Source organism: Coptis chinensis, chromosome 9 (assembly GCF_015680905.1).
Source record: "Coptis chinensis isolate HL-2020 chromosome 9, ASM1568090v1, whole genome shotgun sequence".
NCBI lineage: Eukaryota > Viridiplantae > Streptophyta > Magnoliopsida > Ranunculales > Ranunculaceae > Coptis > Coptis chinensis.
The window spans coordinates 13,840,927-13,901,874 of NC_141464.1; the positions used below are offsets into that span (position 1 = coordinate 13,840,927).

At 37.2% G+C, this 60,948-nt stretch overlaps 4 protein-coding genes and 1 long non-coding RNA gene across 5 annotated transcripts; 4 read left to right on the top strand and 1 right to left on the bottom strand.

Annotated features, from left to right (window-relative positions):
- Positions 1-6,416: 6,416 nt before the first annotated feature.
- LOC147474854 (uncharacterized) lies at positions 6,417-7,090 on the top strand. The gene is made up of 2 exons (XR_015209435.1): positions 6,417-6,760; positions 6,853-7,090. It is a non-coding gene; the product is annotated as an uncharacterized LOC147474854 (long non-coding RNA).
- Positions 7,091-29,503: 22,413 nt separating this feature from the next.
- On the bottom strand, positions 29,504-31,637 carry NAC058 (NAC domain containing protein 58). The gene is made up of 3 exons (XM_086582499.1): positions 31,301-31,637; positions 30,470-30,735; positions 29,504-30,369 (listed from the first exon to the last, which is right to left on the bottom strand). Exons 1-3 carry the CDS (start codon positions 31,449-31,451, stop codon positions 29,872-29,874), a joined length of 915 nt encoding a protein of 304 aa, XP_086438625.1. The 5' UTR covers positions 31,452-31,637; the 3' UTR covers positions 29,504-29,871.
- A 1,784-nt stretch (positions 31,638-33,421) lies between these two features.
- On the top strand, positions 33,422-46,221 carry LOC147474856 (Zinc finger (CCCH-type/C3HC4-type RING finger) family protein). Its single transcript, XM_086584365.1, has 3 exons — positions 33,422-33,610; positions 33,773-34,668; positions 45,956-46,221. Exons 2-3 carry the CDS (start codon positions 33,796-33,798, stop codon positions 46,058-46,060), a joined length of 978 nt encoding a protein of 325 aa, XP_086440491.1. The 5' UTR covers positions 33,422-33,610; positions 33,773-33,795; the 3' UTR covers positions 46,061-46,221.
- On the top strand, positions 46,010-49,902 carry LOC147474857 (uncharacterized). The gene is made up of 8 exons (XM_086584364.1): positions 46,010-46,083; positions 46,162-46,200; positions 47,358-47,375; positions 47,453-47,919; positions 48,003-48,347; positions 48,436-48,822; positions 49,111-49,322; positions 49,430-49,902. The coding sequence occupies exons 4-8, from the start codon at positions 47,829-47,831 to the stop codon at positions 49,679-49,681; spliced, it is 1,287 nt and encodes a 428-aa protein (XP_086440490.1). The 5' UTR covers positions 46,010-46,083; positions 46,162-46,200; positions 47,358-47,375; positions 47,453-47,828; the 3' UTR covers positions 49,682-49,902.
- A 261-nt stretch (positions 49,903-50,163) lies between these two features.
- Positions 50,164-59,905, top strand: RPL15 (ribosomal protein L15). Its single transcript, XM_086584366.1, has 3 exons — positions 50,164-50,758; positions 51,563-51,714; positions 59,479-59,905. Exons 1-3 carry the CDS (start codon positions 50,350-50,352, stop codon positions 59,755-59,757), a joined length of 840 nt encoding a protein of 279 aa, XP_086440492.1. The 5' UTR covers positions 50,164-50,349; the 3' UTR covers positions 59,758-59,905.
- The last annotated feature ends 1,043 nt before the right edge of the window (positions 59,906-60,948 follow it).

Sequence of the window (60,948 nt, forward strand, 5' to 3'; positions counted from 1 at the left end):
AAGCTTCTTTGACTTTGACCTAGACTTCTCATTGCTTGTAGAAGCTTTTTCATGCGACCTTCCTCTTTCCACTAGCCCCTGTCATGCATTATTGATATTTTCTATACGTGTCTTATTCATCAACTCATAAGAAAAAAGTGCACTCTGAACTTCATCAAGATCAACATCTTCTATGTTCATAAATATAGTCATTAGATGCTCATAGCTTTCTGGCAAAGAGAATGTTAAACATGCCGCTTGATCCTCATCATCCATCTTCACGCTAACATTCAAATAATCCGCTAGGCATCGACGGAACTCACTAACGTGCTCTTGCATCATTAAACTATCCACCATCATGTACCGATAAAAACGCTTCTTAAGGTACATATTGTTCGTCATGCTCTTGGTTATATACATAGATTCTAGCTTGAGCCAATTACCAACAGCGTATTTTCTCATATCACACTATACATGACCTCATTAGCAAGGCACAACCGAATTGATGAACAAGCTTGTAGATCGAACTCTTCCCAATCATCATTACTCATAGTCGCAGCCTTTGAGTTAATCCCCTTTAAAGCCTTGTGCAAACCTTGTTGGATGAGGATGTCCCTTACTTGAACTCTCCAAATCCCAAAGTTATTCTTCCCATTAAACTTCTCTACTTCAAACTTAGCATTTGATATCTTGGGTGCTATTTTTCAAGTCACACACAATAACCCAAAAAACAATTTCATTTCAGAATTTTATCGAACACCTTGTCTACACAAATTTCGATCACTATGGTTCTTTACCAAAACTCAAAATCCTAGGTCGTATACCTCGCTCTGATACCAATTGTTGTGAATAGGATAATGCAGAAACAACGTTATCCACAACAAATAGATCAACCCTACATAAGGATTGATCTTTCTTACTAGACAAGACTTCAACACCCTCCAACACTACACCAGAACAGTCATTTTCTAACAGACCAAAATTTCAGTTAGTAACGAATATATCCGTTATATAGTGTGTCACGGTTATATTTGTTACTTATGGAAGAAATCGTTAGGAAATATCGAGAATTAAAATTAAATAATCTGGTCACGGTTAGTTTGGCATTGTCTAACGTTTATAACCGTGAGTAATATTTCAAAACAATAGAAATATATCCAAAAACCAAAAAATGAAAAAAGAAAAATTGAAGCGGCGCTTTTGGTCACGACGATCTCTACGTTCTTCTCTCCGCCTCTTTTTCTGCTCCACCATTTTTATTCTTTTCGCCCCCCGCACAAAGGTAAACAATGGTTTCTCATTCTCTCTTTCCCACTAACCTCATTTCATTCTCTCTGCCTCTCCCCCAATTAACCGAGATTTTCGATTATATTAGTTTAAATCTCAGAAATCCACCACCTTAGTTGAGAGGAAAAGAGAAAATTTAGGAAGATCTGAGAAAAAGAACGATCTTTAAAGGAATTATACGTAATCTAACGATCTCTCGCTCAGAATCGTTACTCTCTATTTCATTCAAATTATTTCCCTCAAATTCTCTGTTAGCAGTTCTAGGGTTTCGACGTTGTAATTCTCTCTCTCTAAAAACAATTAACTAAGCATTCTGTTGTTTCTATTATTCTTTAATGTTTTATACTTCGTTGAGTTAAGGTTATCATTGGCCAGAACTAGCTTCAATTTAATGTTTTTGTTTCTTCATTATTATTTTTATTTATTTAATTAGTATATTGGGTGATGCATCTTTCTTATGAAATCTATTTGTTTTGCTAAGGGTTTGTTTCTGTTGGGGGTGAATTATTAAGTGAGGAGTTGTAGCTGGTTTAGTTGATTGGATTTATAAGAGATGAAAGATTGAAAAATGTTTTATTCTTGTTTTTGTGACTTTGATGTTGTTAACATCTATTGTCTTTATGTATGTTCATCGATCTTATTTTTATCATCTGTCCAACTCTGAGCTTAGAATGAAATATCGGTTTCATAGTATTTCAGCTTAATTAGTGCTCGTTTGATCTTGTAGCGTCGCGGTTTGTACTTGTTTGTTTTTGTTTAAGTTTGTACTTGTCTTTTGTAGATTTTTTTTTTTTTTTTTTTCATTAGGAGAAATTTTTTAATAGGACTAGTTTTTTTATGTGTTGAAATGCAACTGTGATGATCAGTTGATCAAGAGTTTGCTTGAGAACTCAAACTCACTATGATACAAAAATGAAAAAGAGCAAAAAAGTACATGAAAGTTTAATGGTTCATACTAGATTTTTGCCAAAGTTATGGCTCACACTTTTTAGGTACATCACCTTTGAATGGGCCATTTTTCCTTATGGAACAATAGATCTTTTATGGAAGGATATCCCTGGTTAGTATGTTTTTCATTGGAAATATAAATATTTACAATTTACAATATCATTACGCCTTTTAACTAGAAGTGTATATAGTAGCTGAGGCCGAAAATAGTCTTTAAAATTAGAAGTGTAAATTTATAATATTAGATCTGCTTTTTACTCGTGTATCCATTTCAACTATTGTTGTGTTATCCGTGGCGGTTGTACAATTTCTAGCCTTGAGATTAGCAAAAGATATTTACTAGCTAGAGTTGGATCTTGTTCTTCATCCGAGTACTTCAATCCTTACATTTGATCACAGTTCATAGTTGGCACGTAATCACATACAATGAATTGTACCATAGGTTCATATGTTTTTTCCCCCCAATTGGCAACTTGTACAATTGGTCTAAAAGGATCCCTTTGTACAGGTGCTTCTTAGACAAATCAATTGACTTTCCCATGATCTTAGATCTTTGCAATTTCATTGCCATTTTCTTTCTTTCTTTCTTTCTTTTTAGTTTTAAAGGTTGTTGATCATAGACAACCGTGCTTGCAGAGTGAAATGGGTGCCAAGATATTAGAAAATCCAAATTGAAACAACTAGATCTGGAATAAGCTCATCAACCCAGAGAGATTGATTCTTTTGACAAGGTAGGTATAATCTTTGTTATCAAATTACTTAAAAAGCTTTTGGTATTCCTTACCGCTAGAAATTCCTTTCTATTATTTTGATTTTGCCGAGCCAACGACTAATATATTGGATGTATTTATGCACTTAAGTGCATCTAGAATTGCATGTGGAGTCTTAGCATGCATTTTCCCTCTTGTCTATTTTATCATGGAGTTTTTCTTTTCATTTTTTGAGGTGGATATGTTCACCCTTTTAACTTTAAGATCAGATTAAGGATTATGAAATCTTGGAAATGAAAAAGTAACTATATGGAAGGTGTAACTTGATGTCATGTGAAATTCTACCGAAAGGCCTCAATCTTAGTAAAATAGATCGTTTTTACATTACTTAACGGCACATGTGAATAATAACGCACATGACATCTGTGGGACTAAACTCCCCGGTCACGTAGTTGCATCTTTAAGAATAATCTCCTTTGTGATTTCAAGTGGTTACCTAATGGGCATCCCGACCGGGACCTCGGTTATTCGTATTGTCACGACAGATGTCACAGATGGGTATACCTTTGTAATTAGATGGTTGGCTTGGGGCTTTATACTCTGAATGCTTGTTATGTGGTTTGAGCATATAAGTCACTCAATATCCGGTGCCGGGCATTGGAGAGCGTTGAAGCTTTAAAAAGATTGGAAGAATTGCTTCAAGAGGTGCATGTGTCCAGCTCAACTCACGGGAAGGAGCATCTAAAAGCTGCTTGTTCGGACCTTGAGAGGATAAGAAAACTTAAGAAAGAAGCGAGTTTCTTGAGGCCTCTTTCGAGCAAAGGTCTGCGTCTTTTCAGCGGTATTTTTTGTTTGTTGTCTCTCTAGTTATAAACCAATGGATTCATGGATTGCATTGGACTTGAGCAATTTTGGCTTCACGGCCTAATTAAATACTCGAGTATTTGAAGATGTGCACTGCACATCCGTACAAATATATGTATATATACTATAGGCTAACCCATCAAGTATAGCATATCATTTACTTATACTTTAGTAGCCAGGCTGATAATAGTAGGTAGTAGTTGTCACCAAAACAACACCACCACCTCCCAAAAAGAACAATAGTAATATTGTAGGAGTGACATTGATATAATGGATTGTATAGATACCGAGATGTAAGGCATGATATTAACAAAGTGGATATAATGAGATGTTCGTGATCTCCTCCAACAAAGTAACACGGAAGGTCTCAAAGTCGATCTTCCTATACGCATGACTACCTTTGGAAATGATATGTGGGATATTGCAAGATGATCCTTGTTTATGGTTCCTAAATTCTGTTAGAAAATCACATTTTTGGTGTAAAATGCATTCATTCCCTCAAGGGAGATGTATGTAGTCGTCTAAGTAATCTAAGTTTTTCTTGTTGAGTACTCATTGTGGTGATATGTGCAGCTGTATTTGATTTTATTTCTAATATATAATGCTTGATGCATTTCTATGTATTGATCATATAATTCTTTGCAATTTTCCTTTGGTTCAATCAATTAGGGAGATGATCAAGGTTACCTGTATTTCTTTTAGCAAGCAAATACAGCGATTCTGAGAGAAGTGGAAGGAGTGCAAATATGATGAAGGATAGTAAGACCACAACCCGATGGAATCCTACAGATAGGTTTGATCCGGCCTCCATATGCCTGTATACTTTTCTTTCATTTATTTGTCATGTTCTCTTTGACACACGTATGTGTATTTAATCTTGTTCGGGGCATTATCATACTATTTGTTGCCTCTATTGGTATGCTTTGATTTACTTAAGTTTTTTCAGGAAGCCTAGTGGTTTGTGGAGCATCTTGGTACACCGTAACACTGGCAAAATAAAGCTCAGATCACCAAGATCGGATCAAAATGTATGATGTATCTGTCGTATCCCTCACTTTGTCACTTATCATTTCCGAAACTATGAAAGTAAAAGTAAATTTCTTAATGACTAGGGATTTGATGTTTGCTTTTCAACGAGTGAAAAAAGAAAAGAAATATCTGAGTGTTTTGTTTCATTGGAGAAGACAATCCATTTTATCTTGGAGATCTTTGTGTCTTCCACCTCAAAACTCATAAAAGTTCACTTAGATCTAATGGATTCAATGGACATTTGATCTATTAATTTATTCTCATATCTTTGTAGGAACTTTTCATGACTTGTCAAATGTAAATATTCAGAAACCGTGTTTGCTTTGGACAGAAGATGATTGTTTAGAACCGGCTATTATGAAATGTGTCTCGATTCGAATCGAAATCAAACAATATCCACCGCTTTGAAATGTTGAGGAATGAGCTGATTGAACTTGAAAAACGAGTTCAGAAAAGTACTAGTCAATCGATAATGAGGAGGTATCCTTTGGGCATCTTTTGTTTTACCATCTCATTGTGTGCAAATTTTAACGTGTTTTGGTGTGTGTTTCTTCCCTTTTGTTTCAATTTTTTTGCTTCTCTCTGTAAGCTTGAGCTTGTTTCTCTTATTTCTTCAACACCGAGCTTTGTTTTTTGATAAGTAGGACCCCCGACCACAAAAGAAAAAAGCATAAAAATTTGTCTTGTGGTTATTTCCCTTTTTTCTTTTACATATATCCTTTTCTTTCATATATGAATTTTAGAATTTTATCTATTCTAAAGTGAATGCATGCTCATGCCAGTATACATTGAGGGGCTTTGACTAGGTAAATGCTTTGACTCACGCCTTAGCATTTAAGAATATATTCTCCACTTAGTGTGATTTCTGCCGTCAGTGAAATTGTAGAGTGGCTTGGTAAATGAGTTGCAAAGAGCAATTCTAATAGCGTGTGTGACTGCGCGCCTACAAATACCATTTGGAATGTTACTCCAAAAAAAAAAATTGTTCAAAACAATGGACACAGTAAACTAGTTAAGTGTCAAATACCTGATAATAGTATGAGATCTCTTATGTTCAGTCCTTTTCTCCCAAATAGTATTTTGAGATTGGTGAAGTTGCTTGTTGGTTAGGAGATTGTTTAAGGCCCCAGAGGCTCTTGAAACAATCCCATCCTTACATCCTATTGGGACTTTCTAGAATCCTCCCCCCATAGATATGGCTTGAGATTTATTTTATGTTACTTCGTTGTCATGACATGGAATTATTTTGGGGTTGGGTTTATATCCTGACTTTGAATTTTTATGTCATGGCTGGGAATCTTTAGAGTACATGACTTGTGTAGTAATTATAAAATAGCTCTTTAGTTTCCAACTATTTTTGTTCGTTATATATATCCTGATTTACCTTGTAATTAATAAAGGCCTTTTTTGTATTTGTGATTAGGTTGCATATGACAACTAAAGTGGAGATGAAGAGATATTTGGAGCAATTAGTGGTCAGTCGAGGGATATGTATACCCTTTATGTTACTAAGAATGTCGTAGGTTCATAAAATGGGATTTGGATTGCTCCCTGTTATCTTCCCCGGTATGTTGGGTAAGCTTCTTTATTAGGTGGCTTACGATTATACTTGCATTGAATTACATGTGTCATATGGATCTAAATGTTTTACTTCATTCCTAAGTATGTGTGAGCCAACTAAAGGGTGAAGCTTTATTGCATTTCCAAATGCTTACAAGTATTTGTTGCACTTTTACTTATGTCTTGGCATTCTAGTATATTTGTTACTTTCGTTCTAGGAGACAATGTTATTATCATTGGTTGATCTTCTTCCCTCCATTTGTGTCCATGTTCTTGTCTCCTCTTTGTGCTAGATATTTGGTTCTTGCAAACATTATAGCGGTATAACAAGAAATCCATTTGACGGGTAGGAGGCAAAGCCGTAAGTTCTTACTAATTATCACGTAAGTTCTTAATTTGCATGTCATATTTTTTTCTTCTTGTTTATATACATTCTATTTTCGTTTTCTTCTAAACTTTAGATAATGTGTAGCAGGTTAATGTGCCCAAGAGAGAATGAATGATGTGCCACAACTACTTGTCTCCTTAATTTTGGATATGACTGTATTTGTGTCTCACTCTATAGCTGGACGAGGAAGCTTTTTAGTGGATTTGCTCCTACTAATTTCTCCATTGTTGTGTATGAACATCTATATGTATGTTTGATTTGTAAATTGGGATTTGGATTGTTGGCTTTATTTTATTAATGTTTAATCGGTTGGTGTTTCTTGTTATTCATTTTTTTTTCTTCGATAAGTGTTTCGAGTTATTCATTTGTCACTTGACTCGTGGAATGTGATATCTTTGTATGTACAGGGTGAAAACTGTGCCCGGGAACATTTTGGCCCAATTTTTTTTTTTATCATTGGACTGTGGTTTAGTAACGGATATAACCGTTACTAAAATTGTTACTAATAAGTGCGCCAAATTTTACTAACGCTAATATTCGTTACAAATGAACTATTCCAAGAGGCAATCACCCGTTGACTATTTGTTACAATATATATATACTAACGGATATAACCGTTACTAAAATTAATTTAAGTAACGGATATATCTGTTACTAAAATTTGCGTAAGTGACTGTAACACCCCAGAGCTAACGGATATAACCGTTAGTAAAAATATAAGTAACGGTTATGGCCGTTACTAAACACCTTTTATGGTGTAGTGCAAGTAATATCCCAACACTTCTCAATGTCAAATAAACAAGCATATAAAGTAAACAATTAATGTAAAAGAAGAACAAACCACAAGACGAGATATATCATGGTTCAGCAATTTGCCTACGTCCACACTGCGAGTTCCAAGTTTTACTAGATGTCCAGAGTAACAGATTACAAGATCTCTCAATTCACTCACAAAGAATGAATACTCAACTCACTAAGAATTGCTCTCTTACAATCTCTCTCTTTCTTGGTTTTGGTTAGGTTAAGTTTTTACAGAAAAAACTTATATTTATACTGTTTCTGAAAACTTCCGAAACAGTCAAATTCATGCTGAAAACGGTGGAGCGCAGGCGCGCCCTTGGGGGGCGCCTAAAGTACTAGAAGTCGCTAAAGAGAGGAGTGCGTGCGCGCCTTTGTCCTGGCCTACATAGGGCGCGGGCGGCATAACGACAAAAAGAGAAAAAAACGTCTTTTTTCTCTACATTCTCCACCTCGGTGAGGTTTTAATACATAAAATTGAGCCGAACACATCCAACAAGAACACATCCATTCGGAACTCGCACTCAACCGCCCCGAAGGGCCATGCTCACAAAGGGCTCTTTCAAGCATGTAGGATTTGAAGCAAGTCCAAACAATGTTGGAACTTAACTTCGGTGACAACCTTTGTCAGCATATCAGCCAGGATTGTCATGGGTGTCCACTTTCTCAAGTGTTACATCACCATCCTCAATGACATCCCGTATAAAGTGATAACGGACATCAATATGCTTGGTCCGAGCATGATGAACCTGGTTCTTCACCAAATGAATAACACTCTGACTATCACAATACAAAGCAACACTGTTTTGCTCAATACCCATATCATCCAAAAGACCTCGAAGCCATAGTGCCTCTTTTACTGCCTCTGCCACTGCCATACACTCTGCGTCAGTAGTAGATAGAGCAACTGTAGCCTATAGCATAGACCGCCAACTAACCGGTGCACCATGCATCATAAACACATAACCAGTAGTCGATCGTCGTCTATCTAGATCACCTGCATAATCTGAATCTACATACCCACTAACATAACAAGTGCCTCCACCATAAACTAATCCCACATCCAAGGTACCTTGCAAGTATCTCAATACCCATTTCACTGCTTCCCAATGTTGTTTTCCAAGATTTGTCATATACCTACTTACAACACTAACTGTCTGTGAAATGTCTAGGCGTGTGCACACCATAACATACATTAAACTGCTCACTACACTTGCATAGGGAACATGAGCCATATGATTTTGTTCCTCCACCGAACTAGGAGAGAACTTAGCTGAAAGCCTAAAATGCTCAGCTAAAGGTGTAGAAACCGACTTTTCATTTTCCATACCAAAACGAGAAATTACTTTATGAAGGTATTTATTCTGAGATACAACTATCTGTCGCTTCTTCCTATCTCTGTCAATCTCCATGCCCAATATCTTTTTAGCTCCACCTAAGTCTTTCATCTCAAACTCAGAGCTAAATTGAGATTTCAACTTGTCTATCTCCACCATGCTTTTGGAGGCAATAAGCATGTCATCCACATAAAGTAGGAGATAGATGAAGTTATTACCACGAAGCTTACAAAAGTAAACACAACAGTCATACTTACTTCGGGTGTACTCACGTTGCATCATGAATGTATCAAAGCACTTGTACCAATGCCTTGGCGATTGCTTTAAACCATACAATGTCCGATTTAACTTGCATGCATGATCTTCTTTCTTAACAACAACAAAACCCTCAGGTTATCTCATATAGATCTTTTCCTCCAAGTCCCCATGCAAGAAAGCAGTTTTTACATCAAGTTGCTCTAACTCCAAGTCGAAGTGAGCAACTAAACTCAATAACACACGAATGTAAATATGTTTGACCACTAGGGAAAATACCTTATTGTAGTCGACTCCTTCTTTTTGTGAGAAACCCTTTGCTACCACTCTTGCCTTGTACCCAGTATTGTCAGACTCAGGAAGGACCTCTTTCTTTATGAACACCCATTTACTGTCGATAGTCCTTTTGCCCTTTGGCAATAAAACTAGGTCCCATGTGTGATTTTTATCAATAGATTCCATCTTTTCTTGCATAACAACCAACCAATCTCTATAATGAACATCTCTAACAGCTTCCTTGAAGCTATTTGGCTCATCATCTTTGATATTCATTGCATATGCTACTAAATCCACCTGACCATAGTGTTTCACCGACTTCTCGTGCCCATACTTGTGCACTTCTTTAACTTGTCTCTTTAGCCTAGGGTCAGCCACTACAAGTTGCGGATGCTCATGCTCTTCTTCCTATTGTTGCATGGTTCCATGATCTAGTACCACATCATGAATCAACCAGTCATCTGCTGCATCAGACAACTCAAGCTCAGTAACTTGAATTTCTATAGACTCACCATTCTGCCCAGCTCTTTTCGGCTTACTGAAAGATAACATGGAAGTCTCATCAAAGGTAACATCTCTGTTGACCAGGAACTTATGGTTTTCTAGACACCACAATCTGTATCCCTTTATCTCATTTGCGAAGCCTAAGAATATGGCTTTCTTAGCTCTAGGATCTAACTTGCTCTCCCTCACATGGTAATAAGCAGTTGATCCAAACACTCGCAAAATACTATAATCATCTGGGTTACTTCACCACACCTCATAAGGTGTCTTGCAATCTATAAGCTGGGCGGTAACCTATTATCACGGGTAACATGCCATGGACCTTTGCATCGCCCAAATACTCTTTGCCTAGACTGCATTAGATAACAAACATCTAGCGGTTTCAAGCAAGGTTCTATTCATCCTCTCCCATTCCATTCTGGCGTGCCCCCTAACTATCCGATTAATGCGGCAATTTCCTATTACAACAAAAACTCTTGAAAAGGCCCATAGGTATACTCTGTACCATTGTCAGACCTTAGTGTCTTGACCTTCTTATCTGTGTGATTCTCAACCCTTGCCTTCCACTTCTTAAATGCCTCAAACACTTCATCTTTCATTTTCATCATATACACCCACACATAGCGAGTATGATTATCAATGATTGAGACATAATAACGATTACCTCCTTTTGAAGCCACTCTAGAGGGTCCCCAAACATCCGTATACACATAATCAAGGATGCCTGTTTTCATCATCTTTCGTGTACTTGCTTGAACTGAACTTGACTCTGCACTGCTTTCCATAGACGTAATGCTCACAGAACTTCACACTTGGCTTCTTCAAGTCCTTCAAGAACCCTCGCTTGCACAACTCAGACAAACCTTTTGCATTCATTTGCCCTAGTCGCATATGCCACATCATAGTGCACTCAAAATCATCACTACATGCAACCACTGCTACATCGCCTATCACCGTACTACCCATCAAAGTATACAAGGTTCCATGTCTTTGACCCTTCATAACAACTAAAGAGCCTTTGACAATCTTTAGGACTCCACCTTCCCCCACAAACTTGTGGCCTTTGGAATCCAATGTACCAAGAGAAATAAGGTTTTTCTTTAGCTCAGGAACATGTCTCACATCGGTTAAAGTTCTCACTACACCATCATGCATCTTGACCCGTATAGTTCCAATTCCTACCATCCTACAAGCAACGTCATTACCCATCAAAATGGAACCACCATCAATGCTCTCATAAAAAGTAAACTACTTTCTATTCGGGCACATATGGTAAGAACATCCGGAATTAAGAATCCACTTTTCGGCCATATAGTCTTGTGTGGACACACAAAGACTCACATCGTCCCCTTCAGAGCCTGAAGCAAAACTTGCCTCAACTTTAGCCTTACCTTTCTTCTTAGCATTATAATTGTTATCTTTCTTCGGGTGAGAACAATTACTTTCGTAATGTCCATTTTCATTGCAATTGTAGCACTTCACATGTGTCAAAGGCTTCTTTGACTTTGACCTAGACTTCTCATTGCTTGTAGAAGCTTTTTCATGCGACCTTCCTCTTGCCACTAGCCCCTGTCCTGCATCATTGATATTCTCTACATGTGTCTTCTTCATCAACTCATAAGAAAGAAGTGCACTCTGAACTTCATCAAGATCAACATCTTCTCTGTTCATAAATATAGTCATTAGATGCTCATAGCTTTCTGGCAAAGAAAACATTAAATATGTCACTTGATCCTCATCATCCATCTTCATGCCAACATTCAAATAATCCGCTAGGCGTCGACGGAACTCACTAATGTGCTCTTACATCGTTGAACCATCCACCATCATGTATCGATAAAAATGTTTCTTAAGGTACATATTGTTCGTCATGTTCTTGGTTATATACATAGATTCTAGCTTGAGCCAAATATTGGCAAAGGTATTTTCTCCCATCATACTATACATGACCTCATTAGCAAGACACAATTGGATTGATGAACAAGATTGTAGATCGAACTCTTCCCAATCATCATTACTCATAGTCGCAACCTTTGAGTTAATCTCCTTTAAAGTCTTGTGCAAACTTGTTGGATAAGGATGTCCCTTACTTGAACTCTCCAAATCCCAAAGTTATTCTTCTCATTAAACTTCTCTACTTCAAACTTAGCATTTGACATCTTGGGAGCCATTTTTCAAGTCACACACAATAACCCAAAAAACAATTTCATTTCAGAATTTTATCGAACACCTTGTCTACACAAATTTCGAGTACTATGGTTCTTTACCAAAACTCAAAATCCTAGGTCGTATATCTTGCTCTCGATACCAATTGTTGTGAATAGGACAATGCATAAACAATGTTATCCAGAACAAATAGATCAACCCTACACAATGATTGATCTTTCTCACTAGACAAGACTTCAACACCCTCCAAGTAATATCCCAACACTTCTCAATGTCAAATAAACAAGCATATAAAGTAAAACAATTAATGTAAAAAAGAACAAACCACAAGACGAGATATATCATGGTTCAGCAATTTGCCTACGTCCACACTGCGAGTTCCAAGTTTTACTAGATGTCCAGAGTAACAGATTACAAGATCTCTCAATTCACTCACAAAGAATGAATACTCAACTCACTAAGAATTGCTCTCTTACAATCTCTCTCTTTCTTGGTTTTGGTTAGGTTAAGTTTTTACAGAAAAAACTTATATTTATATTGTTTTTGAAAACTTCCGAAACAAATCAAATTTGTCTTTGCGATTGGGCCCTTGGTAGCCAGCAAAAGTCGGCCGAGCAAAAGTACTAGAAGTAAGCCAAAAAGTACTAGAAGTCGCCAAAGAGAGGAATAAGCGAATCGATTGATACGATTGAGCTCAGTCTTTTTTCTCTACAAATAGGGCACGGGCGCGCCCTATCTAGTCTAACACCATGGGCACGGGCGCACCAGGGCACGGGCGCGCCATAGAGCTCTGTCTTTTTTCTCTACAAATAGCGAAGATACGATTGATACGCTATCTAGTCGGGACAATATCATGAATGCTTTTCCATGCGAAAAGCTCAGTCCGTAGCATTTCCATTTTATTTCCATATTTGGAGAAAAAAACTTGGAATATCCACAATGGGTTTGCTAAGCTTGGCATGACTGAGGTACTCATAGAAGGATTTAATACTGAAAGACCCATTTTTCGTACCTCCCCCCCCCCAAACAAAGATTCGTCAGTAGCATCGTCTTTGACATAAACGTTCATGATATATTGGACGATAAAGGCAGGGAAAAGAGCTTCTAGTAGGTGGATGTTCCAGGATTTTGTGTTTGGCAGAAAGAGTTTCGAGACTCTCTCAAGCGCCATTCTAGGCCTGGGGCCATAAATGCGCACCACACCTCCATCTTTAGGAACCCAAGGTTCCGTCCAGATGTTGATGTTCAAACCATCTCCGATATCCCAAATGGCATTATTCATGATAAAAGAGATACTAGCATGGCAACTTTTCCAAAGCCAGGACGAGTCATTTTTTAAGAGCGGTCGTTGTGAGCCCTTAGAGTGAGGGAAATACTTGTTTTTAAGAACTTGTCCCCAGAGCTCTGGGGGTTACTCGACAGTCTCCAAGCTAGTTTACCAGAGTAGGCCTCATTTGCAGTACTAAAATCTCTTATGCCTAGCCCTCCCATCCTTTTAGGCAAACAGATAGATTCCCAAGATTTGAGATAAAGGATCTTCTTTCCATTATATTTTTCCCCCACTAGAAATCGCGTTGGATCGCATTCATCTTGTTGGTTATTTTTTTAGGAAGTTTGAAACAAGACATCTGGTATATAGGGATCGCCGAGGTGACATATTTAATGAGGACAGTGCGCCCTGCTTGGCTTAGGAGTTTATTCTTCCATTCGTTAACCCAAGAGGTTAAATGGTTAATGAGATGATCGAACAGCTGAGTTTTAGATTGGCCAAGAATAAGGGGTGCTCCTAGGTACGAGTCTTTAATCCCAATGCCCTTAATCTTGAACATGTTGTGAATGATTTTTTAAATTTGTGAGGGAGATATTTACTGAACAGAACTCTAGATTTATCATAGTTGATAGTCTGTCCAGTGATGAAAGAGAAAAGCTTTAGAGTGTCCACAATCTCAAGGGCATCATAAATCGTGGCTTTACTAAACAAGAAAACATCATCCGCAAAAAGCAAGTGGCTGATGACTGGGCCCTGCCTCGAGATCTTTGCCCCATGTATTTTACCATTTAATTTGTTTCCTTTTGTTGTAGAAGCCGAGATAAAATCTCCATACAAATGATAAATAACATAGGCGATATAGGATCTCCCAGCCTTAGACCACATTTGGATTTGAAGAAACCTTCGGGCGAACTATTGAGGAGGATGGAAAAGTTAATAGATGAGATACACTGGTATATCATGGTGCACCAATGGTCATTAAAGCCAAGAAGGCCAAGCATAGAAATGACCGTACCCCAGTTCACTCTATCAAAAGCTTTTGACATGTCTAGCTTGATAGCCATTAAGGCATGCTTACGTTTTCCGGTCTGAATCGAGTAGAAAATCTCATGAGCTATGACAATGTTGTCGGTTATTGTCTTTGTTGAACAAAGGCACTCTGCATAGGTGAGATGATTTTTTCCACATTGGTTTCAATCTATTGGCCAGAATCTTGGATATGATCTTGTACGACACATTGCAAAGGCTGATAGGGCGGAAAACTTGAGGAGTGATGGGGTTTAGGACTTTTGGAATGAGCACAATATTAGTGTGGTTAATATGCTCGAGACTATGAACGTCAGCGAAGAAAAGAGAAACTATCCTAACGACCAAGACGAGCTAACCGTACCCCAGGCATTATGATAAAAGAGACTCGGGAAACCATCAGGACCGGAGGCTTTAAGAGGACCAATAGAGAAGAGGGTACTTTTTATCTCGTCTTGAGAAAGGATAGCAGTCAAGCCAGTATTATCAGTACAATTGATAATAGGGTTGATGAGATCCGGAAGGATACCCGCATGATCAGGTATGTCAACAACCAAGAGGGATAAGAAGTGGTTGACAAGACACTCACTAATATCCTTCTTGTGGGATAACCAACGACCCTCATGTTTTAACCAATCAATTATGTTTCTTTTTCCCCTGCAGATGGTGGTTGCATGAAAAAACTTTGTGTTGAAATCCCCCGTACCGGCAGAGATCCACTTATCCCTGGACTTCTGCTTCCAAAACATCTCTTCATGTTATTTTAAAAGATTATCCAATTTATCCTTTAAAAAAGATTCCTCTCTACAATTTTGGGCATTGGGGCTCTTAACCTGGATATTATCAATAGCTTTGGTAGTGGATATTTGGACGTCTATGTAAACATCTCGCACAAAAGATGAACTTAGATAATGAGTTGATAGCTAATTTTCCGTGGAGATGATATTTCCATGCCTAAGAAAAATCAGCTCATTTGGAAACTTGTAAGTGGGTCAAGATTAAGATGGGTAGCAAAACTTGTAAATTATGCACCACCGTTCATTTGTTTTCTAACATCTTTAAACCAAGTTAGAGATTTTCAAATGAGCTTATTTTTGGCAGGGATGGTATAACACCCCGTTTATTTTCTTTATTTTTCCCTATTTATTAGGATTTAAAAAGTAATAATAATATTAAAAAGAAAAGAAAAGTGATAAAGATAAAATAAGATAAGATAAAAATGTGGGAGAGTTAGAGGGGTTTGGTTACAACCGAAGTCTCCATCTTTGTTAGTTTTTTTTTTGGGTTTTTGAAATACAAGAGAAAAACAGAGAGACATACAAAAAAAAGACAGAGAAGAAAAAAAAAAGATGGAAAGGAGAGTAACACCAGTGAGTGATTGTTGTTTGAGAGTAAAAAGAAAAAGTTTTGAATGAGGAAGACCATCTTCTTCGCGCGACAGTCGACTTCAGTCTTTCGGATTCTTCCGCTTTCGAAAGTCTAACTGTCCGATTTACAAACAGTGAGTAGTCTAAATCTTTTCTTTACAATTTATTTGATTGTTGAGCATATAACTTCTTTTAGTTATTTACTTAATTTATCAATTGGAATTTTGGGATGAAAAATTATTAATTTGATCAAAAGAGATAAATGGCGTACTGAGTTACTGACTCAAGGTTTACTTCTGCTATATCTAGATATTCATGGGTATGTTGTTGTAGCCATGGGTGTTCTGTAGGCTATTGGTTGCTTTGAAGTATTTCATTATATATGTGAGAAGTTTAGATTTCTTTTGTAAGGCTTCGACTATAGCTACAGTTGGAACTATTAATGAATTGTATAAGTGGTAATGATTGATATGAATGCTATGCATGAGATGGCTACAGGTGCAAACCTTATCGAATACTATTTCAATTAATGATATGTCATCATGAGTATAAATGATTTAGTGATGTACATGCATTTTATCCCGTTCCATAAATTTATCCAATGTTGTCTCTTTTGTTTTGACACACCATATGGTAGAATGGCGCTGGTGAAGTTGTGAGTAATCATTCTACCAATTTCTTGTGGATTTTGAAATTTGAAATTTTGGGTTTACATATATCATTTGTCTTTACCTATATATGGTTATTGTCATACTGAAATGTGGACTGAGGTGGAGATGGTATTTGAATCAATGAATACTGCTTAGTTGGTTTAATTGTTTGGGTTCATACATATATTGATTTCATAAAACTAAAAACTAGAACACTTATACTTATGTCCTGTTTTGGAGCTGATTTTCTTATACTTCGAGTTTAAGTTAGATTTTCCTCTAAACACGAAAAAAGTAAGGTCTGAAAGTCTCCTTTCCAACCCAATTGACCTCGTTACATTCCGAGGTTTGTGGATATGGTTACGGAGTTCGGAAGTTAGCATATCAGAATTTTCTGAATGCAGAAATCCGGTCTATGCTGATTTGGAATCGAGTTTTCACCTAGCTAGGGTCAGATTCAAACTCTTGCCAAAACATTAGAAAGTGAGTTTTATGTGTCTTCTTTCCAACCCAATTGGCCTCATCGCATTCCGAGGTCTGTGGTGGTAGATATGAGGTCTGGAAGTTTGGTTGACAGAAAATAGTGCGTTAGAAATCAGTTTCTGCGCACTGTGTTCAAGTCCAGTTTAATTTAGTTAGAGTTTGAACTAGATTTTTATTAAAACATGAAAAAGTAAGATTTGGAAGTCTGCTTTCTATTCCAATTGGCCTCATCGCATTCCGAGGTTTGTAGAATTAATTATGGTGTTTGGAAGTTTGACTGGCAGAAAACAGTGCGTCAGAAATCAGTTTCTGCGTACTGTGTTCGAGCCTAGTTTTCATACATTTAGAATGATATTGAATATTTTTGTAAAACATAAGAAAGTAAGTTCTGTATGTTAGCTTTTCAATGCAAAACACCTCGATGCATTTGAACACCTGTGGAAAGCGTTGTGTTATTAAGAAGATAGTCTGTCATAAATCTAATTTTGCTAAAATTAGGATTTTTACCAAATTTGAATTATTTTTTACTCCGAGATAGAATGACATTGGGACTTTGAGTTATACATGAAAAAATAAGTATAACTATCCTAGTTTTTAAATAATCAAGTGGGGTATCATTTGGATGGCTATAGGAAACGTTATTGTTTTGGCAAGTTACCTAGATAACCTACCATGTTTTCTTTTTAGGGGAGCTCTAGTTAATTTTTCTTATTGTAATGAGATAAATGATTTTACTTAGACATACGAGTGTCTTGAATCTTGATTGCTTAATTTCACATTTATATTATATTCCAAGTACAATTGTTGCATATACACTAAATGTTAATATAGATTTATATTATCTCACGTGACATATTACATTAAAGTTTGTATTTAATATCTATACAATTGAGAAATGAAAGGAAAATGAAGTGTGCAATCTTAAAGCATGAATTCTTATTGTTCTTTGATTTTGACAATGTGGCTGATAAAAACTATGAAGGCTTGATTCCAATCTTGAAAGATTTGGATACGTAGGCAGCTTTGAGCAAAAGTGCAGCCACTACACTACATACACTATATTATATATTAATATTAGTTATTAATTATTGTGATAACTATATGTGAACAATGTTAGTACTTAATTGTATACGTGATTGTTGTTGTTTAAAATGTATTCACGAGACATTTAACTAATGCGTTATTCCTAATTGAACCTTTTGACATCTATGATTTATATAATTGATAATGAGGTGAGTTGATTAGTTATTGTGTTTGGAATCTTTAGTAATGAATTATTATTTGAGACGATGTTTGTTTTGTAATGAAAATATTATAATAATTGAAAACTCTTGAGTGTTAAAAATCCGGTGTAAAAGTGTCTGGGAAAAATTTAATGTGTCGCCCACATCTTTAAATCTCTTCACGCCTCTTTGATGAAAAGAAATATTTATGACTAATGATGTCATATGAAAAGTCACCTTAAAGAGGAACTAAGGCATTCGCCTTGTGGGTGGGCTGTATTCCTTGGTGTATAGGAATGTAGGTATGAGTATTCCTTGAATGTGGCGGGAATAACCCAAGGTATTCATTGAATGTGTCATGAATGACCTGTTAGTGTTATGATGAATATTCCTTGAATGTGGCGGGAATGACCCAATATATTCATTGAATGTGCCATGAATTACCTGATATTTTGTTATGCCCAAAAGAGGCTTTTGGTATGTGTATGGAAAGCCCAGAGATGGCTGTGACTCACAAGTTACGAGTTTACAAGATGAAAATATGTTTCCTGGAGGCGATATCCCCGCTTGGGACATATGTCTTGTAGTGGTACTCGGTGTGAGTGAGACACACGGATATGTGTGATTTAGCAAATGTATGTAGTGCAAATCGTGGAGTATGAACTAAAGGTTGGGCTGTGTATTTTAAAAAATGAGTGTCACACCCCGAATTTCGACAGAATTCGGAAAAACATTATTTGTTCCCGACTCTTGATTTCGAGGTGTGGCGACTCTCCACTCCAAAACCATAAACAGTTTAATATATGCGGATAATTAAAACCAATAAAATTTTAACTTAAACAAAGTCCTCTTCATTATAAAACAATTTACAAATGAAAATGCAAATAATATTATCTCAACTGAAAATCTATATCACCTCGAGGAAAACAAAACCAACACGAGATCAATGCTAACGCAAAACCACAAGCAACAACCACTCTTCTTCAACACTAAACCATCAAAACTTATCAACTATGTTCATTGAATGAACACACCTTAGATAAACAAACATGCAAATCGATCGGGTCATTATAAAAATCTTTGGTGTGAGTAGTCTAAAATACAACATATAATATACATATATATACACAATCCATACGGCTTAGTTCCTCCACCGAGGCCTTAACTTTCAACGACTAATACAACATTCTTAAGTACAATAATCTAGGCAGGTAGTTCCTCCACCGAGCCTTAACATTCTTAAGTACACTAATCTAGGTAGTTCCTCCAATCGGTGCCTTAACTTCTCACTAACCACACAACAACTATACTCATAATAAATAAGGCATGTAGTTCCTCCATCGAGGTTTTAGGTTCTAACTAAACTATAACCAATGAACCATATACAAATCATCTATCTAGAGATATATCATTTACCAACATATTACCATAATTATATTAGTTTAGGCTTTCTTTGTGTGTCCTTAAAATCACGTCGTATCTATGTCTTACCTAGTTTCCCTGGCTACCACAATCGCGAACCCAACGAACATGTACATCCACATGCCTCCGCACATAATGAGCCACTCCGGCGTAACCACCACGAGGCGGGATGCCGCGACACCGTAAATCCTCACACGGAAGCCAAATCTATGTAAGATTAATACTATTCTAATAAAATAAATTATTCGTTCTATTTTCGCGAGCGGAATAATCAAGCCACTATTCGCTCGCCGGGAGGGCGCCCGAAGGCCATTTTTAAGGCGAAACGCCGGAAGGGCAAATTCGATTAATCAAACGCCGGAAGGGCCAATCACATGAGTTGTGGTAGTTCGGGTTCTAGGATTTTCGTTATGTAATTTATTTATTCGGTGTCATACATTAATGACTCATGATTTCTACTATATCGCGTCGCGGTCAATTACTTTATTACTAAGCCATAATATCTAGAAACATCTCAATTATATCCCATAGTCACTTTCGTTCTTTCACGCGTGCAATATATTATTGCACTACACCACACTCCCGGTGAAAATATTCACCGCTTTATACTAGCATCTCACATATAAAATAATGGAGTGTATATACATTTCTCCAAGATATTGCATTAATATAACTATCCCAAAGATATTATATCATGTCACAATGCTTCAACGTATCGCATACATTTTTATTATAACGTATTAGGAATATAATATCTCCTAACATCTCAATATCGCCACGTGTCAAAATACACAACATCAAGGTCAAATCTTTCTTAGATAATGATCACCAAATTATACAAGCTTCCACAAAGATTTTATTACTATATGTGTCCATATAATATCTGACATAAAAAACGTAGACAATTAGGCAAATCAAAAGTCACAAATCAAAGCCCAATATATATATGCTTTTACACACTCAATCCAAATCTAAATTAGATAATGACCAACCAAGTTATACAATATCGACAATATTTTATATAATCAAATATGTGAAAAACTGGAAAAGTCAACATTCCACAGTCAACGGTCAAAGTCAACAGTCAAAGTCAACGGTCAAAGGTCAACACATCATGGTCAAGGTCAAACTCAACATGTCATGGTCAAAGTCAAAGTCAACATGCCATGGTCAAAGGTCAAAGTCAACGGTCGATGGTCAAAGGTCAAAGGTCAAAGTCAACCGTCAATGGTCAAATGTCAAAGTCAACATGTCATGGTCAAAGTCAAACTGTCCTGGTCAAAGTCAAAGTATCGTTTCCATGTTCGACAAGGTTCATGGTCACCCGTTGTTCATTCTAAGGTCAAAGGTAATGGCTCAAAGCTCATGGCTTCGTGGGCTCCCGTGACCGCGACCTAATTCCGCCAAGCCCAAACCTTAACCCGAAAGTCTAAAAGTCCACTTATTTATTCTACGACCTAATTGGATCTATTTTAAGTCTTATGGATGGCCTCGCATAATATTAAAAGCGCTCAAAACTTATCTAACCGCCCCAAACAGTTAAGTGGTTCGGTCCAAAAAATAATTGGATTTGGCCCAAAAATTAAACAAAGAGAACCGCCCAACATAACTAATGTGGTCCTAAAATTAAACCGAAATTTCGCCCAACTACCACCGAAATTTCGCCACATAAAATTAGAGCTTTTGGCCCAACATACAAAACAAGGTAAGGCCCAAACCGAAACCAACCAAGGTTTAGGCCCATAGCAAGTGGATTGATTGAGGCCAACCACGCCTACGGTTCTTCTTCTCCAACATTTCTCTCCTCCACCACCACCAAAATCGACCGGCCACAATCGGCCACCATCCCTCACTTCATCAAATCGGTTTTGACACAAATAAAAAACCAACAAACTTTAATAAACACCAAATAAAATTGGATTTGGTCCAAAAACTTATACTGAACTGGCCCAAACAGTTAAGTGGTTCGGTCCAAAAAATAATTGGATTTGGCCCAAAAATAAAACAAAGAGAATCGCCCAACATAACTAATGTGGTCCGAAAATTAAACCTGAAATTTCGCCCAACTACCACCAAAATTTTAAAATTAGAGCTTTTGGCCCAACATACAAAACAAGGTAAGGCCCAAACCGAAACCAACCAAGGTTTAGGCCAAGTAGCAAAGTGGATTCGCCCAAGGCCAAACCACTCTGATTCTTCTTCTCCAACATTTCTCTCTCCACCACCACCAAAATCGACCGCCAAATCGGCCACCATCCCTCACTTCATCAAATCGGTTTTGACACAAATAAAAACCAACAAACTTTAATAAACACCAAATCCTCAAATCATTAAATCAAACAATCACCAAAACTAGATCTACAAAAATGTCGACCTCCATTAAAACTTGTTACAAGCTTCCAACCGCCACCATGGGCAGCCCCTCACACTACCATTCATCAAACCCATTATCCATTAACCAATCAACCAAAAATGCTTAAGAGTCAATTTATCGAGGACGCCCGGGCGCCATTGATGCTCTCTCCGAAGCTTCCAACAGCCCCTATTCAACCCAACATCAACCCAACTACCACCATTCATCAACCCCAAACAACAATAACCAAAATCGTTCAAGGCAAAGAAAAGAAAGACAAAAACGCATTTTTCTCAGTAACCACGATAAAGCGTTCGCCATTGACGCCTCTTCCCCGAAGCTTTTGGCGGATACCCGGCTAACACCCAAAACAGTTCATAACAACAACTACACTAGTATTTACGTTCAAAGCCCATCGCCGCCATTAACGCTTTCGGTCGAAGCTTTTTCGACAGTTTTGAGTTCATAGTATCACGCAGTTTAACAGTTTAACTAGAGTTTTAACAACTCGTGAAACACGACGTCGAATAAAAAAACAATATAATGAACGATTACAAAAACAAACCTTAGACGATATCGATAATCGAAAAACGATAAATCCGGTGATATAGCAAAATAGCTACTCACTTGTATGAACAGCTCGACGAATCCTCATAGCCCGATTCGTCGCGCTCCAACGCTCCAGCAAACCAGCTTCTCTCTCTGCCTCCATTTTTAATTATTCTATTCTCCAGGAACCCTATTTTCTAGAAAAAAGTGTTTATATACTTGGGTCCGAAACCCAAGCCCAACACAGACTCGGGCCCAAAACCAGGCCCACGTATCCCGAGTCCAATCCGGCCAAATTTTGAAAAATAAATAATTTAATTAATTAATAAAATAGAAAAATACGTATTTAAAAATACGGGCGTTACAGCTATACACATCTCAAAAGAATCTCGTCCCGAGATTCGAACGTAAAGCTATCTGAAACAAAACGCTTGGTTATTAACTTAGAACCTATACAAGAATGCACGCGTTGATTAAACTTAAGCAAGATAACATTGGTATTAATTATTATTAAATAATACCCGAATATATATCCTCATGCCATTACAAAACCTATTATAGTTTAGCTGTCTATATTAAAACAATTATTATGGTCACTTAAACGCAAGATAAACATATCATATCTTTTTAGCATGCAATTTCTTGACATGTAGCAAACTCTACGAAAAAAAAAATAATATCCTACGTAACTAATCAATAATACAGGATAAGTTCATCCATGCATAAAACATTATGGAGTCTTTCATATCATGCATAAAAGAAAATTAGTGTCCTAGCACACTTGAAACAAAAGTCACTCATGTCATTGATACTATAATAAAACTCTATATTTACTTTAGTCATGCTATCATAAATATTAAATTTAAAACAACCCTTGAATCCTAATTCATGCTTGCAACTGGATCAAATATAGCACGTATTAAAAAAAAAAAAAAAAAAATTCATATACCTCTATCAAAATCATATAGACTGAAACAAAACAGTTAAGAGTAAATACTCGAATATGCCAAAATCATGTGAAACTAATTTAACGATATTAATCAATCATATACACACGGTAATAGTTCACTTATATATAATAATATAAAAACGTGTATACGCAAGTGTACACATCTCAAAAAGAACACACGTGTATACGCAAGTATACACATCTCAAAAAGAAGACACGTGTATACGCAAGTATACACATCTCAAAAAGAATACACATATATTTTATTATTATTATTATTATTATTATTATTATTATTATTATTATTATTATGTTCAATCTATTTCTAACTAATCACCTCTAACATATTAATCTCTTATACTTTAAAAATATTATTCCTCCATTACAATGTACGAGTGAGGCGAGATAGTTCCTCCAAAACCGAGGCGATTAGTTCCTTACTCAGTACATCACAAAACCACCAGATAATACAGCTCATTCAATATATATTAAAATATCTCATAGTTTATTGAATAATAACATAACACTCTAATACAAAATTCACAGACATGTGGTCGTACTTAATCCATACTCCACGTGAAAATGAACACAAACAATAAAACCACATTATAGCAGCACACATCATTTTGATCAAATCCGTTAATAATTAACATATTACACATATAACTACTCCTCATATTATAAGGAAATTAAAAGCATTTCATATGCACTCCACAAGCAACTAATATAAATATACACCTCACACGTACAAACAAATCAAGAAATATATCGACTCTTTTTATTTCTATATCTCTTTCATTTTCTTTGTAAAAATAAAACAACTAGCGGAAATAGTTTTGAAAATAATACTCCTTAAACACTACCCATAAACCACGATCCGAGAATCACCTAGACTCACCCTAGTCTAAGCTAACCAAATGCTCTGATACCAAACTGTCACACCCCGAATTTCGACAGAATTCGGAAAAACATTATTTGTTCCCGACTCTTCGATTTCCGAGGTGTGACGCACTCTCCACTCCCAAAAACCCATAAACAGTTTAATATATGCGGATAATTAAAACCAATAAAAATTTTAACTTAAACAAAGTCCTCTTCATTATAAAACAATTTACAAATGAAAATGCAAATAATATTATCTCAACTGAAAATCTATATCACCTCAAGGGAAAACAAAACACAACCTGAGATGCAATGCTAACGCAAACCACAAGCAGAAACCACTTTCTTCAACACTAAACCTGTCAAAACTTATCAACTATGTTCATTGAATGAACACACCCGATAAGCAAACATGCAAATCGGGTCAAAGATTATAAAAATGCCAGTGAGTAGTCCTAAAATACAACATATAATATACATATATATACACAATCCATACGGCAGTTAGTTCCTCCACCGGTGCTTTTAACTTTCAACGACTAATACAACATTCTTAAGTACAATAATCTAGGCGGTAGTTCCTCCACTGAGGCGCCTTAACATTCTTAAGTACACTAATCTAGGCAGCTAGTTCCTCCACTGAGGCACCTTAACTTCTCACTAACCACACAACAACTATACTCATAATAAATAAGGCATGTAGTTCCTCCATCGAGGCGCCTTAGGTTCTAACTAAACTATAACCAGCCAACCATATACAAATCATCTATCTAGAGATATATCATTTACCAACATATTACCATAATTATATTAGTTTAGGCTTTCTTTGTGTGTCCTTAAAATCACGCCAGATCTATGTCTTACCCTAGTTTCCTTCTACTACCACAATCGCGAACCCAACCGAACATGTACATCCACATGCCTCCCTTTACATAATGAGCCACTCCGATGCGTAACCACCCCCGAAATGGATGCCGCGACACCGTAAAATCCTCACACGGAAGCCAAATCTATGTAAAGACCGCCACTATTCGGATAAAATATTGCGCATCGCTCTATTTTTACTTAACGGAATAATCAAGCCACTATTCGGTTACGCTAGGAGGGTCACCAAGGCCATTCAAATTTTAATTAAATTCAGATTAATCGAAACGCCGTAAGGCCAATCACATGAGTTGTGGTAGTCGGGTTCTAGGATTTTCGTTATGTAATTTATTCAATGTCATACATTAATGACTCATGGACATTTCTACTATATCACGCGGGTGTCAATTACCTTATTGCACTAAAGCCATAATATCTAAAACATCTCAATTATATCCCATAGTCACTTTCGCTCTTTTACGTGCCAATATATTATTGCACTACACCACACTCCCCGGCAATATTCACCAAAGCTATACTAGCATCTCACATATATAAAATAATGGAGTGTATATACATTTCTCCAAGATATTGCATTAATATAACTATCCCAAAGATATTATATCATGTCACAATGCTTCAACGTGATCGCATACATTTTATTATAACGATATTAGGAATATAATATCTCCTAACATCTCAATATCGCCACGCGTCAAAAATACACAACATCAAGGTCAAATCTTTCTTAGATAATGATCACCAAATTATACAAGCTTCCACAGCATTTTATTACTATATGTGTCCATATAATATACAACATAAAACGTAGCACAATTAGACAGTCAAAAGTCCACAATCAAAGCCCAATATATATATGTTTTACACACTACTCACGTCAAATCTAAATTAGATAATGACCAACCAAGTTATACAATATCGACAATATTTTATATAATCAAATATGTGAAAAACTGGAAAAGTCAACATTCCACAGTCAACGGTCAACAGTCAAAGTCAACGGTCAAAGGTCAACACATCATGGTCAAGGTCAAACTCAACATGTCATGGTCAAAGTCAAAGTCAACATGCCATGGTCAAAGGTCAAAGTCAACGGTCGATGGTCAAAGGTCAAAGTCAACCGTCAATGGTCAAAGGTCAAAGTCAACATGTCATGGTCAAAGTCAAACTGTCCTGGTCAAAGTCAAAGTATCGTTTCCATGTTCGACAGGTTCATGGTCACAGCCCATGGTTCATGGCTAAGGTCAAAGGCGCATGGCTCATGGGCTCATGACCACCTGGGCCCCGGTTCTCGACCCAACCGCCAAGCCCAAACCTTAGAACCCGAAAAGTCTAAAAGTCCACTTATTTATTCTACCCGACCCATTGATCTATTTTAAGTCTTATGACCTGCCTCGCATAATATTAGAAAACGGCCCAAAAACTTATAATTTGAATCGCCCAAACAAAGTAAGTGGTTCGGTCCAAAATAATTGGATTTGGCCCAAAAAATAAAACAAAGAGAACCGCCCAACATAACTAATGTGGTCCGAAAATTAAACTGAAATTTCGCCCAACTACCACCGAAATTTCGCCACATAAAATTAGAGCTTTTGGCCCAACATACAAAACAAGGTAAGGCCCAAACCGAAACCAACCAAGGTTTAGGCCCAAGTAGCAAGTGGATTCGCCCAAGGCCCAACCACACTGACTACGGTTCTTCTTCTCCAACATTTCTCTCCTCCACCACCACCAAAATCGACCGGCCACAATCGGCCACCATCCCTCACTTCATCAAATCGGTTTTGACACAAATAAAAAAACCAACAAACTTTAATAAACACCAAATCCTCAAATCATTAAATCAAACAATCACCAAAACTAGATCTACAAAAATGTCGACCTCCATTAAAGCTTGTTACAAGCTTCCAACCGCCACCATGGGCAGCCCTCACACTACCATTCATCAAACCCATTATCCATTAACCAATCAACCAAAAACAGTTAAGAGTCAATTTACTGGAGGACGTCTGGGCCGCCATTGATGCTCCTCTCCGAGCTTCCAATGTTTATTCAACCTGAACATCAACCCAACTACCACCATTCATCAACCCCAAACAACAATAACCAAAATCGCTCAAGGCAAAGAAAAGAAAGACAAAAACGATTTTTCAGAACCGCAATTAAAGCGTTAGCCATTGACGCCTCTTCCCCGAAGCTTTGGCAAGTATACCCGGCTAACACCCAAAAACAGTTCATAACAACAACTACACTAGTATTTACGCTCAAAGCCCACGCCGCCATTAACGCCGGGTCGAGCTTTTCGACATTTGAGTTCATAGTATCACAGTTTAACAGTTTAACTAGAGTTTTAACAACTTTCGGCGAAAAACACGTCGAATAATAAAACAATATAATGAATAAAGATAAAAACAAACCTTAGACAAGATAATCCCGATAATCGAAAACGATAAATCCGGTGATATAGCAAAATAGCTACTCACTTGTATGAACAAAATTCGACCTAATCCTCATAGCCCGATTCGTCAAGGCTCAACGCCTCAAAAAAAAACCTCTCTCTTCCCATTTTAATTATTCTATTCTCCAGAACCCTATTTTCTAGAAAAAGTGTTTATATACTTGGGTCCAAACCCAAGCCCAACACGCACTTCGGGCCAAAAACCAGCCTACGATCCCGAGTCCAATCCGACGAATTTTGAAAATAAATAATTTAATTAATTAATAAAATAGAAAAAATACGTATTTAAAAATACGGGCGTTACAATGAGTCAACGAGATAATTAATAAGCAAAGTAAAATATTGATTTTACGTGTGATGGAGCTATTACATATGATGTTTATGATTTCTTATGAGAAATGTTTATGTGGTTTGTGTGAGTTGATACTTATGAGGGATGAATGTACTCTCTGGTTGTGACTTTTTCCCTTTTCTCATAAGTAGACGGGTGATATTAAAGTAAAACATTGATTTTACATGTGACTGAGTTATTGCATATTAATATTTATATATTATGATGTACATGATTTATTACAAGAAAATGTATACGTGGTTTGTGTGAGTTGATACTCATGAGGGATTAATGTACTCCTTAGTTGTGATATAGTTCATCGTTCTCATCAGTAGACGAGTGGTTTTTAAGAAAAATATTGGCTTTAAGTATGAGCGAGTTGTTGGATATGATTGGTGATATATTATGATATGATGCATATAATTTCTTACGGAGGAATATGAATATGGTTAGCGTAATATGATGGATATGGTGGTGTGATATGAATGTTAGTTAATATTGGTGATATATTATGATATGATGGATATGGTGGTGTGATATGAATGTTAGTTAATATTGGTGATATATTATGATATAATAGATATGGTGGTGTGACATGAATGTTAATATTGGCGATATATTATGTCAAATTATATATACTCATGATGGTTGCAGTGAGAGTGAAATAGATGTATACTATAAATAATTACGTTTGAGAAATCTAACTTTGTTTTGCAGGAGGGTAGGACTTATTAACTTTTTATGCAGAGACGTTGTCCTACCCTAAGACGACGTGTTGGCTTAAAGGTAAAGTGTATCAAACTCATATTTAAATAAGTTATCATATGTGTATGTAATAAGTTGAATGCAAGTGGAAATTATATTGTGAGTTATTTTGGAAAGTGAGTATGATGAATATTGTTATCTGAGATTTCTTGGAAGTGTATATTGGGGGTTGAAATATTACTTGGGAAGAAACTACAGCCGTGTTGAGAAAACGGAACTAACTTGTCTTTCAAGTTGAAATGATTGTAATAGTATATTCCTTTATTAGAAATGTTGAATATGTTGTTTTTATTTTAGTTTTACTTATACTAGAAAATTCAATTTGCTGACCCATGTTTGCTTTGTTTTGCAACGTGGGTGTGTTTTTGGGAATATAGATGGTGGAGTGCAGTGGATGAGGACACGTGATTTGGAGTTGCTCTTGGGTCTTCTGGTTTAAGTTTTCTGAAGTGTACGGTTTTGTTTTGAGATAGATGTAATAGAGTTGGTTAGTTTCTTTGTAGTTTAATAATGTGAATGAAGGATTGTTCATTTTAGTTTTAATTTGATCTCAGATTTTTAATATCGTGGTTGATAATATGTTATTAGGGTTTCGTTTCACCCTGGGTTTTGAGATGATTGAATAGGGTGGCGATTGAGATATTTATATCTTGAAAAAAATTTCCTATTTTAATTTTCTGAAAATTTGGGGTGTGACAGATGGTCTATAAAGTATGAAGATCATTTCTCCACCAAAAATCAGCCTCAACTCATTGTGCAAATTCTTTGTTTGAGCGAGATGTTTAGATAGATGTTGAAATAAGATGTCCATTCCCTTTACTAATTTACTAATTAAGCATAATGCAATGTAACATGCTCAACATGGTTTTGCCTTTGTCAAGCTTACAAAATAATACATATATAGGACTGAAATTTACAAGAGTAAATACAGAACCCCTTGTACAATTAACGGAACAAAGACCAAACTATGTGCAATGGATGCCCCTTGTACGCTGCCTTCTAGTTACTAGTTAAATGTTGCTCTTGGATTTTCATAGCTTCATCATTGGTAGGAAGTATATTTGGTTCCCAATATTGTCTGAGTTTGGTCCCATTTTTTCCAGTAACGAAAAAGAAAACGGAACTTTTTTATGTATGCTCTCAGTACTCCTCAAACTTCAACTACCTCGCCAGATAGAATCCGGATTATAGGGTAGTTGCTGTGCAGAATCAACCATCTTAGACGATGAAGTGGCAAAATCCATATTTAGATCAGTTCCAATGCGATAGTTCCCCTGTGCTAAGAAGTTTAAGTCAGAACTAGTTGGTTGATAACCTCTGAGCTGTAATGCTGTGAGAAGCATAGAGTTCACTGATGAGGCACTTGAGTTGAGCAAGTTTGATGGCCAATTGAGTAAGGGATGATTGGCCGCTTCTCTTGCGGATGCCCAATTCATAGCCACGTCGACATTGTTGTCGTTGTTGCTGTTATTGTTAGTAGATATAGCACTGAATCCACTTGAAGAATTGGTTAGACCATTCAAATGCGGCAGTTCAATCTCTCCAAGCTCATTCACCATTGTGGTGTTATGACAGGGAGACTCGAGCGATGAGGTCTCTTGTGGTTTTTTAACTGCGGAGCTCTTTTGAAAGACCCTACAGACCACCCATTCCTCCTGAACAACACAAGAAGAAATTCAATCAACACTGATAGGATAATCAAAGAAAGGGCGAAGCATTGTTAGAATGTTAAGTATTTTACTTTTAACTACTAACCTTGGTAGGCTTGTAAGAATACTTATTTTCTAATCGGTACTCATGCATCACCCAGTTGCTTTTTTCTCCTTTAGGAGCTCTACCCTTGTAAAATACCAAGGTTTTCTTTAGTCCAACTAAAACTCCAGATTGGTAAATCTCCTTGTCTTTGCCTGTGGTTTTCCAGTATCCTGCATTGGTAGCTCGGTTGGTTCGAAGTCCAGTTGGATACTTTCGGTCTCTTAAGCTAAAGAAGTACCATTCTTTCTCCCCCATGGAAGCTTTGCCTATATATTCAAATTAATAAAGATTTTATCAGGAGAGTATAAACGACATTGCAAATGATATCAACCCGTACAGCCAGCTTTCTATGTAACTTATCCCAAGTAATTATCTTTTGTCGATGAAAATTTAGACAAAAATCGAACGAAAATATGAAAAAATTGAAACAGACAAAGATCGAGGCAAGAATTCTTAGTACTCCAACTCTCCAAGTAGTTTTCGAAGTCTGTCTACCTCTATCTCCGCTACAACGATTTCCAAACATAGACGCCTTTTAAGTTGTGGTAAAATCCTACTTTCACAACACAGGCTATGTAGGGACTGGGATAAGGCCCCGGCCTCATAAACATTCAACAGCTATAAATCATGTTCATGTCAAAAACAGAATGAAAGGTTCAAGAAAATTAAGAAGTACATAACTACATATGCACAACCAATACATGAAAGCTAAAATGCTATAACACGTACTTCTTAAGCAAAATCTAAATGAGGAACTAGGACTGGCCAAAAAGACTCAAAAGTGCATATATACAATAGGAAGAATAGATAATATGAAAACATAACGCTAACCTGGGAGGTCCCACGGTTCACACTTGTTGAGATCAACATCAGTAATGGCTCTTGACATGAAACGAAATTCCGCAACTTTGTTACTTAGATAATAAGTAATGAGTTCTTCATCTGTTGGATGAAATCTAAACCCTGGGGGTAGGTTTTCCATGTCAAGACTCAATACTTAAAAAGACCCCTTGATATCTTGAAATGTAAATAAGGAGTGGATATCAGAAGTACAGATGATGGTTTTAAGGAGGCTCAAAAGATGAACAACTTTGAGTATTAATGTGTGGTGTGTTTTTGACACATAACTCATCCTTGAAGAAGAAGCTGCAGCTGTTTCTAGATTGTTGTTTTTATCTCATCTAACATGTTGACAAAGCTCATATATGTATACTGCAATAAAAAATTACTAGAAGATCACTAGTAGACAAATTAGGCTTTGGATTATATATTGCTAAAATGTCACAAATAAAAAGGTCTTAATCTAAAATCTAGATTGGTGATGCAAAAGTAGTTGTCAATGAAAACTGAAAAGTGATTAAAAGTTTCCATAATTAACGAAATATGAGGGCCATCAAAACTTATTGGTTCCACGCCTATAGCTAGCTAGCTAGCAAGTTCACTTATTATATGTGCATTAGTGCATATATAACCTAACTATTTGATTTCTTTTGCATGGCTTACACAACAGCATTTCTTATTATTCCTTTACGGTCTTTTTGTTTTATTTCTTGAAGAATATGCAAATATGCAATGAGTAGATAGCATATGTTAAGTATGAAAGTGTGAGGAATGAACCTAAGAGGGGTTAAATTCAAAGGAGGGGTGAGGTTTCACTGATTTGGTATACTAATGTGAATATGAAAGAGTGAGGAAACTAAGATATGGTTATATTCAAAGAGAGTGACGTCTGTTAATTTGATTTGATAGTTAAGGAGTGGTAATCATTTGTGCACGAAAGTTGTACCTCAATCACACTATAGCATTCTCCCATTCTTCTTAGTCCAGCCAACTTCACCCATTTCTAACCACCAGAATCCTTATATCGCTTTCAACTATTCCAATAGAACACCGGGACTTTTTGAATACCAAACTCATCACTATATTATTGACAGTTCATTTCATGACATAATAAAGAACACGTACATATACTTCGATATGATGTTTATTTGTGATTGGTACATTATTAGGGAACTAACATCTCTTTCTTTAATCAATGTGGGTTACGTTTTAAGTGTTAATATTGAAACTCTAATTAAGTACGTACTAGCCTACTAGGAGTGTGTACGTCTATTGGCATATGAACACTATGACAACATCTTTTCTGTTATTACCAATTAGCTAATAGGAGATTAGGAGTTTCGACTTTGTCTTTTGCTATATGAACTTACATGATTATATATGTATCCTAGGTAATTAATTTCAAGTCGGAAAATGGAGTTTGAATTATATGATGGTGTTCATGAAACACAAGCCTTCAAAACAAACATCTTGTCCAAATCAACTCAACTTGGAGCCTTGGAGGCAATATTTTTAGCTCAAGGCGGCACACAGTGCACCTTGCTTGTCTCCAATCAGACTGGCAATGCTCTGCCATTGATTAACCATTAATGAAATCGGATAGAGGTCATGAATCCATGTAGTCAACCATAGCAAAGGGAACGGGAAGCAGAAGTGTTTTTGAACACGTTCATTGTTCTTGATGAAGGTTTAATGTTAATAATGATAAAAATATTAGCAGTGGTTAAAAGTGTTAACCAACCCGCACAACCATATTTTTATCTTGCAAACGTATAGCCAGCCTCCCCTATTTTCAATCCTAACAAGAAATTTGGACCAGTCTAAGAAAATAAAAGCTAGACTTTCTAGAAACTCGATCAATTTAATCTTGCTAAGAGTTCACACCGTCAAATCTCTGCTGAATCGTTGAACATCTAATTAACTCAACAGTGTACGTGGTCGTATGCCCTGCAAGAGCCTCTCACATTATATTATCAACTTTGGTTAATGATGATTACTAATGTAGTAAAATAATTTATACATATTTTTTTATTGGACACGTACTAGTCATTATAAAGATCTGAGTTAGATATTTTTGACGATACTAACATTGAATTGTTTACCAAAAAAATATTTGCATTGGACTACAAAAACTTACTTAGACTTAATACTTGATCGTGATAGTCATTAGTCAATCTTTCAAGTCGCGTTGGGCCAAAATAAACGGGCCTAGGCCCATTATTGAAGTTTGAACTGTTTACCCCTTTCGAAAATTCCCAATAAAATTTTCTTCATCCTCATTCATCTCCGTTTTCCCATTCAGTAAGTTTGCTTTCTTTTCTATATATTGTCATCTTATGTTTATTGCTTATTTAGTTTATTATTAGTTTAAAATGTTAACTTATTTATTTTCATTAGTTCTGCTTTTATAAGCTTATAAGTTCAAATTTTCATTAATTCCCACTTGTTTACTATAAACTGTAGGTTTTCAACTCGCGTTAGTTGTAATGGAAGATTCAAGTGAACCTCAATCTTCAGAACAAGTATGTAATTTTTTTCGCAAACCTACAAAGAATAAAAACATTAGAAAACGAACAACTGATGAAGATGATGAAGAAGAAGAGCAAGAAGATTCTGTGACAATAAATAGGAATAAGAAACAACCCAAACCTGACAACAAGCTCGTTTTCTCAACCGGGCCGATAAAAAAATCTGACCCTAATAATGAAGAAAATGAGTCGAAAGTGGAGAACTCAATCTTCCAATTCGAGTCGTCGAGTGAGATTCAAGTTCAGAATGATAGTAGAGCAACGGCAATATCTGAAATAGAGACAGATTATACAAGAGATGCTAGAGCGATAAGGGAAAGAATGTTGAAACAAGCGGAGAATACATTGAAAGGGAAAGGTGGTGATGAGAAAGTTTACAAAGGTATTCATGGGTATACAGATTATAAAGCTGGGTTTCGAAGAGAACAAACGATTGCTAGTGAGAAAGCTGGTGGGTCTCATGGACCACTTAGAGCTTCAGCTCATATTCGGGCATCGACAAGGTTTGATTACCAACCGGATATTTGTAAGGATTATAAAGAGACTGGTTACTGTGGGTTTGGTGATGCGTGTAAGTTTATGCATGATAGAGGGGATTATAAGTCTGGTTGGCAAATGGAAAGGGAATGGGACGAAGCTGAGAAGGTTAGGAAGAGGAACTTGGCTATGGGTATAATGGAGGATGAAGACGAGGAAGGTGGAGCGGGTGGAGGGAGTGATGATGACGATGATGAGAAGTTACCATTTGCGTGTTTTATTTGTCGTGAAGCGTTTGTTGATCCTGTTGTTACCAAGTGCAAGCATTACTTTTGTGAACATTGCGCATTAAAGGTATGCTTTCCTTTGCTTATTTAAGTCATTTGTCTGTTAATTTATGTTGCATGTTTACTTTTTAATGGATTAGAATTGAGAAATTATTAGTTGTTACTTCACTGGCTTGGTTGTTAATAACACTTTACTTCTTTACTTATTGGTCAATTGGAAGTGAGAAAATATTACCTGTTACTTTTATGGATAATTGCAACTCAAATATGACGTTGCGAACTATTATGATCCTTTAAAAAATGGGGAGCATATCTTGAAATTAAGAAACCATTAATATGACTTGTGTAGAAAATTAGACAATCATTCTTTTAGAAGCTTATATGATGGCTTTCCACATGGGAAATGTACCAAGCTAATTTGTATGGACTCTGGAAAGGACTTTATCAGTGAAATCCTCTTCCGTTGGGTCAAGATAGTGCTAGTTTTGAGGGGAAGGATTAGTGGGGTTTTATCTTTATAGCAATTGATAGTGGGAGGTTTGATGCTTACTTGTTTTGAGATGATTGTTTTTTTTTTTTTTTTTGCACTTGTAGGTATTTGTCTGTCTTTGTTTTCTTATTCAACCTCTAAAAATAGAATCCTTAACTGACGCAAAGGAGAGACTCAAAAGAAATGATTGAAGGGTAAGATGGCTTAGGATTAGACTGATTGAGAAAGAGAATATGCAAAGAAAAGCAATCGGGAAAGGATAGATCTAACAGGCCAAAGGCTAACCACTATCAAGGCAGCATGAGAGCCAGGTGCCTTAGCTATTACTTTACTGAATCGGAACCCGAAACTTGATTCTTACGGTAGGGAGAAGCGGATGGAAGCTTCTTATTATCACTGCTCACCGAACCTAAGTAGTTCAGTTTGGAAGGTCGAATCCGTATCTAATAGAGAATCCAATATCGCTGGAGTTTGATTTACCAGTTCCGGGAATCAATAGAATTGGGTTAGTGCTCAAGTCCAACGATGTGAGCTAGTGAGTCTTAGAAATTCTTCCTAAACAAATCAATAGTTTATTAACAAAACAAATAGTGAGTTTATTACTTCTCTATTGCTACCATGAGTGATGTTACAATTACCAACAACCACCTGATCATGCCCCTGAGATTCTTAAGCCTGTGATAGAACGCTGGGATCGGCAGTGGGTCCAAAGGAGAGTTGGTTCGTGGCACCAGTATATGGATTTCACCAATAAGATCGGGTATCTAGTCGCAGAGCTGAGGAGAGAAAATAAAGATTAGGTTTAGGACACTTCCAACTAAACTCAAACGAATATTCCCAAATTCTTTCTTGGGTGAACCCCGAGAATTTTTCTATTAAGTGCTATTTTAAGACTTAGTTCTTAATAAGCCGGTGAATCCTATTCATTAGATGATTCTATTATCATGTCTATTTCTTTATTCAAAGCTCGTATGTCTCCACTGCTAGGTTCGTGTCGCCCACATTCCCCATCTTCTAGCGTCTCATATCCCTCGTCTCTTTCTTACAACCCACAAAGGTCTACACAGACCAACCCTGTTATAGCTTGGTTAAAAAGAAATAAGACTCCGCCAATAGATGTGGCGGGAAAGGCACCCCAACTACCTTTCTCCTTGCATGGAATCAAGGGAGTGAGCCATCCAACCCTACAACCACCAGCCCATCGGCAAAGCCCTATTGATGCACCTATTGGAGCCCATCACTTAAGAGTGGTGACTCATCTTTGGTGGCAAAAGATACAAAGTGAGGGTTACAAGGAATTTGATCCATTAAATAGACAGAGTTCTAGCAGTTCCGTAGTCCATGCACACACCACAATCCCTATTATTCATTATACCACCTTTCAACAGGCTCTTTTACTATCTCTGTTAACTGGGTCTTCAGTATGGTGGAATTCATTTTCTACAGAATATGCTCGCCTGTTCAAGGACGCTGCAGAGGGTAGGGTAAGAACATTCGGCTTTCCACATTTCAATGGAGTGTTTCACGACCAACTTCAACATTCCTTTGAAAAAGAGAAGTTTCAAACGGAAAAGAAACACGAGTTTGCTATAATAAAAAACGAAGCACACGTTGCAATGGGGAAAGATACTGAGCCTCTTCCTCCTACAGTCAAAACTCTAGCATTGGCTACTATGGTCGGTGCTATCCTTATTGATGTATTATTGAATGAGACCGCTATACCTGATGTTAATCATATTCTAGAAAAGTTTAGAGACATATAACATATAACACTTTTAGGAAAAATAAGATAATGGAAAGTGATCATTTGAAGAGTTCAATAAGCCTTATCCTATCATATCTTTATTTTCGTATCTTATCCTTTTTTCTTGCTCTATTAGCTCATTTCGGATTGGATTTAGTTTGGGCTTATAGATAAAGAGAAAATGGCCCTAGAATGAGGCCCCGGTAGCCACTATGGTACTGGGGGAGAGGAAAGTGGGTATGTGGGTTCCTTTCGCTATTTGATAGACAAGATGATTTCCACTCTAACGAGTGATTACTTGAAATCTAAAACAGGTTCTATTTCTCTGCCTACAGATACACTAACCATAGGGATTTCCTCTCTCAATGACTGAGACAATCAATTTTTTAGTGAGGAAAGATCTGGTTCTAATGACAGCCTTAATTAGCACAGGGAAGAGATGCTAGAAATCGCGGATTCGGTTGTTTTATCGGTAAAGCAGTTGTAAGACTGCTGAGAGTGCATCGGTTAGTAACATCCGATGGAAACTAACCTACTTTTTAAGAGGCCTTCGGAGGAAACTAACCATTGAATTGAGAGCCTCCCACTCATAACATCAGAGCTGACTTGATTTCTCGTAAATAAAGTGAATTCAGTAAGTTCTGGGACTGGCGTTTGTTCACAACAAGGTAGCCGTAGGGAGATAACCTATGGGCTGGATTGAATCTTTCTTTTGGAGAGCTAATGCTTGAAAGGAGAGTTCATTCTATCACTCAAAAGTGAAAGACTGATTTGAATTCACGCTAGTGGAATTTGAGAAAGGAAGGAAACTCGTACTTGTGGGGAGAAGGTGGTGGGCATGGCTGCCCTCGTAGTCACACGCAGGAGATTCCGTTTCTGTTCCGTGGGTGGGGGCTAGCTATGCATAATAAATAGCTGAGCTCTAAGAGTGACAATCCAGTAGAGCCCAAAGAAAGGCTTTTCTCGAAGGTTATAAGCTCATAAAGTAGTCAACTACTATATGTATGTTGAAATAAGAAACTATTTCACTCAGAAAGTCAGGATGGTTAACTATGACTTCTTTCCTACCTTGGATGAGTGTAGTAAGGGTATCTTAGAGTGTCGAGGAAAGCACTAACCATCTCCTTTTCAAGCATTGGGGTTTCACCTGTGCCGCCAATTCTTTCCATCGCTGGGCATAGGCTCTGAATTATTCATTCTTCCTTTTTTTGCATTCGCTGAAGTTCGCAGCGATCTGATTCCATTTCAGTGTTGAACTTATATTGCGCAAGGAAAGCGTTGGCCAAATCTGACCAGGTGCGGATTTTGTGAGGGTCTAACTGCACAAACCAAGACAGAGAACGGGGTGAGGCTTTTCTGGAATTACTGAATCAGTAGCCTCTCATTGTTACCATATAAGCACAGTCAATCTTTGAGTGAAAGGACAGAACCATCATATCAAGCGTTCGGAAGTGATTGAACAGCAGCCACGGTGTGGAACCAGTGATCGACTTCAACTTAGCGAACCAACCTTGCTATAGCGATGTGGGAGTTATGCTTTAAAGAGCATAGGCCATGTTTGAACTCTTTAAGCTCAGATAGCAAGAATGCTACTAGAACTCCCTTCAGATAAGGAGAGAGAGTTCCCTAACCAAATTTCAAAAGGAAGACTGGACAGTCCTCGGGGTAATTCCCACATTGCCCTTATACGACGAACCCGTTTAGACTCACTATGATCTAAGCGAGCAATCACCTTATATCCCATTCCACCTATTCTCAAAAGAGTTGATAACCGACGGGTAGGATACTAGGCCTCTATCCCCATTAATCCAAATGGAGACATAAACGACATCAAAGTCCAAATAGAAATAGGACTCAAGTCCACACTCCCATTCTTAACAAAGAACCGCTTTAGCAAACTCAAATGAACCAGTGCTAGAAATCAATGACCTTTGTCAAGAGATTTCTACCTGAAATTCACCTATGGCTTCCTCATAGCGCTTAGCCACAAGCGGGCCAGCGATGACGACATCGTCACCTAACATGGCATAACGCCTAAATTCCCGACCTGGTAGATTAGTTCTGCACAATACCACACCAAGAAATGGTGTGATAAAGCAAAGAGTGGGCAAGAAGAGTAATAAAGGTTGAACAGCCACATACGTTTCGATGTTTCCTACAATTTGGTACATCAAAAACATTATGTCATAGTGTTGTGTTAACAATAGACCCTGCCAGATTATGACCCAACCTCCACTATACTAAATAGATAGAATAAAGGCCAGCGATCAGTAGCCGACTTAAGGTCAAAACTGTAACACTTTTGGGCACCTTTAATCCACTCACTCAAGTGGTTGCGATTGATCAAACGTGCCATCATTAGGAATAGTCTTTAACAAAGACATAAACCACACATGGTACAGATGAAGTAACCGTTGTTTAACATAGTTACCAATCGCAAAGATTTGTCTCTTGCCAGATCCCTCTAAACTCATGCCTAAGCGGCCACCGGTCAAAGGGAGTTTGAGCTGAGAGGCTGTAGGTAAAAACCGGACCAACGCAACGTTTGAACCAATTGAGATCTTTTCTCAGTGGCTTTACTGTAGCTTGGATCAAAGGCATACCTACTTCTATCAAGTGTTTAGTTCCCTCTCTTCCCTTTTGGACACACCGCCATGGTAAACTCCACTTGTAGAAACAGATTCTGAAAGCCAAGGCTGCTAGCATACTTTCTCTTTTTTCCTTTCTTTTTCTATCTCCCAACTCTTTGCTCACTTAAGAAGGTACATGCATTGTTTCACTCAATCACTGCCTTCAGTAGACAAGAACACGGTTTATACCTTCAAAGCACCAATCTATTGTCAGAGTCCTAAAACTAAGGAGAAATGGGCTTCTAGCTCGTTTCTTTCTAAATAACATCCTTTCATAGCGGGAAAAGTAGCTCCTTGTTCGTAGCGAGAACCTATACGGGTGGGGCAGGGAAGGTCGGTCTCAAGGCATAGCATAAGAGCGTAGGTGAGGCTAATTACTTATGGTTGATGTCAGAAAAGGGGTTTCGGGACTGCATGCCCAATATTTACACGGGGTTTATTCAGAACCAAATAACTGAAGAGGGAGCGCGACCCCTAGGTGATCTTCTTTGTGAGGATGGGGTAGGTTAGATACTCTAGGCCCAGTGGGAAATGGTATGTGATTATTGATTTGATTAAAAAAATGATATGGTCAATAACACGAGTTCTCTAATTCTAGAAAGAAATGTAATAAATGTTGTCTACGCAACCAAACACTGAAAATGGTCAGTCTAGTACTCTAGTTACAACATAGCTCAGGCAAGCATGAGATGACGAAATGATAATCTTGGCACATACGCCAATCTTTATAATAAGGGTAAGAATTAAGTAGTGAAGTTGCAGGGGGCAAATAGAAATCTTGCAACTCATGAAACAGTGAGTAAACTCCCATTTCCAGAAAATTTTGTGCTGAATGGTATCTTTGGAAAGTACCCCATATCCAAAAGGAATCAAATGTTTTCATTGACAAACCTAGCTGCGAATAGTGAATAAGTTGACAATCTCTTATTCTTCACAACCCCCTAGCAACAGATTAATGAACTGATCCACACTCAAGCTCAATAAGACAGCATAGACTAATGCTGAATATGTATATGCAATACTTCTGGTTCACGCAATATTCAAACACATGGAATTTTTATGCTGAATAGGTGTGTTGGACTTTCAGAAGGTATCTTGTTAATAGGTAGCTGTGATAGTCAGCGTCGTTATAAACCACCGAATGTGGTGGTCATGGAGGTTATAAAAGGACATTGAGCCTGTTGTTCATTTGCTATGCAGACCGAGAATAGCATTTTGAGAAAAAATGTGGAGCAGGTGGGCTATAAGTTGGCAGGGGAAGGTTGAAAAGTATTTGGTTTGACGTAGTGAGAGTACATTTGCATAGGTTACAGTTTCTGACCTGCTACCTCGTAATGTATCTGTACTAATCTACAGTACGCACATGCATTAGCTTGCTCTTTAGTGTCAGTACATCATCATTAGCATACTATTAGGTAGTCATTTGGTTAGCACGCCGTATTGGATACATCATTTAGCAAAAGTTGGGCTCCCTTTGTAACAGTCTACTAAGTCACTACCTATTTCCCTCACTGTTGGTTTCTGTATACTTAGTTAATAAATTTTGGTTGATGATCAAGTTGACTATGGAATTACTCTCAGAAAAGTAGGTCACAATTCCAAATGGTGATAAGCGTGACCTGAAGTACCTTTTGCAGTACTGCACATCTTGTTTTGAAAAATTGCTTTCAGTCACAAGAAAATAGAAATAAAAATAAAAAAGTCAAAATAGAATGCGAGCCATCGTCACCTATACATATTAGGTTGACTAATTTACTTCTATTGTTGTGCTTGCCAGCCAGTATTTTGAATCAAATTTTTTTAGGATACTATGAGTTCCCCAAGATTCTTACCTAAACTCAAGCCTTGATATCTGTGTTGCATGGGTACGGGTATGAGTGTTGGGTTTGGACACGGGTACTGCGATTTGGACACAAGGAGGTCTAAAAATCAAGACACGGGGACACGGCGAATATTCTAATTTAATATTATATTTTATTAAAACATAAATTATTTTAAATAGAAAAAAAAAAAAAAAAAAAAAAAAATATATATATATATATATATATATATATATATATATATATATATTGATAAAGCCCACAAGCCATTTAAAACAGTTTTTGCTAAGTTTTGATCTTGAATATAACCATTCCAAAAAATCCCAAGTCCACATTGCTTATTAAAAGCCCCATTTAATCCTATCTATGGAAGAAAGAAACAAAAGATCCCAAGCCCACATCACTTATTAAAAGCTCACTTCTTAATTGTCTTAAACAAACCCTAGATTTGAGTTGCAGCCGCTATGAAAGAAGATGGTGCACAACCGACAACATCAATCCACCACCACTCCCACCACCATTCGACGAATTCTCGGGTCAAGTCTACTCCATTTCTCGCTTTCTTCCTTCTTTCTTAATCTTTTTTTTTTTTTTTGAAACTGAGAATAGATTAATGACGAAACAGTGTCACGTCGGTGTCAATGTCGACACAACACGACACGAGACACGCCGAGGCATACCCATGCAACACAGCTTGATATTGTTATTTTGCTATGTTGCATGGACACGCCATATTTTGATATGTATCCGCATGTCTGTGTCAGACACATATCAGTCACATATTGTATGTGATATTACCTCAATTTTATATTTCGTCGTGTCGGATATGGACACACCTATCCGTATCAATGTAGCTTAATTATTTTGTTATCCCTTCTCTGTAGAACCTATATATATAGTTAGTTTTGCTCTAGTCAGGACTTCCCGTACCCAAAACAATCCGGACCTAAACAAATTCACGTGGCCCCCTTTTGTTAATTCCCTCTCTCCTCTCTCTCTACTTTATTGTTTTGTACCGACCTCCACAAACTCTCTCTCCACTATTACTCCTGTTTTTCCTCACTCTCTCTCTCCTCTCTTTCTTTGATTTGTTCTCTAACAAACCCCACACACTCTCTCCACTTTTACTTCTCACGCTCTCTCTCCTCCAAAAATATTTCCTCTCCACCTTTTGTTGTCACTCCCAACTTCCCCACCTTATAGTCTCTCACCTCAATATCCCCACCACATTTTTTTTTTTTACTTAAGACTGTTCCAACTTCCAACATGGAACAAAATAGTCATAGCTACAATTGCTTTTCAGAAAAGCATTAAGTGTGAAAATAACGAATTGGTGGCATAATATTGCTATCCATTTCTGAAATGGAGTTAGTAGTTTTTTTTTGTTCGGTTAATTAAATGGAGCTTGTAGCTAGAATTAGTGTTGTTTTTTGGTTTATGAATTGAGTAGTTTCTATGTTATTTTTTTTATCTAATGAATTTGGTAGCTAGAATTAGCATTGTTTTTTTTAGCTAGTTCTCAGTACACTTGCACATTAGAACTTATCCTGTTGGTTGGTCAAAATAGAGATGTACTTTGAATACACTTGCACAGTAGAACTTAAGTTGTTGGTTGATCAAAATAGAGATGTACTTTGAACAGTAGGTTCCTCATGTAAATTACGGTGATTAGTCAAGCAAGGAAAACCTTTACAACACATGTAACTTGGAAGCTCGACACTGCTAACTGCGTGAAGAAGTATACAATCATTTTGTCTTGAGAGGAAAATTGGAAAAATACGTTGAACTAGAGTACTAATAAGTTGGACTAACCACCTGAAACAATTATCTTTCAATCTTTAGCTCCTATCCGGACTTCCTGTGTGAAAAAATTAAAACTTCACTTCCATAGACCAAACAGATTCATCATCTTCTTCTATTAACTTTTCTTTCCAAACACTTCCTTCAGTAACACAGAAGAACATTAAGAGTAATCAAACCAAACAGATGAAGACTGACTATAGTGTGTAAGGACTTTTGCTGTCACAGTCTAATGAACACTTTCAGCTGAACTAAGAGTCATATTGGGTTTCTCTGGCTCATTATTTTTCACCTCAACTTCACAAGAATCAACTTCAAGATGCTCCATTTCACAACAAAATTCTTCTATTCACATAAATTTTCAAACTATCTCAGACAATTCAACATGCCCAAGTTCAATTCCACCAAATGTGTCGTTCAAAGTACTTCAAAACCACCTAAATTCATGAAAAATAAATACTTAAAAACAGCAAAATGAAGTATATTTATAAAAGTACTAGCATTCATTGGCATAGATTGGGTTTCAAGGAAGAGATCAGGGGTTTTGCGAGAGAAGAGCGAGAGAGAGATTGGGTTGTAGAGAATGAAAGAAAGAGAGGAGAGAGATGAGAAAAAATAGGTGTAATAAAAGTGGACTAGTCTCTGAGAAATCAAAAGCATGTTCGTTGTGTTTGTGTTTATATATATATATGGGGAGGATCCTCTTACCAGAGAGAGAGAGTGTGTTTGCGTAGGAATAAAGTATTAAAGTGGAGAGAGAGGAGAGAGAATAGAGAAAATGTGGTCACATGAAATATATGGGTCTTGACTATAATGTTACGGACCTTCCCGGACTAGAGTATTTCTCTGCAATCAAATCAAAATGTGAAGTCTGACTGTGTTTGTGTTTATATATATATATGGGGAGGGATCCGTTTACCATGGTTTCTACCACCCTAACTATGGGTAGTTACTCCACCAAAATTCGGCTCATTTTGAAAACCTCTAACCTAGTTAAAAAATGTTGCCAACTTTGAATTTTTTTTAACAGTCCAGATTCTTCGATTTTGCAATCATCTTTTGACATTATTAAACACCATTAAATGAGATGAAATTTTATGGAGGTGATCTTTATGGTTTGTTGGACATATTCACAAAAAATTAGGTTCTAGTTCGTCTTGTGGGTGAAGTTGTGGGGCATGGTATGAAAACTATGGTATATATATATGGGGTGGGATAGAGCCACATTCTTTTGTGCACATTATAGCTATATTTTCGACATACAAATGAATTAAGGCCTAATTTTTTGTGGAGATTATTTCCCCACCATGAATAATTATAATATTTGGATATGCCTAATCATATAAAAATTAGTGTTTATTTTTTTAACTTTTCATCTAACCGTCCAAAATTTTTGTGAGCATGTTCTAAGGTTAGACTTCTTTGAATGAGCTGAATTTTTGTGAGCATGTTCTCTATGGTGGGGATATAATATCTACAAAAATTCAGCCCTTAATTCAAAAGTCCATGATTTTGCTTAGATCCGTTTACAATGTGGCTACAGTGAATGTGACTTTATCCCTCCCTTCCCTTTATATATATATCTAAGGGAGGGATACACCCACTCCCTTACTAGCCACTCCCAATCTGGACCACTCATTCTCTTAGAACCAACGGACCAAATCTAACATACTAAAACAGCCAAAATAAGGGGGGTAAACTGGTAAATTATCTTTTCCATGTTCTAAACCCAACAAATTAGATCAACCCTTTTCTCTAGCAACCCTTCTTCTCCAACTTCTCAGCACTTTCTTTTCCAAAAAACCTTCCCGACTCTCTTTCTGAAATTCCTCAAGAATTACAAGGTTTCATCACAACTAAGCTGACAAGCTATGTTGATTACCTTCGAGTTCGCTCGGTTTGTCCAACATGGCAAGCAATATTACCGCGAAAACCCCACAGTCGACTTGTTCAAAGTCCATGGTTATTGCTTTCTCGTTATAACAATGACAACACTTTATGTGATACCCATTGCTATTTTTTACAATTTAGCTGATAGTAGAACTTATTCTCTTGAGCTTCCAGAGGTTATTGGTGATAAAAAACAGTGTTGGGATTCACCTTATGGATGGGTAGTTTATGGGCAAGAAGCTGGCCCTTTGATTAGTCTATTGAATCCATTAACTAGAGCTCAAATTCAACTGCCCTTCTTGTTTTACTGCCGTTCAACTTCTCCGAATGATTATAACAATGTTCTCCCATGGGATCAGACCGATTACCTTGCTGATTGTACCATTGTCAAAGCTGTTCTATTTAGAAATCCATCTCTGAGTAGTGATTTCACAATTATGGCGTTGATGGAAGGTGGGAATTGTAGTTTGGCTTCTTTTTTTTTTTCGTTCTAGAACTGAGGCTTGGGCTCTTTTTACAGACACAGATGATAATCATGATATTACTTTGGGAGATGTCATTTGTTTCAAAGGGAAATACTCTGTTGTAGATTTGGATGGAAATGTTTATCACTGCCGCTTGGCTGTTTCACCAAATTTGGTTATACTTATACTTATGTTGTAGTGTTGTTTTTTTCGGTAATAATTATTTTTGGGTGCTAGAGTGGAGAAGTTGGAGAAGAAGGGTTGAGAAGAATGGTCGATCTAATTTGTTGGGTTTAGAAGATGGGAAGGGTAATTTACCAGTTTACCCCCTTTATTTTGGGTAGATATGTTAGATCTGGTCCGTTGGTTCTAAGAGAATGAATGGTCCGGATAGGGAGTGGCTAGTAAGGGAGTGGGTGTATCCCTCCCCATATATATATATGTTGAACTGTAGCAACATAATATTCTTTTTACTTCATTGCTTCAAATCTCTAATCAAATTTTTCCTGTCCACAGCATCACTCAAAGAACAAGAGGTGTTTTGTGTGCAACGAGCCTACTCTGGGTATTTTCAACACAGCTCACGAGATAAAGAAAAAGATAGCGGCTGAAGGAAAATGAAGTTGAAGTCCTTTCAATCTCTTGTAATTTCACTATCACACATCTTTATTGTGATGCATTACATGTGGAAACAATTTATATAGTTTTTCTTTTAATGGTAGGATTTCCTGACCAGAGAAGCAATATATGACGTGATATGAGTAAGATTTTCTTTTCATTTCTCCCGCACTTCTTGAATTTTGTGATTTGTATATTCTGATCATTGCACAGAAGTAGGAACATACTTGCGTAAGGCAAAATGTTGCGGTAAAGATGCTATTTCGTTGAATCGGGACAACTGTCAAAGGAGCAACTATTAGCTACAGGATTTTCTTTTAGAATAGCTTGTAGTTCAAGGATCTAACTTGCCAAACTCATTACTACATTGTTCATCTACGTTCTGGTTAAAATATTAAAATCATATCTATTTTTCAATTTTAGTAATGATTAGAAGTTTTTCTATGATAGGATTTTATTGATTTCTTCACGACCATGAGTCCATGATGTTGATGTATTGATTATCGGAAAAAAAATATGATGTTGATGCATTGCACAGCTCAGTGTAGCTACCCACGTAGACGCTCGTATTACTCCGTTGGTTACCTACAACAAACTAGATGACAAGACCCAAGATATTTAATCAATAAATATTTCTCAAGTACTACCCCAATTTTGACTCCTTCAAGGCTTCAAGTGGAGATCTTGATGCAAGTCTCGTTGGATTGGAACTGGAAATGAGAACTGAATATTAAATCTATTCAAGAGAATGATCTTTTACAGCGAAAATAAATTTCTACAAAGATGAAAATATTACTGAAACAGCTAAAGGTTCCTGTAATTTAGTTAAATTTATCCACAAATCTTCTAAGATCCACTCCAGAGTAAGACATGCCACGTGTTTACTTAGTGATATTGTTCGTTCATAAGATTCTCAGTTCCCAGTCCCTGAATGGTGGCTTACTTCATTTTTGATTTAGCAGATTTAACTATCTTAATTCTTGCATAAATCAAAGATTACATTGCTTATGGAATGAGATAAAGCATATGTCTTTTGTATTTTTTTTACATTTACAAGATATAAACCATGAAGAAGGGTGTGGTGGCACATGAGTACATACTTTCTTAAAGTTGCTTTGCCTTGGTGAGGTAAATTAGGTGTCATCTTCCAATCTAATTAACAACAAAGTAATACTTGCATGTTCAAAAGAAACCATAGCATGTTGTTCTTCAGTTATCTTACAAGTTCATTCCATTTTCTTTCCCTCATTTTCTACTTCTCATCCATTTTGCCTGCTAAACTCGTTGGTTCTTTTTGCAGCAAAACAATTTCCAAAAGGTTTGCTCTTCCTCTCTCTCTCTCTCGCACACACAGACTCACGAACACTGTTTCTTAATCTACATATTGTTCTGCAGTACTGAAGATAAATATGAAGTTAATTGCTATGAGAAAGAGGAATGTACAGACGAAGAAGACTGGGAAAGTGCGGGTGATGGATCATGTAGTTATTTACATGAGGAGGGTATTGGGTTCATTACTTTTGAGTGCTCGAAGAATGGAGATCTTGTTGCCGACACCAATTGTGATGGAGATGCTTTACTGGCTTCACCAAATCAATGCCTTCATAAGGAGCAACTGCTGGAACAAAAGGATGTTGGCCTTCAAAAACCAGTGTGTGAGGAACCTTCTGAAGGCCTGTTGGAGGAACAATTTTGTAGTTATTTTACAACCTCCTCATTTACACATAATATCCAAGAAAATACACAAATTGAGAACACTAATTTAGTTACCATGCTGGTAGATCAAGATGAGGTTAACTTTACCACGACGGTACCAGATACAAATGAGAAATGCTCGGTGTCCTTTAGTGGTGCTTGTGAAGGTACAAATGAGGATAGTCTCTTAAGTTTGTTAAGATTAGCTGCATTTTGTTACCATGTCTGACGTTGCTTTCGTTGTAAACAGACAGACGCTTTACCAAACAAGATGATTCAGATGTACAAAAGAACTTCTCACTAGATGGAGACTTTTTCAAATTTTCTCCTAAGCTCCTATCATCGAGAACTGCAAAACCTTTAGAAACTAGCAGCGGAGATGCTATTGGAGACTCATGTACTGTACACTCAACCTCTAAAGGCTCTTCAGAATGGAGAAGTTCTTTCTGTTATAGAGATTCAGTGAGCGTAGATCGCTTTTCATCTTCATCTCGAAGGAGTTGCCCTACGCTGGAGTCTTGTACAGCAGCCCAGATGTATGATGAGGAGATGATGTTCTACGACGAATTTAGTGCTCAGAAGCTCAATGAAACAAGTAACGTCTACATCTTTATTATTCACAGCATCTTTATTATTTCTTAATGTAATTGAACTGATTTTTAGAATTGAGAATCAATTGCCAGATTTGCTCAAGGGTGTGGAGAGGTTTCCAAGATCACTGTCGCAAAGAATTTTGCGCAAATTAACAAAGAAGAATGAAAATACATCAGAGTTTCCAAGAAGCCTATATCTTGATCTAGAGAATGCTTATGTTGCACAAATTTGTGTGGCATGGGAAGCTCTTAGTTTGAACTACAGGAGTTTCCTGCCACTTAGAGCTTTACAAGGTGAAGAAGATCCTGGCTGTCCTGCCTATATGGCACAACAGGTTCAGCAATTTCAAGTTCTACTACAGCGGTTTATCGAGAATGAGCCTTATGAACGTGGAAGGAGACCTGAGGTGTATTCTAGGATTCAGATTTCATCACCCAAGTTGCTTCAAGTTCCTGAGTTCAGAGCAGTTGATATAGGTATTTTTCTTTAGGCCAGAGTCGGGTTTAGTAACAGACTAGTAAGAACACGTGGGCGTAACCCCATTTACTATGTATATACCATGAAACCACTGGAAGGTTGAGGTGTGACTTAGGTTGCTCAACTCTTCAGCAATTTGGTCTTTCTTCTTCATGCTTAATGTGAAAGAACACAACCCCATTAAATAATATAGTTTGTGAGTTGTGATTCGATAAATGAAGAGATTGGTTTCCAAATCCTCCAGTGATGTTAAATACTAAAAATATGCCCCTCATCTCAACATTCAGAAAATGATCAGGCGGAGGAAGCTTGGACAACAAAAATCTCATCAGTCAGATTCATTGCAAGAATGGAAGATGGAATTCGAATTTTTATGAAATTTCTCAAGGCAGATAAGGAAAAAAACTATCAAATCTTCAAAACTTTTATCAGGAGGAACAAGAGAACTTGCATAGTTGATCCAACTCTTCACCATTTGTTGAAGAAAGCCAACAAAAAAGTGAGTCTCAATATGGCCTTGTATTGCCTTGCCTATGTATCACCTACTGTTCTACTCTTTTTCTTAGTGTTTTTCATTTTTGTCATACTCTTGTATGGAATTCACAGAAGAAGAAGAAGATTAAAGATATTAGCCGAGTTCGAAAATGCTTGAGAAGAGCACTGCCGAGGGATGAAGAGATGGAAATGCTGATGGGTTTGGTAGACCTCAAAGTTGTTTTGAGAGTTCTCAGAATGTCAGAGATAAGTGAAGAACAGTTACACTGGTGTGAAGAAAAGATGAGCAAACTTAGATTTTGGGACGGGAAATTACAAAGAGATTCCTCACCTCTTCCTTACCCTGGACACCCACTTCAGTAACTTAGTTGTTACACTTCTAAACTACATTCTCTGGACATTCTCTTAAAATCATGAATGTCCCTGTAGAAAGTATAGTTTAGGTACCCTGCATAAATAATGTAAATATTTGCCAATATGGTAATATGGACCTAAAACTGACATAGGTACTTGTAGGAATCATGGATTTTGTTTTGAATATAGGGCCCCTTGACTATATGGTATCCATGGAAAAGGTGGAGAAATCTTGTATGTTATTGATCTTAAGAAACAGGGAAAGTTAAAGTGCAGAGACAAAAGAAGGAACATGAAGATTTAACTTTAAGTTCTCTAGGTATCAAAAAAAGATATAGGTAATTCTGCATGCATAGGAATAAAAAAGAGGGTACATTGTACACTCAAAGGGAAAGCTGTTAGAAGGTCCCCTTTGGAATGAGCACAAAAGCTATGTAAAATCATTTTCTTTTCTTTCTTTTTTCGTTTTTATATTATAATAATTTTAATTTTAATAATAACCGATGAAAAAAATGTATCGGTGATATGTTCACCAAAGATGCCGGTATGTCGAGAAAATATCGTGTATCGAGAATCTTCAGAAATTGGTGAGATATGTCTATATTTCAATATTTCGGACTTGATCCCTTTATCCATTCATACATTATTTTGGCAAGAAAACACACCATCACTCAAAAATGGCCGCTTCCATTCTCTCCATTTCTTCTTCGTTTAATGGAAACTTAACTACCCTCAAAAAACAAACTTCACTTACTTTCCAACCTCTAAAACTCCACCTCAAGCAAACTTCAAAAAGACTATTTCTTCCACTAATTACAGCTTCTTCAAGTACAACGGTACCTGGGTCTATTTCACTTGATGCTAGTTCAAGTGTTCGGTTTCGGTTAAATAACCTTGGTCCACAACCTGGTTCTAGAAAGAAACATAAGAGGAAAGGAAGAGGCCATGCTGCTGGACAAGGTGGTAGTTGTGGGTTTGGTATGAGAGGGCAGAAGTCAAGGTCTGGACCTGGTGTTAGAAGGGGTTTTGAGGGTGGACAAATGCCGCTTTATCGGAGAGTGCCCAAGTTGAGAGGAATTGCTGGAGGTATATTTTTAACCTTAATGTGATATAATAATTTTGTGTTTTTTTTTCCCATTGTTTGATGAAATGCAATTTTGTTTTTTTCTATTCAGTTTAGTAGTTTGACCAAAATGCAACCCTTTGTTTACATCAATGTGCTTTGACATTATAGAGTTTGGAGAGTGGTAGTGTTGGTGAAATTTTATTATAGCTAATCAAGAAGAAAGCTGAGAGAGAAAAGAGGACGGCTTAGTTTTGGTTTCAGCCTCCTCACACTTTTTCTTATATAGGAAAATAGTCTGTTTACAATATAGAAAGCCCAAAAAAATCCGATTCGTTTGCTGGTTCCGTGTCCCACCTGTCACGGCTCACAAGAACTCTAACAGTGTTATTATGTCAAACATTAGAAAGTGATTCGTGACACTTGACATTATCCTGCTCTAAGTAAGGGTCTTTGTTGTGTTGGGGTTTGGTATGATAAGTTGTTGTTCTCGACGTTTATACTTGTATTGTAGTGACACTCAGTGGTTATGTTCGGTTTAGGTTTCTAGAAAGTGAACTGAACATGGGATTCTTATGTTCTTATGTTCTTATAACTAAAACAGTCGATTGGTTGCAAACCTTTCTTCATTGCGTACATTTCTTCAATACAATTTCTGGAGAGATCAATGGAAGTAGTGGAAAAGAATCAACATCGAGATACTATTTCAGTACGATGAAATTTGAGTTTAGGTGTTTTAGTACGATGAAAACAGTGTTGTCAAGATTTTTCAAGTGGGTAGTGTGCTTTTCCAATATAACTGATATTTGTTTCCCTCATTTTACAAGGTATGAGTGCTGGGTTGCCAAAGTATGTTCCAGTGAACTTAAAGGACATAGCAGATGCAGGATTTCAAGAAGGAGAGGAGGTGTCATTGGAATCTTTGAAGAAGAAGGGCTTGATTAATCCATCAGGAAGAGAAAGAACTCTTCCATTAAAGGTATGAGTGGTTTCTTTGAGTATGCCAGTGGGTGCAGCGCTTCTTCAACTTTTAGATATTCTAAACTCTGCATGCTTTTAATTTTTTTATTGATTTGTGAGTTGGTTAGCTGTTAGCGACTATGTTACATGGACATAGACACGCCATATTTGAAAAATAATCCGTGTTGGATACAGTTCCATGTGTCCGTCTCGGACACACACTTTGTATGTAATATACCTCAATTTTTTATATTTCCCTTTGTCAGACACTTTGTATCCGTGTCGGATACGGACACACATATCCATGTCAATGTAACTTAGGTTAGCGTTGCAGGTACAAAGAACATCTCCGCCTATGGGGCACTTTCAACTTCCTTCTACTCTATACTAACTTTATTTTTTTTTTGATCGGTAAAGTATAATTTTATTAATATAATTAAAGATAGATACATAATAATGAGATATCCTCCATTACATACATATAGAAAAAGAAAATAAATGAAAAAACATAAAGTGACAAGTCTCTTAGCCCAATCATCTCATTATGGACTCCCATCGAAACACAAACGCCTCAAAAGGTATGTCTTGTGTCTCAATATGCACCTTTGACCAGAAACAAAAAAGCTTTGATTGCCAACACAACTTTCTCCATAGGCGCTGTTGCGCCCTCAATGTGTCTCTGATTCCTCTCCAACCAAATGCCCCACATAATTGCAAAAGACAACATTCTCCAAAGTCGTCTCCCCTTCTCATAGTGGACTCTCAAGTCCCATGAGGCTAATAACATCGTCACTGAAACCGGACAAATCCAAGAAACCCCGACTCTAAAATAAAATGACACCAAACCCGCCATAAAAAAGGACAAAGCAAAAGAATATGATTCATAGACTCCCCATCCCTTAAACACAATGGACAAAAGTTGATAAGAACTTCTTTGACACGTCTTTTTCTAAGATTGTCAATAGTCAAGATTTTACCAAGATATGCACACTAAACAAAAAAGGCAACTTTTGACGGAACTTTAGAGCCCCAGATAATATGATTAGAAAATTTAGGAAGGGCGTTAAGATCATGATGGGAGATTAGTGAACGAAGCTTAAAGTAAAAAGATCTAGAAGAAAATCTCTCTTTCTTGTCAATAGACCAAAATCTCTTATCTCTGTCCGGTCTCACAGAAGGAATAAAGCCTAACATCATCGTGAGAGCAGCCACACTCACTATATCCCTGTCAAAGAGAGCAATATACCCAGGTCCTAAGCAATAAAATCATTGCGTTCCCTCATGAATGATCAAACTGGCAGGTCCCTTAAGTCAGAAACGGCATATAATCTAGGGAAAACATGTGATAGAGGCCTCTCGTCTAGCCATATATCCTCCCAAAAGCGGATGCTATCACCTTTGCCTGAAGCAAATCTAACATGTTTGTAGAATGCCACTCCCACTCTCTTAACGCTTTTCCAAATGCCACAGCCATAAGGTATGGCCACATGACCACTCTTCTACCCCAAACCATGTTCTCCAAACCTAGACACAATCACCTTCCTCCAAAGGCTCTCTTTTTCCTCCCCGAACCTCCAAAGCTATTTACCTAGCAAAACAAGATTAAACTCTCGTAAGCTTCTAATACCTAAACCACCTTCCTATCTAGAATGGCACACCTTCTCCCAACTAACCAAATGAAACCTTATGCCTCTCCTCACTATCATCCCAAAGAAAATTTCTAATAATTGCCTCCAATTTAGCGACAACACTCTTAGGCATGTGGAAAAAGGACATATAATATACAGGAAAACTATAAAAAATGTTTTTAATTAAGATCACTCGATCGCTTTTAGACAAAACACATTCCTTCCACCTAGCTAGCCTACGACTAAATCTTTTAATAACCGAATCCCAAATAGAACTCGATCTATAACTAGCTCCCAAAGAAAGACCCAAGTATATGGAGGGAAGAATACCGATGTTACAACCTACAGAGGACACAAAAGCATCCAAATTATCTCCGTCACTCATCCCAAAAATAGTACTCTTCGCCATATTCACCTTAAGACCCGATACAACCTCAAAACAGCATAGGATACCCCTAAGATATCTCATTTGCTCTAAGTCCTGCCCATAAAAAACCACTGTATCATCCATGAACTGAAGATGAGAGAGCAAAATCTGGTCCTTACCAACTCTAAAACCCTCCAGAAACCCTAACCTATTAGTCCTCTCAATCATTTTACCAAAAACCTCCACGACCATGAGGAAAAGAAGTGGGGATAAAGGATCCCCTTTATACCTCGAGAACTCTTAAAAAACCCCGCAGGCAACCCGTTTAAGAGTATAGAAAAAGAGGCCGAAGAGAAACGTCTTCTTATCCAACCCCTCCACTTAACTCCAAAACCCATACGCATCATAACGTAATTTAGAAAATCTCAGCTTATATGATCATATGTTTTAGCCAAATCGATTTTACATAAGATGGCCAGGTTACCACTCTTCTTCCTATCATCAATGGTCTCGTTAGTAATTAACACCCCATCTAAAATTTGTCGTCCAAAAACGAAATCTCTTTGCTCTTAAGCGATCACTCTAGATAACACCTTTTTTAACCTAATAGAGAGAACTTTTGAAATGATTTTGTAAGCACTTCCAATGAGGGCAAATCACCAATATCCTCCACCCCTTGTTTTTTTGGAATAAGGTTTATGAAAGTGTTATTAAGGCTATGGGCTAAAAAACTCGACTCATAAAAATCTCGGACCATATCTATAAAATCGTCTTTCACCACCTCCCAAACTTTTCTAAAAAACTCAATTGCAAAACCATATGGACCCGGAGATTTATCACTCTTTAGACATTTCATAGCTTCCCATACCTCCTCCTCCATGATTTTTTCTAACTCATTTCTTTCCCCATTTGAAATGCAATCTAAGCCAAGATTATCAATCCGAGGGCGAATACGATTAGGCTCGGTATACAACTTAGAATAATATTGCACCACCTTATTTCTAAGATTATTTTCCCCACTTACCTCCTCGCCTTCAATTAACAATCTTTGAAGAAAATTGATGCGGACATCAGTATAGTCAAAGCCCATGGGTTGTGAGCCCACTAGTTTAGTTATTCTATTTTAGTTGTTGACACGTGTCGTATTACGATTGGTTTATAGTTTTTAGGATTAGTATAAATAACGGGCTTGTAATTAGGGTTCTGGAGAGTTGTGTTATTGAGAATATTTCAGAGAGAAATAAAGATTTATTTTAGTTTTTAGTTGTTTTGTTTAATTCAAGAGTATATTTGATAAACTGAAGCTTTCACCAGTTTAATATACATCATTTGTTATCGGAGTATGAATCGTTCCCGATTAAAATCCAATTTCCTTTTTCTTGTTTGTTTTAATTTTTCGTGTTATTGTTCATCAATACTGTTCACGAACCACTGTTCATCAGGAACACTATTCATGCGTTACTGTTCACCCGAAAATTATTTTTCTGTCTTTGTCTTCTTTCAAGATTAAAGTTTTAATTTTTATGCCGTATATCAAGAAACCAGAGATGGAACACCTAGAAAAAAATTATCAGGGTTTGAATGCCAAGTTTGAAGTTATGCAAGAAACCTTGAATGCACTTCTAGCCGCCCAACAACAAAATTCTAGGGTTTCTCTAGAAGTTAGTTTACCTTTTCAGCAGTCGTCACAGGTTCCACCATTAATGGCACCTTTTCAGAGTTTTCAAACACCGTCAGTTTCTATGCCATTCGGCTATTATCCAGATTTTTATCAGTAGCAGATGATGTATCAGGGTTGTTTTCCTTATTATCAGTCTTGGAACCCTAGTCAATATCATTATGTTCCTCTTTATGCGCCAAACCCGAATCTGGGATATGCACCTCAATCATTCATCCCACGGCAAAGAGGTTTCGTCTTCTTCGATCGCTCCCAAATAGGGTCTTAAAGTGGTGGGTGCGCCTATTGTGACTACAGTACTCTCGCCTCCTACTTTGGTCACTACTACTGCACCAGTAGACACTATAGTAATTCCAACACCCACAGATACTATCTTGCTAGAACAGGTTGTAGACCAGTACCAACCACTGCGTCCTTTTGATGTTCGGTCTGGTCACTCGACTCCTCACCCAGATCTTACTGATACAGTTACAACAGCAGGCTAAAAACAAGTTGAACAATGGCTCCAGTATGACCATCCAGTCGAGGTTTCTCCATTAGTTCGTGAACCTTTTAATCACATTGTGTCATGTTTTGAGTGTGATAACAAACGAAATCAGCAGGTTCATCACCTTCCATTGTAACAAAGACGTCCTGCTGACCAGATTTATGAAAGTCTTGTTTATCCAACTCAGCAAGCACAACGTGGTGGTTATATTGATTTTTTTCTAACCAATTTTGAGAAGGTTTGTGCTCGCAGCCACAAAACACTTCAACGCATATTTCGTGACTTCCAGTATTCGTTGTGTTTCAAGAAAGGAGTACTAGCAGCATTGTAGTATCATGTTATTTGTTTGAGCCGATATTTGGGCAAGATTGTAGTATATAAGTTTGAAGAGTTTTTGCATATTAGTGGGTTTTTTTGTCAACAAGCTTGTGGACAAGTTTCTTCAACATGGGGAGAGTGATGCGGACATCAGTATGGTCAAAGCCCATGGGTTGTGAGCTCACTAGTTTAGTTATTCTATTTTAGTTGTTAACACGTGTCGTATTACTATTGGTTTATAGTTTTTAGGATTAGTATAAATAATGAGCTTGTAATTAGGATTCTGGAGAGTTGTGTTATTGAGAATATTTCAGAGAAATAAAGATTTATTTTAGTTTTAGTTGTTTTGTTTAATTCAAGAGTAGATTTGATAAACTAAAGCTTCCGCCAGTTTAATCTACATCAAAAATTCTCTCTAAATCTTACTTTAGCACATTGGTGGAAAAATTTAGTATTAAACTGGCCCTCCTTGGTCCATCTCTGTCCTAACTTCCGTCTCCAAGACATTTCTTCCAAATTCACTACCTTTTCAAAATTCGCTTTCATGTTTAAGCGACTACTCTACTCTTCCTTAGAAAGAAGACTTTCTTCCTCCTTCAAATCTAAAATCCTTATGTCACTTAAGAGTTGATCTTTTTTACTATCAATCCTACCGAAAACCGTCTTATTCCATTCCTTAATCTTAAACTTAACAAACCGCAATTTCTTAGCAAACCTAATGCTAGGTCTATCGCCCTCCTGATGAACCTCCCACCATTCTCTAATCTTGTCCACTAAATTAGGATCAGAGAACCACATGAACTCGAATCTAAACGGGATAGGTTTGCCTCCACCAATCTCTTTAGATAAGGTGATAGGGTGGTGATCCAATGTCGTACTAGAGACTACAGCTTGAATCAAACGAGGCCATCTCTCCTCCCAGTCACTGCTCACAAGAAATCTATCCAACAACAAAAGGGCGGGAAGAGACTACAGCTTGAATCAAACGAGGCCATCTCTCCTCCCAGTCACTGCTCACGAGAAATCTATCCAACAACAAAAGGGCGGGATACTCACTGTGCAGTTAAATCGCTACTCGCTTGAAGAGAGTAGTGAGTAGGTGTAATCGGACGATTTTTCATAACACTATATTTCTTTACAAATAATTATTAAATATATTTAACTTTGAAATACCAACATAATGAAGCCAATTAAGAACCCAATCAATCAATAAACAATTAAAACACTCAATCAACTAAAATAAATATGATTAAAGTGTAGAATTTTACAGAATCAAGGGTTGGTCGAATCGGCGAAATGTCGAGTTCAATGTTTAACATTGAAATAGTGAACACAATTACTCGGCTAATCGGCTAATCGGCCGAGTACTCGGGGAGTTTTTGAGCCCGATTGTGATTGGGAATTAAATTGTTAGTCGGGTCGGCTAAGCAGCGAGTAGCGAGTACTCACCGATTACTCGAGGAGTACTCAACGATTTAATATCCGAGGATACTCATGCTTATTTGACCAGGTGAACTTGCCCCCAGTGAGGGGAATGTCCATAAGCTCACATCTCCTAACCCACTCATCAAACTCTCTCATCTTAGAAGTTATACGACATCCACCCGTTTTCTCATTAGAAAATCTAATCACATTGAAATCACCACGAGCCTCCCCTATTGAAGGCATAAACATCATCAAGTTCTCTTCAAAAAGAAGAAAACTCCTCTTTATTCTTTCTAGAAGGCCCATAAACAGCAGTAACTAATTTAGAGTCTGCTTCCCCCCAAAATTGCAGACAAGGGACACTGAATGAGATCCAACAATATTATCACACATCTCCACCTTGTCCTTATCCCATATAGCACAAATCCCACCCGCCGACTCCACCGAAGGTAAATTGATCCAATCAACTGTCGATTTTGACATACACTTTTACCTATGAGGGCCAATTGTTTTTTATGTGATCTAGGGTTCCACACTTCCACACCTTTAGTTTGAGTTCCAATTGGTTTCTAGGTTAGGGATTACTAGAACTAGGTTTAATTACCGAGGTTGTTTAGTTGAGTGTTATTTTTAATTTCAAATTCAGAGATGTATAAACGATTTAGAAGTTGTTTCAAGTTTAGAAGCAATTTTCCTATATAATGAGTTGTAAGCCTTTGGCCAAATTAGTTTTCGGATTGAATTGATTTGAGATTTAGTAGATTCGTTGAATTTTCGTTCTTCGCAACTGTGATTGCATCTGTTTCTCTTTCTAAGTGCAGGACCTATCTTACTCTCCCTTTTCCTGCGCTATTGGCTCAGTGCATAGTCTGTAATAAGTGCAGGAGAGATTCTATCCCAAGTTATGGGTTGAACTCATATGACTACGTCAACTGGAAGCCAAACTTACTTTATGTTTTTGTCATGACTCATAACCATGAGAAATAGTAATCTGATAGATTAAATTAACAAGGTTCATTATGCCACTGTAGCTTCTTACAAGAACCTCTGCAAGAGAACCACTTGGTTTTGCATCTGACCTTCATTGTTATTGAACTCTCAGCTGATATGCAACATTCGTTCAATTCTGGCTCTCAACCAGTTGCACCATATATCCTGCTTACTATTATACTAGTAGAAGTGTAGAACCCAGGATCTCATTTATTTACTTTGAGTTTTTTCAGTACCAGCTCTTGTGATTCTACCAACTTCCTCTTTCTTTCTTTCTTTCATCTTTTCCTTTTGAACCAATTTCTATTACTTCCAGAATTGTAGAATATGTCACTATAAGGTAGATACTTGAGCTATAACTTAAACTCAACAGTAACATGTCTACTTTTTTCCATTTTTCCTTTTCTTCTTCTTTTCTTGATGAGTGAATGCACAAATAATATGTATGTGCTCAATTGCTATTTCGGGATGAGCAAGCTTTGCCAAATTCCTGGATAATCGTGAATAACATGTTTGTAATAGAAAACAGCAAAATCAGTTTACGTATATGTATGTAAACTGATTGTGTCACTCATTTAGTTAGATTATGAGCTTATCAAATGGTTCAAGCAAGTGATTATTACATACTTATTGAAAATAAATGAATATTTCGTTTGATGAAATACTGCAGTTTGTAGGTGAAAGGCTTCCTAAGATATGTTTTTTTTTTTTTTGATTGGCAAGCCTGTTTTAAACGAGATCAGTAACTCTTTGATGCTGGCGGGGTTCGACCCCCATACCTCTGGTATCATCACCTAAAGGTTTTACCGACTTTGCTAGTCGGCACCTGCTTCCTAAGATATGTTGATTTGATGCAACTTCTGGTGAATGTGATTTCGCTTGTATTTCAGATTTTAGGAGATGGGGAATTAACTGTAAAGCTAAACATAAAGGCCCGAGCTTTCTCAGCATCGGCAAAGGAGAAGCTTGAGGCTGTTGGTTGTGCTCTTACTGTACTGCCTGGTCGGAAAAAGTGGGTAAAACCATCAGTTGCTAAAAACATCGCTCGTGCTGATGAATACTTTGCTAAGAAAAGAGCTGCAGCAGCAGCAGCAGCGCGGCAGCGGCGGCAGCTTCTGAAACTTCAGCTTAACTTGTTTTCGTACTGTTCAAGTGTACAATACTTCTGAAAGAGAGCAATCTGAAGTACATCGGCCCTAGTGTATTTTCTTTTCCTGTAAGTTATTTTGCCAGTCTCTATGGATTCTCAGAGTGATATGTAATGTACTAATGTACCTACATTTTTCTCGTGGAATAGAAATTACCCTTTTTTTGTTATTCTCTGTCTTTTTGTTGCACTCATAATTATCCGTGATCAATAATCACCTTTCATACCAACAATTGTCACTCATTCTAAGCCACGAGTTTACTTAGTACACAAACAAGCAAATTAGTTGCATGTCAACTACGAATATAGCATTTTCTAGCATAAACACCGTCTGATTCTCCTGTTGTGTTGCCTTATCCGTGGTTCTAGTTTCCCTGATGAGCCATTAGCCGAAAACATCTAAAATATCTGGGTTAAACCACGTGGTAAAATGATATGCAATCCGTATAATTTTGATGTTAAAATCATTTGACTGATGATCATCAGCAAATGTTGCATGGGAAGGTTCCACTGTCTTTCTTCTCTGATTCTACATAATTTTATCCAAAAGCTTTAAGCGCTTAGCGGAGGCTTTCTTCTCTTAAACCTTCCGTTACCCCTTTTTTTGTACGAGAGATGCTCAAACCCCCGAAGCTGCAACATGGTTGCTAAATGAAAGGTACAGAACTGAACATGATGATTACAAGAAACAGTCCTTGTGTTATGTACCTCTATGCAACGAAACAAACTGTTGAAGTAGATAATTTATACTATCTATCAATTTGTAAGACTGTTACATTGATGTTGAGACCCCTCTTAGGCAAGCCCAATAAAACTTCAATTAGTGACTTGAGTATTGCGCAGTTCTCTAGAAGGCCTCCCCTCATTAGTATTTCTTCATATCAATTTTGATGGTGCTCCTGCTTTAGATCCTTTCAGTGTGTAATGGAGTTTGTGGGTTTCCCCTCAGTTAGTTGTTTATCCTTCCCTGGTGGGGGAGTTTGTGGGTTTCGAACCTGCTAGGGCAATATTTGCCTAGTAGAGTCGATTTAGTTCAACTAAAGAAGCATTGGTTCTGCTCAGGGCTTGTCCAATCCACATGGTTTCCAGGCTAGGGCGTGTTCCACAGTGACTGCTCCACAAAATGTAACGAAGTATGCGTTAGCTTTCACTTGTACTTCCTCAGAATCATGCGGAATCATCATACACTGTGTTTTTTTTTCTGGGTGTTGTT

Bases quoted from the DNA above. Each gene is read 5' to 3' on its own strand.
- RPL15 (XM_086584366.1), top strand. From the start codon at position 50,350: ATGGCCGCTTCCATTCTCTCCATTTCTTCTTCGTTTAATGGAAACTTA. The intron at 50,759-51,562 runs GTATATTTTTAA...TCATTTTACAAG, and splicing joins GTTGAGAGGAATTGCTGGAG to GTATGAGTGCTGGGTTGCCA. The intron at 51,715-59,478 runs GTATGAGTGGTT...CTTGTATTTCAG, and splicing joins AAAGAACTCTTCCATTAAAG to ATTTTAGGAGATGGGGAATT.
- LOC147474856 (XM_086584365.1), top strand. From the start codon at position 33,796: ATGGAAGATTCAAGTGAACCTCAATCTTCAGAACAAGTATGTAATTTT. The intron at 34,669-45,955 runs GTATGCTTTCCT...TCCTGTCCACAG, and splicing joins GTGAACATTGCGCATTAAAG to CATCACTCAAAGAACAAGAG.
- LOC147474857 (XM_086584364.1), top strand. From the start codon at position 47,829: ATGCTGGTAGATCAAGATGAGGTTAACTTTACCACGACGGTACCAGAT. The intron at 47,920-48,002 runs GTACAAATGAGG...CGTTGTAAACAG, and splicing joins CTTTAGTGGTGCTTGTGAAG to ACAGACGCTTTACCAAACAA. The intron at 48,348-48,435 runs GTAACGTCTACA...ATCAATTGCCAG, and splicing joins TCAGAAGCTCAATGAAACAA to ATTTGCTCAAGGGTGTGGAG.
- NAC058 (XM_086582499.1), bottom strand. From the start codon at position 31,451: ATGGAAAACCTACCCCCAGGGTTTAGATTTCATCCAACAGATGAAGAA. The intron at 30,736-31,300 runs GTTAGCGTTATG...TTGAATATATAG, and splicing joins TGAACCGTGGGACCTCCCAG to GCAAAGCTTCCATGGGGGAG. The intron at 30,370-30,469 runs GTTAGTAGTTAA...TGTGTTGTTCAG, and splicing joins ATTCTTACAAGCCTACCAAG to GAGGAATGGGTGGTCTGTAG.